This window comes from Plectrocnemia conspersa, unplaced genomic scaffold (assembly GCF_051122295.1).
Source record: "Plectrocnemia conspersa isolate PC_06_02 unplaced genomic scaffold, ASM5112229v1 ptg000002l, whole genome shotgun sequence".
Classification (NCBI taxonomy): domain Eukaryota; kingdom Metazoa; phylum Arthropoda; class Insecta; order Trichoptera; family Polycentropodidae; genus Plectrocnemia; species Plectrocnemia conspersa.
In genome coordinates this window covers 14,102,230-14,168,785 of record NW_028277166.1, presented here as the reverse complement: position 1 = coordinate 14,168,785, position 66,556 = coordinate 14,102,230, and the positions used below count along the sequence as shown (strand labels likewise).

General features: G+C 26.8%; 8 protein-coding genes across 8 annotated transcripts; 1 reads left to right on the top strand and 7 right to left on the bottom strand.

Annotated features, from left to right (window-relative positions):
• Positions 1-6,285: 6,285 nt before the first annotated feature.
• Positions 6,286-10,568, bottom strand: LOC148237784 (endocuticle structural glycoprotein SgAbd-2-like). Its single transcript, XM_088204071.1, has 4 exons — positions 10,447-10,568; positions 9,545-9,663; positions 9,097-9,265; positions 6,286-6,560 (listed from the first exon to the last, which is right to left on the bottom strand). Exons 1-4 carry the CDS (start codon positions 10,453-10,455, stop codon positions 6,429-6,431), a joined length of 429 nt encoding a protein of 142 aa, XP_088060197.1. The 5' UTR covers positions 10,456-10,568; the 3' UTR covers positions 6,286-6,428.
• Positions 10,569-15,646: 5,078 nt separating this feature from the next.
• Cpr49Ah (cuticular protein 49Ah) lies at positions 15,647-20,702 on the bottom strand. The gene is made up of 4 exons (XM_088204038.1): positions 20,562-20,702; positions 17,261-17,565; positions 15,956-16,211; positions 15,647-15,888 (listed from the first exon to the last, which is right to left on the bottom strand). Exons 1-4 carry the CDS (start codon positions 20,571-20,573, stop codon positions 15,787-15,789), a joined length of 675 nt encoding a protein of 224 aa, XP_088060164.1. The 5' UTR covers positions 20,574-20,702; the 3' UTR covers positions 15,647-15,786.
• A 7,620-nt stretch (positions 20,703-28,322) lies between these two features.
• Positions 28,323-29,762, bottom strand: LOC148237782 (endocuticle structural glycoprotein SgAbd-2-like). The gene is made up of 3 exons (XM_088204049.1): positions 29,526-29,762; positions 28,779-28,952; positions 28,323-28,715 (listed from the first exon to the last, which is right to left on the bottom strand). Exons 1-3 carry the CDS (start codon positions 29,678-29,680, stop codon positions 28,517-28,519), a joined length of 528 nt encoding a protein of 175 aa, XP_088060175.1. The 5' UTR covers positions 29,681-29,762; the 3' UTR covers positions 28,323-28,516.
• A 13,526-nt stretch (positions 29,763-43,288) lies between these two features.
• On the bottom strand, positions 43,289-44,522 carry LOC148237781 (endocuticle structural glycoprotein ABD-4-like). The gene is made up of 4 exons (XM_088204081.1): positions 44,403-44,522; positions 44,218-44,342; positions 43,975-44,146; positions 43,289-43,908 (listed from the first exon to the last, which is right to left on the bottom strand). Exons 1-4 carry the CDS (start codon positions 44,409-44,411, stop codon positions 43,813-43,815), a joined length of 402 nt encoding a protein of 133 aa, XP_088060207.1. The 5' UTR covers positions 44,412-44,522; the 3' UTR covers positions 43,289-43,812.
• Positions 44,523-48,001: 3,479 nt separating this feature from the next.
• On the top strand, positions 48,002-48,757 carry LOC148237780 (larval cuticle protein LCP-17-like). The gene is made up of 4 exons (XM_088204015.1): positions 48,002-48,055; positions 48,122-48,246; positions 48,312-48,482; positions 48,549-48,757. The coding sequence occupies exons 1-4, from the start codon at positions 48,044-48,046 to the stop codon at positions 48,559-48,561; spliced, it is 321 nt and encodes a 106-aa protein (XP_088060141.1). The 5' UTR covers positions 48,002-48,043; the 3' UTR covers positions 48,562-48,757.
• Positions 48,758-49,707: 950 nt separating this feature from the next.
• Positions 49,708-51,162, bottom strand: LOC148237779 (endocuticle structural glycoprotein SgAbd-2-like). The gene is made up of 4 exons (XM_088204003.1): positions 51,089-51,162; positions 50,216-50,373; positions 49,972-50,143; positions 49,708-49,899 (listed from the first exon to the last, which is right to left on the bottom strand). Exons 1-4 carry the CDS (start codon positions 51,098-51,100, stop codon positions 49,795-49,797), a joined length of 447 nt encoding a protein of 148 aa, XP_088060129.1. The 5' UTR covers positions 51,101-51,162; the 3' UTR covers positions 49,708-49,794.
• Positions 51,163-58,485: 7,323 nt separating this feature from the next.
• On the bottom strand, positions 58,486-59,674 carry LOC148237778 (uncharacterized). The gene is made up of 3 exons (XM_088205202.1): positions 59,608-59,674; positions 59,196-59,434; positions 58,486-59,039 (listed from the first exon to the last, which is right to left on the bottom strand). The coding sequence occupies exons 1-3, from the start codon at positions 59,623-59,625 to the stop codon at positions 58,577-58,579; spliced, it is 720 nt and encodes a 239-aa protein (XP_088061328.1). The 5' UTR covers positions 59,626-59,674; the 3' UTR covers positions 58,486-58,576.
• A 3,022-nt stretch (positions 59,675-62,696) lies between these two features.
• Positions 62,697-63,818, bottom strand: LOC148237777 (uncharacterized). Its single transcript, XM_088203991.1, has 4 exons — positions 63,681-63,818; positions 63,547-63,623; positions 63,302-63,481; positions 62,697-63,230 (listed from the first exon to the last, which is right to left on the bottom strand). Exons 1-4 carry the CDS (start codon positions 63,702-63,704, stop codon positions 62,750-62,752), a joined length of 762 nt encoding a protein of 253 aa, XP_088060117.1. The 5' UTR covers positions 63,705-63,818; the 3' UTR covers positions 62,697-62,749.
• Between the last annotated feature and the right edge of the window lie 2,738 nt (positions 63,819-66,556).

Below are 66,556 nucleotides of genomic sequence, written 5' to 3'. Positions count from 1 at the left end.
CATATTTATGTTATTCCTAATTTTAGTAACCACTTTACTAAAATTCAAATTAAAGTAGTTATTCTATATATTTTTCAACATATTTTAACATTTAGCAAATATGAGTTTAAAACATTTATTACAATATGTATTACTTCACCACACTGAATATGCCTTATAATTAAGTTAATATGATTAAATATATTTGAAGACCTTAGGGTCGTCAAAACACAATCAATTTTATTTTTATTAAATAGTCTGAGACGTTACGGACTACGCTATTCCGTCATTAAATATGTAAAAAAAACACGAATTACGGAGCATATTATCCGGGGGCACAGAACCTAAGTGATGCATTATTTAAAAGCTGGTAATTGAGGGGGGGTGCTCCTGGTTGGTTATCTAAGGAGGGCCTTACTTCTAGAATATAGATTTGTAGGCTGCAGTGGAGAGTGACATGGTAAAATGACAGTTAATTGTAGTAACGAATAATTAAAACTTTTATATAAAACTAAACAGTGGTGTTATATAAAAATAATCTAAATATAGTATAATTATATGATCTAATTTTGAATCAATACATTGTTTTCAGTATAAAGTCAATATTTTTTTTATATACTTCCCCATAATAAAATAAATTAAATTGTATAGATTTATTTTTTATATTATATTATAGATTGGGTTTCTTGTACTGCAATCATTATTATTTTATAGCATATCTCAAAAATTCTAATATATAATTATGCATATGGTTAAAAAAGGTGATGTATAATAAAATTACAGATGTTGAAAACTTTGTTTTGATTCTAACATTAATATGCAAATAATGGTGTTGATACAGAAAATAACTACAGAAGCCGGCAGAAAACACATTACCATCGAATACGCCCATAAATTCATAAATAATTTATAAACTAATGTAATTTCTTTATTTAAGATGAAAGAGCGCTCGAGAAATATCTCAACACATATGTCTAATGATTCATTTCGAGGTCTTCTGGAACAATGTTGCTTAATTGTCGGTACACGCCCATAGGTGGGATCTGAAGTTACGAAAACGACGGGAAAGTAATAAAGATTTGTGTAATCAAATTTTCAATGACAAACCTATTTTTATACTATTATAGAATGTACATTTAAGCTCGGAGTACTAATTTGCCTTATATTGGCAGTTAAATTTGTTTGTATGTATGTATTTAAACCAGTAAGACGATGAAGAAATATTTTATGTATATAATACTAATGTCTCATAAGTTGTTTAGCTTCTTCTCAGATATATTAACCTAACGTCTGTAAAACAGACACACCTAGCTATTAATTTATCGACAGAGCTATAAAATTATAAGTAATATGCGCTTCGATTCGTGATTGCAATTATCGTGTTACTATTTAGGTGGCCCTCGCAGTACATTACGCACTTTTATATGCCAGATCTCTCGCCATATTAGGGTGGTATTGCTCAATTCAAAGATGATGTACTGGTATTTTTTCCTATGAATAAAATCACCGTAACACTTTTTGATTGGAACGAATAAAATTATTGAAAGGTCGCAGTATAACTATGCCATAATCTATTCCACTTTGCTCAATAGTCACGTTTGTCGGATGGTTCCATGTGTTTTATCCATTGACCTATCGGTTGTCATACAAAAGAAGAAGATAAAAAAAATTGTTATGAATTATTATAAATCACTTTCGATCGCTTCGTGCTCGTTATAAATCAATTATGGCCTTAATGTCAAGAGCAAATATTCAAATTTTGGATGGACAATTGTAAGTTATGGCTTTTTGCGATTTGAGATGGTAGATAAATTATTTATGAATTATATGTAGGTATTGATATATAACATGTTAACGATTTGTTATTATACTGTAAACAATTTTATTAGGTTTATAATGAAAAAGATAGGTAGCTAATTTTAATTTGGATTGCTTAATATATTGTATTGAATATTTTTGTGTAATTTTACAAGTACATATAAATTAGTTTTATATTTACAATCTTATGCTTTGTTTAAATAATTTATATTATGCAATTGAATTATCAATAACTTTCTATAAAATATCACTTTCATCAAAGTTTTTGGAAAACTAAATGACTGATTCACATATTACACCAATTTTATAGCTATCGATGGCTATAAAGATATTGCTGATGCTTTCGCGGAATATTTTTATTCCGTCTGTGATGAATCATATTTAGCTCAAGATCTAGATGCTCGTATTGACATATTTTAGACATAAAGTTCAAATCGCATCATTTCATAGGACCCGACTTCATTCCTTACTTAATATTGAAGGACTATTAGGTAATTATCTTTGCTTCTTTACAATTAATTTTCAATTTATCGCTACCTGATTTGTGAAGATGTACGAAAGTCACTCCGATCCGCAAAAAGGCTGTTAAATCGTGAATTAAAAACTCTAGACCAGTCGTTCCTTCAGTTCCTTCGGCACCTATTCATATATTACTGGCGATTACTGTCGTTTAAAATAATTTGTATAAATATCGATCACAATCACTGTCGACAAGCACTAGTAGACAAATAACGTGGTTTTCGTCCGCGTCGTTCCATGGCTACTAACCTAAAGGCTATGACAAAATCATTCGATTCTAAAATCCAGGTCCACGTTGCCTATACCGACTTTCGAAAAACATTTGGTAAAGTTTGTCATGAGCTAGTTCTTCGAAAGTTAAGCAACTTGGTTTTACTTGGAAAATAAAATAAGAAAATAATAATCAGTCTTGTCAGCTTATTTTCCAGTTAATTAAATCGCGGCCGTCAATATGTGAGCTATGGCAATCGCTGCCCCGATGAGTATTTCACTCATTCTGGAGTACCACAGGGATCTAATCTGGGTCCTCTGCTCTTTTTGCTCTTTATTAACGACAAGTTAGACTTTTAAATATTGTGTCAATAAATATACAGTTTATATCAATAACATTTGTAAAGGTGTGGTTATATATTATGATTTTAATATTTATTTAATTGCCAAAATATAAAACCATTATTAAAATAATTAATTTAAACTACTTTCTTATATATAAAAAATCTAAAACACATTTATTTAAAATCCTAGATCCAATCCATTATTTTCAATTAGAATTAATTAGATTCTTTTAGTATTGAACATTTTATAAAATAAATTCGTTTACTACTATAAAAGCTGCTAAAGAGTACTTTTTATTTATATTGTAATATTTGGTGAAAATAAAATATAAAAAAAAATTAGGTTTCGACAATAGCTAGAAAGTAAAGGTTATTTTAAATTAGCGTGTAATGTTGAGTTTTAGCTTAGCATAGAACTTGTTGTACAATTTTAAGTTTACATATGTTTTATCTTAAAAACATGAATTCTCAACTTATGTTTTAATATCTTCATTAAAAAAATATTATGTAAAACAAAATTTAAAAAAAGCTTAGGTATATCATTAGGAAGAAATTAATCGTGGTGTCGACTTTTTGTAATCAATTTTCTTTAACATTCACATTTCGCTTTCTTAACACCGTTCTTATTTTAATTTGGAAGTACAGATTATTACAACAACGATAGATTAAATATCAGTATTATATTAAAAAAATATTTACTGTCTAATACTATTTTTTATAGAATAAATATTTAACTTTTTTTGCATAAGTATTTGCGTAATACGTACACCTGATCAATAATTGTAAAGCAATTACTAAGAACACACTGTAGCAATAAATGATAAATATATTACGCGCAAAGTACAAAAGCATACCGTAGTTTTGATTTATGGAAGTATAAAGGTCATGTATTTTGACAGCTAACCAAAAATATTTGGATACAAAAAATGATAATGCAATTTTTTAATATGGAAGTCTAAAATATATGTATATTTAACATTTTAAAACTTAAAGCTAAATAGTATTTGGCTTACGACATTTAGTTTGAAACTTAAATATTAGACGATTCAATCATTGTTTGAAATTGCAAAATGTTGACGCATTGCATATTACATTTGCATAATTATTCAAGAATAAATTATGGCGTGCACATTTATTAGGATGTACCGTAAAATTTATGCGTGTATACAAATATATGGGTGCATATTGTATTATACAAATGTAAAATTAAATATCAATATTTATTATTAAAACAAGTTGAAAATGTTAAGGATGAATTATCAAATATATGTGCCAATACTTATAATTGAATAATTCACACTGCAACAGAATAGAAAACCGGAAAGTCGTAATAGCATGATAACATAATCATTATTCAATACAATTCGTCAAATACAGTGATTGCGAGATTAAATCTCATCCGGTTCTTACATTATGCCAATATTTATTTATCCGCTCCTAATATTTTAATTGGCTTTGTGTGATTTTTAATTGCTTGAGATACTTTAGATTACTTAAGAGTGGTTTATTTACTAATTTTGAAATTGTGTCTCGTTAAACGATGATCTTACCTAATATTAATGCAAGTCCAATAAGGCAAGGTTCAGCGACCGTCTGGCGAAGGTGTTGCGATTCACACTTTGACCTATAATTTCTTGACATGAACATGCTGATCATGCAGATACAGTTTTATATAGAGTGCACATATATTTAAATAATAGGAATCATCAATTACATATCGTGAGAATTTTTGAGGAAGAAAAAATACGTGTGTTAACTTATCTTGCGTAATATAGACTCATTGTCGATGACCCTCGTGTGAATATATTATATAAAGCCAAATAATGACGAATTTAATTGACAAATGTCGCAATTTTATGGATACTATTATAACACATTAAATATTAATAAAAAACTCAATAAAGAAGGATAATTAAATTTATGTCATTATAACAGTAAGTTAATAAAGTAAAGGTTAAAATTTAGTTTTAATAATTTCATATTTTAAAATACAATTATTATTTATATATTTCAATAATATAATTAATTTTACAAGCATTCCATTATATATATATTTCATGTTACTGGTTAATAATAATTTAAATGTTTAAGCTGTATTGTATTAAAAATAAAAATATAAAACTAAACGTTTGTAGTTACAATTTAACAACAAAAAACTAAAAAATCTCTTAGAGTTTAAAAAGAAAAAAAACACAATAAATTTAGTGTTAATTTAAGTACATTTAGCTAAATATCTTTAGCCTCTAAATAAAAATGTGCTTTGAAATTTTGTGCATATATTTTAATTTAATGTTGTTTTTATTATGATACATGAAATTAGCGAGTTGGTGTGGTTACACTAACTATTTTTTTACTATTTTCTGGTATAAAGATGACAATGTTCTTTAATTGTTGATATTTTATGCCTATTATGAAGTTTTTTTAAGATTATTATAAAAAGGCGTATTATATATTACTTTTATAGTTTTATTTTAGATGACTTACAAAGGGATCAACCTCCACTACACTGTCGCTGCTTTATCTACAAGGCATCTAAAGATCTTACACTGACATCATCCCTCCGCCAGTTTCACCACCACCTCTCGGTGAAAACGATCTCGCCCATCATTGTAACTAGCAATATATTAACGAATAAATTATTACCAGTTTCTACTTGCGTCTTTCTGGCTGCAAAGTCACACCCTTTAGGGTTATTAAACTTCAAAGTGGTGTTTACCATAATTTAACTATCGATCAAAAGGCCGCAATGCGGGCAAGCAAAATTCTGTTATGTGTTTAAGCTTGGAATCTAGAAGTAAGTCCAGGTATTTAATTAAACGCTGAATTTTTATTCTACATTACCGCCCTATTTACTTTAAAGAGGCAGTGGCAAAGTTTATCTACGTTTTGGTAATATAATTAAGTATGTTTTGTGTCGATAGCTTTTTCAATATCTAACATTTAGAAGCCTGAAATTTTTGTTATATGAGGATAAGCGCATATATGCATCAGCAAACTATCAAGTTAATTTTGTTGTCAGGTGATTTTTGCGGAAGCTGCGCTCTAAAATATTTTACATCTTTACTTTTAAAAATTCCCTTGAAGAAATTTTTTGCTGCTCTTTAAATTTATTCCTTGTAACACATAGTTTAAAATATAAAAAAATCATGTTCATGTACAATTTTATTTATTTGTGTTCAACATAATGTTGTACTAGTCAGTATATTACAATAATAATAAAAAACAGCAATATTTTCATTACAATTATATTACATTTTTGCCATGTTTGAAATTTATTACAATAACATTTAAGCTATATATCGATATAATCGTGTATCCGTGTGAAGTCAGTGGTCGTCAACTTGAGCCATCATTACATAAACCTATTACTACAAATTTAAAACGCAATCAATTTGTAATCTATTTTAAAGCGATAACCTAGAAATATATAAAAATAAATCCCAAAGCCTCTATTTACAATTTCATTTTTTTAAAGAGATCACAGTATATTTTTTTATAATAATTATTTTTGGAAAAAATATAAATATCACAAAATACGCGCTATAATAATAATCAGAATCATCCTCTTGGCTTATATTGCGGTTGAACGTTGCTAGATTGTTGATCTTGACTGGGTGGTAGAGTCTTTAGATATTCCAAAGCTTTTTGGATTTCTGGTGGAATCGGTGGCGGCGTTGGAAGATGAGCTCCCTAAAATTGCGTAAAAATATAAATGTAATTTAAAGCACCTGTACCTAAGGTTTATTAGCTGATCCTTTCGCGAAACATTAAAAAGGTCAAGGATTTGTTAAGACGTTTGCGTTTATGTATAGTGAAGCACCGAAGGTCGAAAAGGAGGTGTTGTGATTAATCATAAAATTTTGCTCGCCCTTGCATTTGGTTTTAAATATATTTTATGAACTCTAATGACCCAGACATATATCCGCTGGTTAGATTGAATGGGTTTATGAAGGATGTGTAAATGTTAATTATGACAATAGATTTTTATTGATGCATTAAGAACATTCATCTTTAACCTACATTTATGAAACATTACTTTTGCTTTCATAAATATTTAAAAAAAATTTTTAGTATTTTAAAACCTTAGATACTACTGAACAGTAATGTTTTTGTTACCATTTTCAACTTATATTTTTTTTTAAAATCAAAAAAAAAATTTAGTTAAAAAAAATTACAATTAATTTTGACATAAATTATAAAATATTTATCTTTTTTATTTTTGCTTAAATTTTATAAATTAATCTTCATTTTAAACATATTTTTAAACTATGCAAAAAATAATTTAATATTTAGTATGTATAAAAATACACTAAGCCAATGCAAAAAAAAATTTAAAGCAAATATGGTTATGAATAAATCTACTGAATTAAAAAGGCTAAAAAAATGCGGATTTTCTGTTTGATTCAATAACTAATTAATTAAAGTCTACAATGAATTTTTATATTTATCAGTAAACGTTTACAAGCCATCTTTCACGTCGAGCTTTGTGAATGAATTTATTGTCTCGCACTTTACGTAACATTTTTAGTCATAATTACACGTAAGAAAAACGCGTGACTACCTGCTCGAACAATCGTCGTTCGTGATTTCAATTAAGATTCTTTGTTTTTGTGGCTCATTCATATCTTTTACACTCATACACACTTTTACAATATAAAAGACACGATCGGCTATCTTTTTGATACATCGAAAATACAACAACGGTGTGAGAACAACCTTCATACTATATCGCAACGTGCACTGTGGAAAAATGAACGAATTCGTCGACGAAATGAAATGTTTGCGAAATCGATCTCGTATGCAAATACAATTCATGCATTCATATTGGATTATATATTGTTCACACATATGGAAGTCAAGATCATTGCCAGGCAGATTTAAATATGCCGAAACGAGCAAGTTATGCAATGGACCAATGTAGATGTAAATTTGGTTTTGTTTGATTATTTATAATTATGCAAGACGATTATTTTTTAATTATATAACAATGCTGCTGCAATGATTTTATACTTTCATTTATCTTTTAAACAATCAGTGTAATTTATTTTAAATCAAGGATTTCTATAATTACTGTTTCATTTACTTAAAGATTAAAAAAATACGTTCTATTTTAAGATTTATTTTAACTTTTACTTAATGATTAAAACGATAAATACTAACATTTTAGTAAATAATCTGAAAACCATATTTATGTATTTTTTTTATCATACATAGTACATAGCATAGTTTAGATCCCTAGAATATTGATTTTTGTAGTAGAAAAAGTAAAAAAAATGATATGAAAATCATAACATATTTTTAACAAAAATCATACAAGTTTGCTTTTAAATATTTTTACTATCATAGTAACGTGAAAAGTGTATTATGGTAATATTATTTTATTATTTATTTGCAATTATAGGTTTTATGCTAAAATGTTAACGTTGTTAATAATCTGATATAGTATAAATTTCCTATATAATATCAATCATTACTATATCTTTAGTATTATAATGTTGCAATCTGTACTTGAAAATACATATAAAGCTTTAATTTTCTATACATACGAAACTACTTTCCCACACATATATTCATTCATGTATTTGCAATATACTTGCTATTGGTAATATACTTTAAGAAAATAATATTACAAAATATATTTTGAAGTATTCAATAAACCTTTAACAATATAATATTGCATATCCCTTACATAAAAATATCAGTAAAACTTTACTGTCGTTTATTTGAAGAAGAAATACTATGATGTAATAGTGAAAATTATAATAAAATCAATAGCGATTAATATAATTTTAATTAGGTAATTTCCTGGATATTATTTTATCTATAGCTTTTATATTTAAAATAGTAATTATTATTTTTTTATGTATGCACATAAACAATATAATTTCTATATACTATATTTTCTTTAAATGTTACTCTACAAAGGTTCATGATTTCATGACAATGTCGAAGGCAAAGAACAATCGAGAGATAAAACACTCTTATTTGCATTCAACATAATATAATCCATATCGAGGTCATTGGAAATGTAACCGAAGATGATATGCTAATTTCGATAGCTTAACGAATCTTACCAAAGGATCATCGGGTCAAATGCATTGGTTGCATACCGCAGAGTGCAAACTTTTACTTTTTGACATTAAAATGCCACTTAAGAAATTCGCACATAAACATCGAGTTATATTTTTTATGTACAATTTATGTAATAGTTAAATAAAATAGTTACCTGTGGCTGAAAGCCGTTCTCGTCTGCGATGTAAGTAAGTGTGATCTTTGTGCCATCAGGAGCTGTGTAAGAAAATTGTCCTTGTGCTACTTGAGCTTCTTCATTCTCTTTTCCTGGATTTTTAAGATAACCTTGTTCTTCAGCGGCGATTTCGTTACCAGTTTCGTATCTGAAGTATTTAATAATTCTGAGTTATTAAATGCTTAATGAGCTATTAAATTGCATGTGAATGAAATAATTATTAAATAATTTTGATTAAACTTAGCGTTCTTTTTTAATTGAATTGATTTATTATTATTTTATAATTAAAATAGAGACATCTTGCGAACGATAGATACATTTAATAAAACTACTTTTATCATATATGGTATGATAATGGTATAGATCTATGATATAAATTATTAAATAAATATGATAAATATATAATCGTATATAAAATAAAACTTACGCCCATTTGTAGCTGCCGTCGAAATTCACACCTTCGTTTTCATACTTTAGAATAGGTATCTGATCAGATTTTTGAGCTTTGTTATATGCCACTGTGGCTATTAACATGAATATCAAAATCTGAAAATTAAAATCGTCATAATACATTAAATTTAATTATTAAAGATAAAAGTACATTAAGTTATAATATATGTAGATAAGATTGTATTAAAAAAAATATTTTAATATTAAATATAAATATATAATATATTAGGAATATTTTAATACAAAATAAATTACAGTGAACATATAATTGATTTATATATTATAAGAAATGTACAATAAAATAACATATAACGTCACATTTTTTTATAAACCTTGTGGAATAAAATAAGTCGTACGAGATGTTAAATGATTTTTGGAAATAACTTTAAAAATAACAGAGTTAAAGAGGTTTGAAAATTATGGTACATGAAAACATTATTTAGTAAGAATTTAATGAAAAATAATATTTATCTTTTAAAACTTACTTTTTGTTATAAAATCTACGATTTCCTAATATGTTAATTTTATGTAACCTATACAGCTATTTAAATATGAATAGTTAAGTTTTCAACGAGTATATCTAAGCAACATTTATGCTAAATATTATAAAAAATTAAAGCTTACACATTATTTAAAATTTAATAAAAAAAATAATTCCTTGAAAATGATTTATAATATAATTGAATATATTAAAATATGTTTAACTTTATTATAAAAATTTAAAATATTCATATTTCATGATACAAATTAATGTTTTTTTTTGCAGTGTAAATATTTTTTTTTTAATATTTCTGTTTTTAATTTAATACTAATTTATATTAAAAATATATTTATATTATATACATATTTTACAACAATAACAACAAAATCTTCCCTCACCGCTCTCATCGTTGCAAATCACTATTGCACTACTGCACTGATTATTTTGGTGAGTAAAATATTTTCAATAGAACTTATTTTTCAACAGAACAGCTCCAGCACCCGCCAAATACTGACTGCACAATTACCTCCACACTCAGTATTATCTTAGTGTATTTATACCTCCAGCTAACCCTTTGATCTTAGGCTATATCGGTGCTCCCTACCACCATAACTGGTGGTGTTAGATTACTTTGTATGTGTGTCTGTGTTTATTTGTATACTAGCGGTCATACGTCTAGTGTTGCAAAAGTGATATAAGCAATACAGCCTTTAAGATTAATATGAAGTGAAAAATATATTGTGATGTTCGTATTACATGTGGTGTTAAGGGTATAAAAATAAATATGTATCAAGAACATTTGTAACGCATACAAATTTTAATTCATTTTATGTGTGTATATACGAAAAATATATTTACGTCTTATTATAATGCGGTTTAGTTTACCTTATTGAATGCATTTAAAAAAAGGTAATATGTTATGTTAAAATACATCTAATATTATTCGTTTCTCCATAAATTGCCGTTGAATAATATCAAATATCTAACCATAAACTATGATAAATGGCCATAAACACCAGACATAGTATCTTCTCATCGTCTTTAAATGTCAATACGTTTTCGCAATGTCGTGTCTCCAAAGCGTAATTATAACATACAAGGCTCAAATGCTGAAAGCATGTCTGTTGATTTTATAATTGCTTGCAATCATGAAAAGCTTATTATATTTAGATTCTCAAATATTTTTTTGGTTAAAAAAACATTTGTCGCAATACCTGCGATGCATTTATGTAGTGAACTCTCAAAACAATGGTGAGTAAAATGCCAACGACCTTCAATCATTGGCCATTGTCGTTACAAGAATTTCCCATAAACTTTAAAGGTAATAATAAACTATTTTTAAATAAAAATGTGAAATATAGGTTAATAAATGTTGTGCAAGTTTTTAACTATAATATTCCACTTCCGATTATAAAATTATTGTTTTTAATAGTCTCATTATTGTATGTAGTATTAAACGTTTCACACAAAACGGGTATTGTTATATTTTAATACATAATTTGTATTTTTAATAAACTAAACTATAACTACTATAATCAAAAATACAAAATGTATTAGTATGATTTGGAAATGGGCCAGATCATTTTGTATGTTTAAGAATAATTTTCGCCCAAATTTATATGCTACATATATTAAATAAATATATTCGTGTTACTAGTTCAGTACGATTATTATAAACTAAATTTAATAATAAATGCGATAATTTGTCACAATTTATATATACTTCTTTATATACATACAATAAAAAATAATATAATAATTATTGGCTTATCTCAAAGAAATATGAATCGCCAAAAATGTTAATAAAGGTCCTTTAATAGAAACTTATGGGCAATAACATTAAATTTTTGCCACCACGAAATAATATTATGATACTTAAGATAATGTTCAAAACATCGACATTGCTCTCATACATTTAAATGGCTGACATATTAACACTATTTGGTCCTAAGATAATTTTAAAATAGTTAGTGTTGTTCTCATAGCCTTATATGTATCTAGTACATTCCAAGATCGGATTGAACTTTTAGATTTCGGACCTTATCTACAAAGTTACGTATTAATCGGTACTAGGAGTAGCATTGCTTAATGAGAACTCTCGTGTATCAATAAGTTGAAAAAAAAGTAGTATACATTTCATGTCCCAAATGAGATTTTTTTCTGAAAGGAGTATGTTTGCATTTATAAATAATGTCTAAATTGCGTATTTAACAGGCAGAAAAGTGTTGTGGTTAATATTTACTTGTAGGTATTCATTATGTATGATTGATTCACAAAGTTCAAGATTTTTTTTGTTTTGCTCTATTGGTTTGTAGCCCTAATCCGCCCAAATAATTAACTGTCACGTAGGATTATATAAGTATAGTTTGTCAGTACGGTACAGATATGGTTATAAAATCAGTACCAAAAATATCTCATGAACGATTCAGTAACATTTTAATAAAGCATGTATATATTAGTTATTACAAAAAACTGGTATAACTGGTCAAATAATTCTAAAAAAATGGAAATGGCGGTAAAGTGGTGAGACTTTTGCAGACACTTAGACGCCAGAAAAACTGATTGTACAAAATTAATAATTTGCCGAAAATTAACAATTACCTTTCATCGAGTGGTTGCTAGTGAGTGATGAAAACAATATCTTTTAATAGCGGTCCTTCGAATAAATTTATACGAATAGGATATGAGAATTATTGAGAGCCAATCAAATTTAGGTCTAACTCCACCTCCAAAAAGATACGTTAAACAATGATTATTTCAAGCAAGGCTTTTCTTGAACTTTTCGGAACTAATAAGGAAAATGTTTTTTATTTATTTCTTAATTTTAATAAATTCTTAATCAATAGCGACATGATTAAATTTTATTTAATTATGTCGTTATTGATTATTTTTCACAAGTCTGCGTGGCTATTGTGCAATTATGTGTGTTCTGCTGATTTCTAATGTAAATTTTTGAGACAAATCAATGGCAATATATTAGCGATCTAATATTGTTACAAAGTTGGCACTCTAATTATTTTATCTTAATATATTTTTATCGACTCCGACAGAATAAGTTCAAGAGATTTTTGTAATTTTTCTCGGTATGCAATAAATCTATTATTCTTTTTTTGGCTTTACAACTCAAGGTCTTGCTAGATATTAAAGTACAGACCTTAATCTTTGTATTTATGTGTAGTCTTATACAGTACTTTTTTTGTAAAAAATCACATATTTTAAATCCGTTTTTAAATACACCATAATTATACTTTATTGTATTTAAGGAAAATATTTATAACAAATTTCAAAGTATTTTAAATTCTCATCCGACAAATCTTATCGACTCCTTTTCTCGTTCTATGAGTAACCACAGATAAACGTACTTTAAGCAGTTGAAAAGTCTTAAAATTGGCTTTACAAGTTTGATAAACAAAAGTAATGAAATTGTATTGGTCTTTAACTAAGCTCTTGTTAGGATGGAAATTAGATTCATCTGCGAAAACCCGCGTTCACATTCACTTGAATAAATAGGAATGGTATTCAGAATCTGTATCAAATGCAACGATATTTCTGAATATGTCTTTACGAGAATGTTTTCACGGAATCCACAAATAATTTTTCTCTTATTTAATATCGATCTGATTAATGAAATTCTAATTTCCACTTGTCCAAATGTCAGTTGAGTATTTATTACCATCTTTAGGACAATATTTTTGATCAAGTACCCGAAATTAATACGACAATCCATAGTCCTTGTTATCAAGCAATATTTTTTCAATTCTCTTCGAATTTAAAAAAAATGAACTAGGGTCAAAAAAATATTTCTTTCTTGAATATTTTTAAGAAAGTAACCCTAACATCGCAACAGCACCAGAGAAAGGATTTTTTTATATTAATCTTCCATAGAAAAAAATGGCACAATATTTTTTTCAGTGGCTAAATGCAATTAATATTCCAAGCTCGAATCTTAGAGAAGTAGCAAAATGCCTGTTATAAACAGTTTATTAAATTTGTTAAATTTCGGTTTATTTTGCTTTAAAAAGTATATATTTTTAATAATTGTTGAGGGATCTTTTTTATAAAACCTGTAAGATTTTGGTTTTAAATGTTAATTTATATTTTGACCAAGTGCTTGTATTAAAATAGATAACTGATACATGTAAAAATCGTAATATATTATTATAATATAAAAATCACATTTAAACCTTTAAATTTAATTTAAATTACTTATACATGTATGTATGTTTAAAGTAAAGCTATTAATTCGCAATATATTATAAATATTACTGATCGTTTTATCTAATCAAGACTGATTAGATAAAATTATTTTTTTGATGTAGAGTGAAATAAAAAAAAAATATAACTAGATATCTAATAATTTATGCAAATCTAAAATTTCTTATGCAATTTTTTTCCTTTTTTTCATTTATAGTTATATAACTATATGCGATTAATTTTATAAATAGACATATTTAATATATTGCATGTATTGAGTCAATATTTAATTACGGTAATGAATATCGACTTAATGCATTATTGATTTCCAAGAAATTTATATAACTTATTTATGAAAATATGAAGTCTTACCAAAAGCCAATTATTTAGCATTCGCCTTGACGCTTATAGGAGACAGGACTAAAGGCTATGTACTGCTTTCCTGGGAATGCAATGACGACACGAACTTGCCATTAAGCGTGCTTGTAAATGAGGATGGTCATACCATCTTGGCTAGTTTCTAAAAGTCACTCAATATGACACACTGTATTTAATGCCACAATGGAGATATTTATGGGCGTGTGATCGAACACTGCAAAAGAGGATTGCGCTGTGTTGCAATAATATTCCCATGAAAATCCATAAAGTGTATTATTTTAAATGTATACTTAGATATAAATAGCGTCTTTAAAAAGCTGATGAAAATTTGTCAAGACCGATAAATTAAAATTAAAATATCTATTTTATATATAATTTATAATTATTATATTTAAAAAATAGTAATATTTTCCTTTAAATAAATAACTATTTTTTAAAGTTTCTTAGATTTAAACTATAACCTCTACATAGTAATTTATTAATAAAAAAAATATAAAGGCAATTTTGTTGTATTTATTTATATAATTAGTATAATTATACAATATATAAGATAATAAATATTTATTGTTGTTTAATTAATAATTATTTTCATGTATAAGTAAAATAATATCTATTCTTTAATAACAGCTTTTATCTATTTTACTTTATTAAATTATAAGGTTTTTCATAAAATATTTAATTAGTGTTGGTAATAAAATATCAGATATTTTTTATTCAATAAAAAATATATATTTGGTTATATGTATATTATATAAATATTGAAATAAAAAAACTTTAGTTTTTTTAATAGTTTATTTTCCTACTATCAAGTTTCATCATAATCATGAGAAAATACATATTTACATTAGATAAGAAAAACAGAATTTATAAAGAAATAGTGATAGTTTAAGTCAATTAATATAATTGACAAAATAAAGTAACACACGATAGATAAAGTAAAAAATGTTTTGAGAAAATACTAGTCAACAATATAAATGAAAATTGAAGAGAAAAACAAGAAAATCACAATGTAGATGGATAATAATATATTACAATGGCGAGTTTATTTCTTATTAAATAATTAATATTATTATTAATAGTACTTATTTTAATGGCAACATTAATGTCACGATTCTTAATATCAAAAAATGTAATGTTTTCACATAGAATAAGGTTTAATTGCTGTATTATTGTTGATAGTATTGTCCCGTATAATCGAAAGCTGCTCTATCGGCCTGTTTTTTGGCAAAGCCTTCTGGATCATTTTTTGCTTCCAAAGCAGAACGTTCCTGGAATTAAAAATAATAATTGTTAAAAAATATGTTTTATTTTTAGTATTTAATTTGATATATGTACCTGATTGGCTTTGATTCCGGCGTAGATTAAATCTAATCCCTTTTGGATTTCAGGAGATACAGGTGGAGGTGTTGGAATATGATCTCCTTGTGCTCTGAATCCAAATTCATCAGCAGTGTAAATTACGTTGATGAGAACTCCTTCCGGAGATGTATAAGAGTATGAACCATGCTGTACCAAAGCCTCCCTGTCGGATTCGCCTACGTTCTTGAGGAAACCAGTTTCTTCGGCGATTATGTTGTTGCCAGTTTCATAACTGTATCATAAGGTTAATTATTATTTAATGTCAATGCTAATAGAAATCAATGTCAATGAATAGTTATTAATAAAGATGTTTTACTATAAAAATATATAATAATGACTATGTTTTATGATGTTAAATATTAAAATAATTTCTGTAATATACGCGTATTTTTAATATATGAATAGTATTTTGTAGATTATCAATAGTCATTGCTATGATTGTTTTAAAAAATAAAATATAAATGTAGAGGTTCATTATATATTATCTTTTTATAAATTTCCTATGTATTATATCATATGTTTAAAATAGAACTGCAATTTCCCAACATAAGTTTAAAACGTATCAATTATAACTGTTTGTTTATAATTGATTGATAAATTATATGGAATATAATTTTAATATTTAATCATATACAAAATTATCATTTGCTAATAATTTTAATTTAAAAATATTTATAATATTTATTTATAAATCAATTGTAGATGAAATTAGAGAATGGCTGTAGATAAAATAATTTTTATTAATATATTTAATTAAATGAGTTTTATTAAATTATAAAAATAGCTCAATCTTAATTACAATATTTATTTTTTTATTGATATTTTAAGCTTATTGTAATATTGTTTTATAGATTTGCTTGCTTTATTTTAAAAATAAGATCATCAAGTATGCTATTAGAATCAACTAATATCTAATCATATGCATATTTCATATGTGGATTAGTTCAACGTGTGTTTGTTTATTATATAACTATTATAGGTGTCGATTCGTCAAGCTGTCTCGTGACCCACGCGTGTGTCATAATTTATGACATTTAGATTCGCCTGAATATGACATAATCGACACAAAAAAGTGAAAATGATTATTACGTGTGCGTTTTTTACTCATCTCCACTTCTTATTTAACCCGTTTATGTAGATTGCCGTCACACGAAAGTTTATAATCTTCGGCTAGAAAGCTATTTAGCATATGTGACCAAACAGCGCATTGTCATCGACGTCAAGCGATAATTATTGATAAAGCGAAAAAATTTACATCACTAAAAGTGAGTGAAAACTTACGCCGTTTTGTAACTTCCGTCTGTCTCCTGCTCTTTGTCGAACTTAATGATGGGTATCCAAGTTGTCGTTTCCGAAGAATTCCTCGGCCTGTACTCTTGGGCGTGCTGTTGAGCAGCGTTTGGTCTGAAGTCTTGTTGTTGACTAAAATCTGCTACTTGAATCGGCTGCCTGAAGTCTGCGTCTGAAGGTTGGTACTGTTGATCGTACTGTTGCTTCTGTTGCTGTTGTGGTTGCTGTTGCTGCTGTTGTCTTTGCCTCTGTGGCAAAGCATTGCAAGCAACCACCAAAAACACTGTAGCAATGATCTGGAATATAGATAAAATTATAAGTTGAGTGCTGATTTTGTAATACATTTTTAAGTATACATATACTTTCAAATCATAAAAGCACTATAAAAAAAATCAATTTTGTTTTGACAGCTTGTGAAAAAATAAGTAAATAAAAATGCGTTAATGAATCGCTAATTGTGGCTTATTTGTACAACTTTTTATTGAAGGCGATGAATAGACGATAAATTGGGTTATTTTATAGTGTATTTTAAAATATATTTTTAGGTTTATATTTAGATCATTATTAAAATTACAACAATATATAATTGAATCAATAACATATATTTATTCATAAAAAAAAATATTTGCGATATATATTTAATACATATAAAGTGTGGCTTTTAAAACAAGAAATATTTGCAGCTTTTAATATATTCAATAATGATGATAGTTGCTGCAAATTTATTTTATTTAATAGCGAAAATAATGGATGAAAAAACGATCCAGATATCTAGTTTATTTTATGTTCTCTAAATCGGATTAATTGGCGAATCATAAACTAATCCTTAAGGTTTGTTCTACTAAATATTTAAGAGATTCGAAAACTGTGCAATCAAACGTGTTTTAAAAAATACAATCCTGTCTGGCACATTTAAAGCGAGAATGTATTATGCCTTTGCCATAATAAGAGCAGTCGCTTAATGTGACAGGAATGCTTCTTTTGTTGATAATTTCATGTTGCAATGTCACGAGCAAAGTATTTTAAGCACAGTAAGATTTAAAGTATTTAACAAATAAACAAGAATATATAATATATGTTAAAAGAAATATTTTACTCTAAATTTCTAATTTTAAACAAGACTTCAAATGCCATTATGATTGATGTATTCATAGAAGTATTTGTTTTAAAGGAGGTGTGTTGTTTTAAAGGCAGATTATCGACCGGCTGTTGAATGTAGGTTATTGGGTGAAGTGAGCCGGTAAGGTGAATGCGCTCAGAGATGACTCTGAGATGAAGTAATATCTCTTGGCAATACATAACGACGCCGAATCTCGAACGCAGACAAAATCGAAAGTTGCCGGCGGTCATATGAATGAAATGATCCAAGAGTCAATGATCTTATGCGAGACATCGATCTATGATAAGGCATAATGTTTTGTGTTTCGTATAATGAAACTATAAAGTCACTTGCTTTCACTGATGATGATTTAGATTACATTTTTAAGTATATGGATCATATAATATTTAGGCTATAAAAATGCGAATTAAAAAAATCTTAATATAGACTCGAGACATTTAAATAAAAATTAGCTGATAATAAAACAACTTTCCATTTATTATTATAAGCTATTAGTTTGTTAAAAAAAATACATATGACATTGTTTTTAACTTGTATTCTTAAAAAAAATCATGTATCACATTAAAATTCTTATATACATATATTTTATAAAAATCATAAAAAAACAGTTCGTTGAATGTAATTTTTAGATAAAAATAAGAATATAAGTTTCAAACGAATATGTTAAGAATAATATTAGCATAACATGATTTGATTTAGATTATGTGATATTCGACTATTACTATGTGACAAATTCACAAATAATTAAATTTACATATAAAGTTCAGTAATTATTATTATTATACGCGTGAGTATTTTTAAAATTGATATAAAATTTTTAAGCATGTGTAAGTCGTATGATCTTGGGAGAAGGTTTATATTGCAAATCCTGATCTCAGGGTCGTGGGAAAAACAAGTTTTAAAAATGAAAGAATATTCTAGAATAATATTTTAGGCTTTATAACAACAAGTTAATATGTATGTACGTGTAACCTTATATTTAGAATTTTATTTAATAATCATTTCTATATTATAAAATCAAGTAATATTTATATTTTTAAAATATTCAATATTGATTGGCCTCATTCATATATGTTTAAAATATATTCGCAAATACAGTCCCATGACTATTTTCATTAATTGCGCTTCGTTGCATCATTGTCTAGAAAGTAATTGCAATGTATTTACCTTTTCCTTAATGACGCAAAAAGGTATTGCACACATATTATATCCGCGAGATTAGCATTTGAAGCACGCCTTTGTAATTATTTAAAACGTCTTTGCGCAATAAAGCTCATCTCCCACGCATTGTTTTCATCACCTTTTCAACTAGAGAAAAATTGACGAGAAAAAAACCGAAGCGAACATTTTTTTTATTTTTAGGCTGACCTGTACCTTTTTAACTCGTTTATTTATTGCAAATTTCCTATATATGTTTATTACATAACATATATGGCCCATTCAAAGTTCATCGTATCAAGCTTTGAGCAACTGACCTTTAGGGTGATGTAAGAATGAGAAATTGCCATAAATATCGGTTCGATATAAAAAAACATATCATCAATAACATATATACAAAAATAGTAGTACTAATTAATTAAATATCATTTCTGTATTTAAAGTATTATTGAATCTAAAAACTGATTAATTCTCATATAACATTTATATATAATAATAGACATTTTTATGTTTTCTATACACTTTTTTAAATTTAGAAATATCTTTCAATCAATAAAGTGAACATTTAAAAGTAGCTCGAAATAAGAAAAACCATTTGATTTATTAAAATAAATACAAGTATATTTATTTTAAATACATGTAAAGATAATCTATTTTGCGTGTCTCGTATATTTTATAAAGTAATTTGATCTACCTGGAATATATTATAATTTTTAATTTATTATAAATCCAAATATATCTTTGTATGAATATATATTTATTTTTTATTAGAACGTTCAAAATATAGCATATTTTAAAGCACTATAATTTTAACGCAGGTATACATTTAATAGAATAGATCTGTCTTAAAAGATAAGCTTTAAGCTAAACTTTTAAAAATATCAGTAATTAGTTCAGCTCTTAAGAGTCTAAGGAAAGCTTTATTATATTGAATTAATTAGCAATTGAATCGAAAACGACCGTGAATGCATTTAAGTGTCACGGTCATTAAATTATTAATTCACCAACACTCACCAGGAACTTCATCTTGTCACTCGCGCTGGTAACACTGACTGTTTAATTAGATCGAGACCGGAAGTAGGCACAAGTCTGCTCCGTTATATGCTATCCGTGTGAAAGGCGAATGTGTATTGCTTTCTTTGGGCATAAACAACCCACTTTATATAACCCCACCCCGACCGAGTTCGCCCGTCGCCTTACCGCGCGTCGAAATCTCTATGCAGCAACAACTTTCGGTCGAGAGCGGCACTTGAAACTGTTTGCTTCTAGCCTACGTTAGCTTATTCACAATCTTGATTCGATTGGGGAATTGCAGCTCAGATCTAATATAACACAAGCGCCAGTGATCTTGCGGCAAAACAGACTGGATCACGTTCTTAATAAGATGGCACACGGACGATCAAGAAAGTATATTGCGTAATTACGATAAAAAGTTTATTTGATTTTATCGTGACATAATACGTTATTGTATTGCACACAATAGGATACTAATGTTCAAATGTATGCTGTTCTTTTACATACATATATCGCCAAGGATTTCGTAAACGTGGCAAAAATAAAATAATTTGATGATAATTACTGACACATCTAGGTTTTTTTTATTATATATATATATATATATTTAGTAATATTATTTATAGACAGTTGTATGTTATCTGAGTATTACATTACAATCAAAAGTGCTTTAAATAATTGGTTAATTCCGTAAAAATAAAACGTGGAATAACAATATACAGTTTTAACAATAATACGTAATTATTATTCTCACCAAAATTAAAATCGTTTAATTTAAAAAAATATATTGACAACCTTGACTTTTAAACTACTTCTACCATAATGTATCATATTATTAAATTTATTACTTACGTTTATAAGAATATGTTATTATTTTACTTAAAATAATTATAAATAAATAGAGACTAAGTATTGAAATATGTATATAAATAAAAATATATGCTAGTTATTTCCAGCAATTTATTATATAATTAAAGATTATTTATTCAAATAATCTTTAATTAATATTGCCGATAACTGGTTAATAAAAAAATAAGTTATTTAAAGTTCTTTTTATGGATAAAGCATTGAGGAAAAATCTACAACAAAATGTTTTTTTATGTAAACCTAATTGATTTAAGAGATTTTCACTATTTTAGTCATTGGGTACATAACGTATATATGTTAAATCAATTTTATAATATATTAAATTACTTAAATAGTTTGATTTTAGCACGACAGTGATTTAGTATATGAAAATCATTATATTAGGTATACTTATCCTTGATTGAAACCATTTTTTTTACGTTTTTTAAATTAAATTAGCTAGTTATATACAAAATTTTATTGTACTAAACTTACGCTGACTTACTAGTTCGCATGGTCTACAACATACTACAGTTAAAATCCCTTGAAAAATATTTTATTAAAATTAATCAAGATATAACAGAAACTATATTATTTACCAAAAGTAGACAACCCTTTCCTACACCCATTAAAAGTAAACAAGGGCGTAATATTGAATGGAGAGAGATCGTTCAATACCTAGGTATACACCTGGACTCCAGACTTAAATTCTGTATAAATATAACTGAAATCCGGTCAAAAGGGCTCGCCACCATTGCGACTCTAAAATCAATATTTAATAATAAAAGAGCGCGCTTACAATAAAAAATAAAATCCTAGTCTATAGACAATTCATCAGATCTGTTTTAACTTACACTTAGTATTAGTAATTTTAATAAGCTTCAAGTATTACAAAATAAAGCTATAAAAATAATTTGTAACACACCGTTTTATACTAGCATTATAAAACTCTACACTAGATATTTAATTCCTACTATTAAATAATATTGTTATTATCAAAGTAAAAATACTAAAAATCTCACGAGATCATGCAAAACCATTAATCTCAAAAATCTGTGATTACGACAAAAGAAAACTTAAATTAAAATACAAACATAAAATTCCTAAGCACATTTTGCTTTGATACAGTTAACCCATTGCAATGTCATTAGTTTCGTGGTACAGGGTTAGGTTTATTAAATTTTGTATGTGTTATATTTTATATATTGTATATTTTTATACAATTTTTTTCCTTAATTTTTTTTTCTTTTTTTATGTTATTGTATAACTTAACCGATTTTAAACAATGTAAATGTTTATGAATTAGTATTGTGCATTTAATGTGTATGTATACAATTGCACCTATGTCTATTTTTGAAATTATCTTTTATACATACATATATAAAAAAATTGTATCTAAATTGCATTCTGAAAATATATATAAAAAATGTACTGAACTGTAAACTATAAAAGTATATTAAACATAACATAATTGTTTGGTAATAAATATCTAGAGACATCTTACAAAAGTATAAGATGTATTTTTAATAAAAATAGCTAAAAAAAATACATTAACATTTTTCTATATAAAAAAAAAAGTAAAAATGTGCTTAAATTATTATTTTCAGATGCTTACTGGTCATATAAATTAAGATTATAGAAGAATAAATAAAAATAATTATTCGAAGCGGCAGTGGAAAATAACTTGAGGTGGATTTTCACGAAACAAACAACATGTAACGAAAAATACCTGTCTTTATTGACTTTGCATATTGATATAGGCATAAAGGTAGAACGAATTCTAGTTTCGAACTATCATCGTATCATTTGCTGATACTAGTAAAATTGCAAAAAAAAAAGTTCACAAACAACATTCCTAATTCAGAATTTATATAATTATAAAAATTATTTCAAAGTAAACTTATGCCAAATTATCAAATTAAACATCCCCTTCAAAAGCAATGAAAAAAGAGAACAAGCAGTCAAAAAATTACCATTGACAATTCAAACTGCATTTTGGAAAGCTTAACCCAATGTAAGTACAAAATAAAAGAGAAGAGATGACCCTGTAATATTAACAAAAAATAGCAGAAAAACGTAAGCTACGCAAAAAGTTACTAATTGGTTTAAAAGATTAAGAAGCTGCAAAACTAAATTCAATTAAGCCGTAAAATAATTGAAGGCTCTATTAAACAACTTAAAAAATGATTATATTAAGAATTACTTGAAGAACTTGTCGGCCTTGAAAACTACCAATTACACGTTGTGGAAAGCCACGAAAAAGCTCAAGCAATTTATAAAATACTCGCAGCTAATCAGAAACAAGTGATAAAGAAAATGTTGATACCTTTGAAGTTTACTTGAAGGAGGTATTTACACATAAAGCATATCAGATAAAAGCACACCATTAAGCGAATGCAATAATTAAGAGACTTAAACTTAAGAAAATAAAAACAAATATTATTAATAGACTTAAATCCAAAAATGCGTTGATTTGACTTATTATCAGGAAAATTATAATAAGAATTATCGGAAAAAGCAATGAAAATTATCACAATTATATTTAACACCATATTAAGGCAATATTGTCTTTTAGGAATATTTTCCTTCTTCTTTGAAAGTAGCAGATATAATAATAATACAAAAACCAGTAAATTATTATAAACAATTAAATTATTAGTTTTATACAAATAAATTAGTTTTTGTATAAATAAATATATAGAGACGCGTCTAATAGGATGTTCTATTTACATTCCAATATCGTAATATAAATAATAAAAAAATACTTACTGAAACACTAAAAACTTTCACATAATAAGAGTTTATATTAATATCTGAAAAAAAATTTTTTATTAAAATTTTAATAATCAATTAATAAAAACAAATATTCGAATAAATATTTGCTTATAAATTTAAGCTATTTTTAGTTATTTTTCAGAACACAAGCAAAAGCTTTGTTACTATTTCAAATCAAGGTTTCTAAAGGATAGATTTAAAAAAAATTATATCAAAAAACTCCCAATATAATATATTAGGACAAATTAATTCTATTATAATCAATGAATTAGTATAATCAATGATTCAGCATTTTTAATCAATTGTGAGTGTATGGTAATAAAAGTGTTCGTATCGTTGTTTTATGAGGATTAATTTAACAGTGTTAATTTAATTTTTATAATTACTTAATTTAAGTGAATACAATTGTATGTTATATAATGTTTAAAATATTACATGTATGGTACTGAATTTTATGATTTTAAATGCTAACTATAGAACTAGCAACTTTCACGTAAGTTAATAGTTATAAATTTGTTGATGAGAGTATATAATAATATCTACAAACGGCTAAATGTGTGTATCTTTTAATGTTACGTGCAACTTTGTAAACATTGCTAAATAGTTTTAAATATATTACTTTTATAATTAATCATATCTAAAATAAAATAAGTACATAAACATTATAAGTAATTGCAACATACTTAAATAATCGCTTTGATGAGAAATTTTATTCTTACGCCAATTTCTCGTGTAAAAATGATATAAAAGTTGCGTATTTATTAAATTTATTTGATTATCGCTGGTGCTTCGAAAAAAACATAAAAATTAAAATGTTGTCAGTTGAGTTAGCTTAGTTATTTATTTATTTGATATTTGTATGATGCAGTTTTAAAAAGTAGTTTAAATTTGATTACAAGTTAATTTGTTGCCTAAGTTACATTTACATTACATTACTATTATTATTCGTATACTGTCGTGTATAAAAAAAATTTTTCGTGACATTCAAATCGTTTCTCATCAATTGAAATTACATGGTATTTTCTAGCAAGAATTTGATTCATAGGAGCGTTTATTTATTTCTTTGTAACTCAAACTCTCTCCCATTATCTTTTATAAAAAGCTAGTAAAAACTGCATCGAAAGCTTCGTTTAAATCGACTCGAAAGTCAATTTTGACGTTTCGAAACCGATGAGATCGAATTAATTCCGTATCGATCCGACACCTTTGTACGCAGCGAGACGATCCAGAGACATCTTGGATATCTTTCGTCACCGATAGAATTATGGTGGTCCGCTTTCGAAACTACGTATTCATTTACATACGCGTGTGTTGAAGATGTGATATAATCCATTGTGATGCTGTGTGCTACCTGGCATGCACTTGAAGAAAATGCACTTCCGACACAATACGCTCATTATCTATCTAAAGCTAAATAAAGTACCATTTTGATTCATGATTTGCGACAATGAAGTTGTGCAACTACCGGCATTGTATCGAATTGTTATATTATTAAATTATTGTATTATAAATCAGTTGAGTAATAAAAATATATTTAAAGAAATAATTGCTATGCCTACTATCACTAGAAGATAAGTCATTATTTATAGTTTATGTTATGTATTCATTATGAAATTATATTGAAGCATGACAGGAGTTAGCCCAATGCGTCACAACAAGGTAAACAAAATTATCACCTATAAGCAAGTAGTAAGACAAATGAGGGACATATGTTTTATTAATAATATACTATTATTACAGCTAACAATAAGATGTGACTTTTTGTAGATTAACAATTTAATATGATTGATTTTTCTGTATCTCATGAATTAATATCGTTAACAATAATTTAAATATAATTGAGCTGGGTCGCGCGTAAAAGTACTCAATAATATAAAATAATATATAACGATAATTTAATATTAATAAAATAAATGTCACTGATAGAGTTTGATTTCAGTCTGGTGTCTAGCTACTTACTTTGTGGTTGTTCATTGTGTTTACCCTGTTGTAACGCATTGGGCTGACGCATGCATCAGATTTCAAACATATTTTTATTAGGTTATAAATTAATTCGAATATTTAAAGACTTGTTTTAATTGGCTTATCAATTTTGACCAGTAATTATATTAAGTGCTCAGAAGTTTCAATAAATTGTTAAACAGTGTTGTTGTGCGTTATTTTATACGTTATAAATTGCTTAGTAAAAATTGATTATAAACTATTCTTTAAAAATACTACAATATTTTTATATGAATCAAAAAATCAAATATTACTAATTGGTTTAAAAGATTAAGAAGCTGCAAAACTAAATTCAATTAAGCCGTAAAATAATTGAAGGCTCTATTAAACAACTTAAAAAATGATTATATTAAGAACAAGCATAATTTATAAATTTTAGTAAAACTTGGCAATACATTTTTTACGAACAAATTAAATAAATAAAAAAATTGCTTATTTTTACAAAAAATATATTATTACTTAACTTATTTGTAAAATTATTTATTGTTTTATTTGTAATGGGTGGCTCATCAATAAGTTTTTTCTAAACAACTAAATTTTTTTTTCCAAATTGCGCACTTACTTTTAATAATTGGTAATGAAATAAATCGTTTTAATAGACTTTTTTATTTACACAGTTAGTTGTTTTTAAAAAGTTACTGTACATTTAAAAATAAAAATTTACTGTTTATAATACCGTGCTGACCATTTAATTTGTTGCCATATCCAAGCCTAATAAAAATATATTTTTAAATGCAAGTATTTTATTTTAATAGCTATTTACACAATAAAACATTAAAATCCTGTATTTTTATTTTTATTTATCATAATCTTTTAATTTTTGTATTTTTATTATAGTAGAGTATATCTGTTTTATTAAAAATATTAACACATAAATTGAAAAAAATAAGAATAATTAAAAATAGAAGGTTCTAATAAAATTAATATATTATGTAGAATGTTACTTATTGGAATGAGAAATATTTAAAAATTAGCTCATTCATGTAAAAAATATACATTACATATTAGAAGGTAAATAAATAGGTATAAATTAAATAAAATAAAAAATTTATTATATCTACAATATAAATTGGATATAAAATATTAATAAACTTATCGAATGACTAATATTATATTTTTATTAATTAAAAATGTCGCATCTTTTAGATCATATTATTACATATTATTACAGAGTGTTTTTTTATTAACGTTAATCATCTTTTTATCATTACTGTGTTTTAACATCATTGTTTTCTTGTACTCTACCACGTTATTAACAAATAAATAAATTTTAGACATATTTTATAATATCATTATGTCATTCGTAAATCGATTTTTTAATTTTAATTACTATTTTGAATTTATGCATATTAACATTTTAAGTATGAAAAAAAAATATTAGCTAAATAATTATTTAGAAAAAAGCACAAAATTAAATATTTTTTATTGAAATTTTCCGGAAATTTACAAAAAAGTGGTTTTAATAGGTAAGTAAATAATTATAATTAGCAACGTATTTAATGTTTCCGCACATGAATTAAATTAATTATTTAAACGCATTATTGATGAACTATTCATAAACTTTCATGCAATATATAATCAAATTAATTATGCATACAAATTCCTCTTGTAAATAGGAGAAATTTACAATTTGTACAATACATCCAATGCAATGATTTATTATTATTGATGAATAATTTTATCAAAAAAAAAACTATTACATAAATTACTGCAATGGCTTACATGTCCTTATGTGACCGTATGTTGTAATCTAAAATTTCAGCGACTCAAAGAACAAAAATAGTGAAAATTGTTGAGTAACAAATTTCATGCACTCTCTCTCCGGGAAAATTGAGCGTTTCACATTTTTTGCAGCACAAAGAGGCGGCCGTGCGCGATTTGAATAAAAAAGAGAGAAAAAAACAAATATTTATAAATATTAATAAGTCGATTTTGTTATTCGTGAAGAGTATTGTCGAGTTATGAAGACGACCATTGTCTGTTTTGTTGTGACATCATACGCCGTCATTGTAAGAGTACTTTATAGCCATAAGTAAAAAATAACACACGTTGCTTGAAAATCGCTAATTAATTCATCAAATCCGTTTTTCATATCAATTGCGTAAAAGAGTTTTATTATTTTATTAATAAAAAAAAATGTTTTGTATATATATAAAAAATATTTTTATTCGACACACAATGGCACAATTAATATATAATGACTCACATTTCATACAAGACTTAACATAAAGCATAACCGTGTCTTATCAATCTCGTGTTAAATATAATAATGTATTATACATGTTAAACTTATAATTAGGGGCAGTGGTAATGTTTATTCAAATGTTGTATCATCATTGCTCGATGTCGATGCTGGGTGCCTGCTCTTCCCTTAATGGCACACTGACTGGAGATAAATTCGAAGATTGACCAACTGGTATCGTTTCGATGTTTCTGGTTGCTGCGATCAAGTTAGCTATGGCATCTGGAATTGGAGGAGGTGTAGGGAGATGATCACCGATCGGTTGGAAGCCATTCTCATCAGCAATATATCTACATTTAAAAAAATAAGATTGAGTATTTAACATATAAATTTATTTATTGAATATAAAATACCTGAGAGTGATTGTGGAGCCATCGGGAGCAATGTACGAATAAGATCCTTCTTGGACATGAACTTCCAAATTGTCTGGAGCGTCCTTTAAATCTGCATTTTCAGCTGTCCTTCTGAATGGAATTATTTTATTGTAGCTCGATTCTTCGACTTTGATTCCATTTCCGGATTCGTAGCTAAAATTAAATAAAGTTGTATAATTTAAAGCAATTATTCTTTAGACAAGTTACATTAATGCGGAAATTTTGCGGCACAAACGTTTGCGAATATAGTCTTGAAAAGAAAACGTCGCATAGAAAGGCTTTTCTTATTGACAAAAAATATTACTGTTTCTTTGTATCTTTATGTTCGAAATAGAGTAAATTTGTCACGTATGCGATTTTTTAAGAGTAGAGCCAAAATACATATGTATTTTTAAATGAGCTCATTTTTAATAAATGTCATAAAATATTTAAATACTCATTAATAATAATCTTTATAAAATATTTATATACTAATTGTTTATTGCTCTAATATTATTAATATAATAAATAAATTAAAATATAAAACAATAATATATGTCTTATATCATATATAAAACGTCTTATATAAAAATTAGACACTTTAATCGCATGTGTTATTTATAAAATTGTAGTGATTAAAAATCAAGATTGTAACATTTGTGTGAGCTTTTTAATTTTTCTTAATGAGTTTAATATTTTTATATATATAATTTATATATTTTTTTCTGAATATGTATATCTATTTACCTAAATTTGTATCCACCCTTATCGTCAAAGTCCTCCGATTGGGAAATGATTGGAACAGGAGTCTGTTGTTCCGCAGCAGACCTGACCAATTCCTGGGGAGCCGCAGAGCAAAGGACAAGTCCGTAGCACAAGAACAAGAATCCTGAAAACCACATTGTCGCAATTGAACCGTGTGTCACAAGTACAGCGGTATGAATGAATGTATGTTCAGCGATGGCACTTTGATGACAACTTGAGCGCAAGGAGCACCCGGGTATATTTATACGGGACCGTTTTGTTTGCACTATGAGCCCCTACCAGAAACGCATTGTCGCTAAGTGATTCAACCTCGACAATGCACACACATACTGTGACATACATGTGTATGTAAAATACGTTTTACACAAAATCACTGTCTACTAGAACACGGTAGTAGACGTGCGAGTCAAAATATTGTTTCAGATACAAAGAAGATTAAATATGGGTACTTGGATGCAAAAGAGTCTCTCTCAATCACAATAATAAAAATATCTTATATAATATTTATATGGTGAAATCATATTTTTGAATTAAAATTCTATACTGAAACATATACATCAGTATATTTTTATAACATTGTAACTTAAATCAACCATTCAAAATGTAACTTCATCATTCGCATATCATCATAAGACAAAGTATACTTAGATAAAGTCATGAAAAGAACAGGATATTTATAATATCATTTCACAGTTTGTCTGTGAATCGACCATTATTGAGTAATAATTCAATTTACACTTAAGAGTAGCTATATATTGAAAATATTTATGCATTTTACACCACGATTTATAGTTTGCAAATATAACATTGGTTCTTTACACGCAATATCATTTATTTGTATTTTTATGTATTATAATTTAATGTTAAAAAAACTTTATCGATTTTTTAATCCTGATAAGTGATGAAAGTAAGAAAAAAATTTTTAGTTACAATATTAAATTAATTAGTAAAAAATATTATATTTCATTCCTCATTAATACTATTTTTTTTTAACTTTCACAATACATTGTTGTACTTCATATTATATTGTAATTGTAATTGTAAAAAATATGTTTTCACGCTTGCGAAAAACACCAAACGAACTTTGTTTTAGTGCTTAGATTTTCTAACATAAAGGCTATAAAATAAATATCATCACGATTATTTGCGGATTTTTTTATCTTATATTATTTCACCGATGAGAAACATCGGCTCATTATAGCTTTCTTCATATAATATACAAGTCGATTTGTGGAAACTTATTTTCTGAACAATTTAGTACTACTAAGATTAAACTTGATTTTATTGCAGTTTTTATTTTTCATTAATAGCATAGCGACAGAAATAAATCACTTATTTTTTTTATTATATATGGACGACTTGAAATTTTTAAGAAGATTGCAGTCGATTTTGGATTGGAGAAGGCTAAGAATATTATTTTTATATTCATAATTTTGAAAAATATGCTTTTGAAAATAATAAATAAATAACTATAATATTAATCTAAAAATTTACTAACTTTTAAGTTACGAATGTTTACAAGTAAGTATTAAATCAAAAAAAATAAAAATATCAATAAATCATATTTTCTCTTTAGATGCAGTTTTTTATATGTATTCATAAAACTATTGTATTATAAATTTATTTAGATATGAAAGATAGTCAGATTACATTGAAAATTAGAAACTGTCTTAATTATAATGCACGAAATATTTTTTGTTACATAAAATATTTTCTCATATGATTTTTGACTGAAATTGAATCGACATGTCGTAAAGGCTACATATTATCTATTGAAACGTCGCTAATTAAATAATGTGAAAATAACTGTATTAGCAAATAAATATTCCACAGTAAGTATACTTAATTATCTAAGCACCCGTCGCAAAAAAAAAACAATGAGTCATAGAATATCGCAAGTTCATTTTACAAATATTATATATAAAATAATTAATATGTATTACTATTTAATTTATAATATGTTGCATTGATATTTCTACTTATACTTATTTCGTTGTTGGTTTACTTGGTAAAACCAATTATATTTAAAATTTACGTATAATAATATATCAGTCCGAGTACCTTTCTGAGTCAGTCTCGTATCTTTGCATTGTTAAGGTTGTGCAATATTCGTGGAAAAGCTCAAAGGGAGTAGTTGAAATTTAATGATTTAATAGAGGTCAATGAAACCACAGTGTGTCAAGTACAATATCACTTTGAGATATTTCCCATGGTTACATAATATAATGAGATTGCTACGATTTCGATATATAGTAGTTTAGATACTTATTTCGTGTCTTATAAAAATATGAACAAATAAATCGAACATTTATAAATTGTAAAAATATTTTGTGAAATCATACACAATATAATTACTAATAAATACTATATATCGCGATATTCGTAAAAAAAATTAAATAGTCGTGATACAAATTAAACACGATAATAAATTAATAATAATTGTCGCGAGGTATAATTCTCCCAATGATGGGTTGCTCCGAGGCGACCTTGATGCTGTGCTTAGTCTTGGAGAATCTGTGATATCAACCAGAGACTTCAACGCGAGACATGTACTGGAATTGCTCTGATGCGAAACAATCCAATTAATTAATATTTAATTATTTACACGACACGGACACTACTGTAAATTTTCCGAAATCCTCGACGCATTATTCTACTAAGCGCACGACACTGTTAATTATATATGCACTGCATCCAGACTCTGTATTCGGACCACTATCCAGTGTTCTTTACGTTGGATGGTGAAGTCGAGATGGTGTCTGAAGTCATTTTTGATTATACAAAGGATGATTGGAAGCGATTTAGCAGCATAGTCTAGTCTCGGATTAGTGGACAAAATTATACTTCAAATGACACTTAAACTATTGACGATGATATTAATTGTTTAACATCCATGATCAAGCAGAGAAAAATATCATCAATTTCGTTGCGTAAAAATATTTGGAATAATATAGAACTTACTCCAGAAATAATTTAACTTAATAAAATTAAAAATAATATGAGAAAAAAATGGCATATTAATAAATTTGCTTTAACTTAAAACTGTAATTAACAAACTAACTGATAAAATTTGCGTTAAAATTCAAAACCCTAAAACCCTTTCGTGGTCGCATAAATTAAAAGCATTGCAACCGGGAGAAAATTCAATATGGAGAATGACGAATTCGGGAACAAACAATATGACTAACAGAAGGCCATTTCTATATCTTATCAACTTACACAAAATTGACCAAAAAAACCAAACTAAAGTGGACCGGGCAATTAAAGAAGCAAGTAGATCTCAAATAGATAAAAAAATCTTTAAAAATTTCGGCTTATCAGCAATTCTCAGTATTGTGTCTCACGATTATCAAATATAAAGGCTTAAGAAATAGCTAAATTAGACAATATATTGATTAAAAACCTTCCATTTGTATGCTTTAAGTACTTAACTAAAATATTTAATTACTGATTATCTTTTAGATATTTCCTAATTATCTGGAAAACAGCAAAAATGTATCCGATAAAAAAACCTGGCATAGCAAATAACATATTAATTCACTATTGCCCGATCACTTAAATCATATTATCTCGATTAAAGAAATCGCTTAATAGCTCATTCATGAACAATTTGGTTTCCGCGAATTTCAATATGAAAAAAAGTTTTGGACTTTTATTGCTAGATATAGAAAAGGCATTTGATACAGTATTGCATTACAGATTAATGTATTATATAAAATTTTAAAATTCGGAACTTTCTAGTATATTATCCTCATTTTATTGTCTTAACTTAAGAATCGATGCTATGTTGTTTTGTTAAATAATACATTTTTGATACCGCTTAAAATACTAGCTGATGTACCTCAGCGAAGTATACTTAAACCGCTTCTCTTCATTCTATATACTAATGATATTTAAATTTAAAAAAATACTAAATTATCAATTTACGCTGAAGGAGTAACTATTTCTTATGGTATTAAAACTATTGCAGCTCAACTACAAAAATCCCTTGAAAACCTTATGAAATGAAATACAGAACCAATAATATTTACGAAACATAGATAACCCTTGTCTGCACCCATTAAGAGTAAACAAGGACATAATAATGAATGGAGAGTGAGCGTTAAATAGCTGTGTATTCAACAAACATATAACTGAACTCCGTTCAAAAGAAGTTGGTGCCACTGCGGCTCTAAAATCAATATTTAATAGAAAAAGTACGCTAACTTTGTCTATAAACAACTAATCAGACCTATTTTAACTTACGCTTGTATAGTGTGAAGTAAAGCGAGTAATAGTCATTTCAATAAACATCCATTTATCAAATTATTACTATATTTTTTATATTTATTAATCAATCAGAGTAATGATAAGTATATAGGTAAAACGTGCTTTAGAGCTAATTGTAAGGTCGTAAATCCAAACTTACCATCTCAATTATGAATATCGATGAAATGGATAGCTCTTGAACTGACTGTGTTAACGCAAATGGAGTATAGGAGCGTTGAGTTACAATTTATTAATATTATATTTTAAAACTGCCGTCAATGCTCGGTGACTTAAGTCTGCGAGTTTTTAAGTACCCTAGAGAGTCGCGATCGCGTTCCTTATTCCTGAATGTTGCGGCCTGGACGTCAGCGTTTGAGAACGCTTCTCTTCGCGAATCACGCAGCTTCTTAATACGCTTGGCAAATACAATTATGTTTTCGGCGATAGCTATGAGGAGCTGGAAAAAAATATTGTGATGGCACAAGTGTTTTGTAATTATATTTTTTAAGTGCATAAGTGCACAAGTGTTTTGTAATTATATTTTTTAAGTTTGATTGCTTATTTATTGTTTGTTTAATATATATTATTACCTATTGTGAAAACCTAGTAAGTCATGATGATCAGATTTGTAATAAAAAAATTAAAAATATATTGTATTACAGTACAATCTATATATTGTAGTGCATCTAATTTCATATTTGTCAATTTTTTATGCATATTATATTTACGCTTAGGTATAATTTTATTGTAATAAACTAATAATTTTAATTTCATAAAATAATTATTTAATAACTACTATTTTAATTTTTAATACCGGTTTTATTTTGATAAAACTTTAATATAAAATTTGATTATATTATGATACACTATAATTTTTCAATAAAATTTAAGGTGTTAATGATTCTATTAATTTGGTACATCGAATTTCAAAGGTTATTCAAAACATACTTTTTAAATATCAAATATTTTTAGAGTTCATGTTAATTTTTAAGTGGTTTTTCTTAGGTAAATAATTATATATGTATGTTCCATTAATAATTTTGTTGATATTATAGTATTTGTTTATACAATTTGTTTATAAATTTACAAAAAAAATGTAATTACCATAATGTATTTTTTTACGTATTAAATGATTATTATTTTAATGTAAATTTGTAAAGATGATCTCATAATAAGCTTCAAAGAAAAATAATTGAATATGAATAAATAAATAAATAAAAACTTTAGTTACAATTTATGATATGTTTCTATTTAAAAATATATTAGTTTCAGGATATTATTTCCTGAATAAAAATATATTACTTTTACATAAGATATATTATTGATTTATTAAAATATTTTATTTATAAGCTTGTATTATATAACATATTTAATAGTACATAAATGCATACAAGCAAAGAAGAATATGAATGGAACTTGACATAGATTTTCGAATTACATATGGACATACAATGAGTCTGGCAGAGTAAAAAAATCTATTTGCTATTCAATTCGGTGTAAGTGATGTAATCGTTGCGGAGATTTTCTTGTGTTTACATATTCATGTTCGTTAGAGATCGTTCTAAAGAAAAAAAGTCACAATTTCGCTTCTTAGAAATTGTATGGGGAAATAAATTTTCAATCCACGCCCACGGATGATCACATATTATATATCAGAAAAAACCATCATTGTTAAGGTATTAGCTATAAAAAGAATCGGGACAATAGTCACGTTACTTTGGACACTTTCAAATTCTTGTCCTGCTCGTTTCGACCTTGATCGATGAAAAAACTCGTTCAAAATCATCTCACACTCGTTCATCCTCTCGTGTTACGATACTGGCTTCGTTCAAACATGATCGTTTCCTATAATTGGGCAAATATTTAAAGTTCAAGGATTTTCTTTTGCAATATATGTACACAGTTTTTTCTCGAAAGCACTCGTTAAGAATTTAAAGTAACCGATATAGAAACTATTCTCGATTCTTCATGAAATATAGAGATTAGAACATCTTGACAATACTAAAGAGTTTCTTTATTTGTTAAGCGAACGAAAAATATTCAAGTCTAATTTATTGGTATTTATATTAAAGTAAATAAGTTGAAGTGAATAGATAAACCTAATTATAGGCTAATTGTTGTCAATAAAACTCATGCTTAAAATATGCACATATAACAATTAAAATTATAGTAAAGGGGAGAATCAATTAATAAATCATGAAACTTGCTATCTTAATAATGTTTTTACTCTATAGTAGATACATTTTGTCGAAGCCCATATTTATCATACAATAACTAAATCATCAAACATATATTTTATTAGCACAATTATACATAAAATGTTATACAAGTGCCAAATGAAAACGACCATGTGTTCAATAAATTTTTAATATTTTATACGCTTAAAATACAATGGAAATCTTAGGATAATTTATTTTATTAACATATATACGTTAATAATAAATGGGGCATTAGATAAAAAATTCACCTAGAATGTAGAGAGAGATATTGTAAGCATTAAGGTGCAACTTTTAGAATGTAAGCTTATCAAAATAAATTTATTTATCATACTATCTTGAACTTAGACAGAAAAATTTTCTTAAAGTCTTCTCAAAAAAAATCTCGCCCTTGATTGTATTTGCCAGGATGTTTAAGTACATATTAAGACTGACATTGAAGCGAAGAAATTTACGACCTTGTGTTGAATCGAGTAAACATGACGAAAGTGCGTCAGATTTTCGTTTTGTTTGTTTGATCTCGTAGTACGCCGACGTTAACGGGTTACTCGACGGCAAGTGCATTTCTTGAGTATTGTTTGTCAACCTTTTCGAATGTCTCAATATAAACATTGATTTATTAATAATAAAAATGAACAAGTATAAACCACGTCTTGCGTTTAATTATTTATTTTTATGGTTCTATTTTAAGACACGATTTTTGCAACGGAATTCTTCTGTGTAGGTGTCATAAAATTGTACATGTCCCCTAGTAGGTACATAAACGCGAGATGACTCTTTTGTTTATTGTAGGTATTCCGAGAAACATTGTGCAAAGACAAAGCTCAGAAAATATTATATTGTTTGGAGAACTGCATAATTCAGAGTTGCATTAACGAAATTGCATATTTGGAGAGGTTTTAAAATCTTGGTAATTAAATTGAATACTTAAACAGTGATGCATTATGTTGATGATGAAATCAGTAGTTAATTTGAGATTGAAAAATAATATCCAGTGACATATTTTATTTAATGTTTTAATAATTACTTTTTATATAAAATTATGTTACCCGGTATATTTAATGGTCTTTATTTCTCAAACATGTTTATGTAGATACAGATATATATATATATTTTAAAAATATGGAGCAACACCAGTAATACATTTTTTTTGTAAATTATAAGTCATTCACAATATATCTATAAAAAAATATAGAATACACATTTTTATACTAATTTTAAAAAATCTTGATAAGACAATATAATTTTCATAGAGAAAAAAATATTAAAATATTTTGCGTAATCAAACTAGCCCACTATTCTATTCTTTAAAGAAATATTACATAAATAATCTAAAATTTAAATATAATGACAATTTTTTTAACCATATTGTGATTTTTTAAATATTTTTTTAAGGATACCTAATGAACCACCTACCACTTCACAAATGTTTTTAGTAGTCATGGTTAGCAAATTTTTTTATGAAATTTATATTGTATAAAAACACTTGATAAAAAATCTGCTATTGCAGAATTTGGGGCTCAATTTTTTAAAATATTGGAATGTAGAGCTAGCTATATATTTATACAAAAAAAATGAGGCCTGAAATTTACGAAGCCAGATTTTTTACCAAGTGAATAATTTATACAAAATTGGATTTTATATGAATTTATTTTAAAAATCTGCAACTAAGCCCACTAAAAACACTTAATGTCAAAGATTTAAGCAAATTCGAACGGAAATTCACGATATCTAGAATACTGCTGAATGTGGCAGAGCAGCAAAGATAGAAAATGATTTCTTAGCTACAGAAATGGAAGAAAATCCTATTCAAACCAACCATTAGCTGCTCAAGAAATTAAACTTGTCTGATTCAACAGTGAGGTATGTGAAAAGGGGCTTGCGGAGTATTTTGTATCAAACCGTCCAACATTTTATGCTAATGGAATTAAAAAAATGACCGTGAGGTGAGATGAGTTTATATATTTAAAAATAAATTATGTTTCGAATCTAAAAAAATAAAGTGATTTTTTATTTTATTAAAAAACGACCTTTATTTTAGGATTATCTCATTTTATAAGTATGTCCCAATTTACCTGTAGATATGAATAAGTATCTCTATCTCACATTGAATTTTACATTAATTTTTTTTCTAAACTTATATTTATATCGGCATTGGATAAGTATATAATTATTTATTTATTTACTGTTTCTATTCCTATATACACCTATATAGTTATTTGAAACGAAAAATGTTTGTTTTTATATATGAGTGCAGATAATTGCTTATACTTCTCAAAAATACATTAAACATAACATGTTTTAAACATATTCTGATTCATGAAATTAAAATGTAGGTAACCATATATACGCAGAGGCCATACATTTAGAGACAGGTGAAGACTAATGAATGCTACTCTTGCCACTATTTATTCACGTTTTTCTTAAATATTTTCAAGCTGTTGATGAACAATTTATGGGAGTTCACAATTTATGATAAACTGATATATATATAATATAATAATCTAAATAAGCTATATAATATACATTTAACACAAAAAAGTCTTGATTTTTGTATTTAGTTTAACTAATAAACTTATGTAACATTTAATCTAAATGTATAAACAAATATTTTTGAAGCATTAATCATCCCACGTGAATACTAAACCAGCACAACAATCCGTTGAAAATATTGTGAAACTGCATCTTTGTCTCACTGTCGCTTAGATCTCCTGCATCTGCAGCGAGCGAGTGCACAAGAGGAAGACGACATGCAAAAAGAAAACCGTGTCCGATTTTTCAATGGATATTCAAAAGTAGAAAATCGCACCAGCATGAAAATGAGAAGTGTACGTTTTGACGGAAGCCGATTGGGGACGACGAATGACGTCCTAACTGCCAAAAATAATAAATTTGAATCATATAACAGTTTAGATAGACAAGTCGGTCTAACTTAGATGCGATATATGTACATATGTCATAACAAAGCTCCTCACGTCGGATTTTCAATGTGGTAAGTAAGCCACAATGTCGTCCGTTTTGTTCTCAGCAATTTCATAACTGTCCTAAGCGCCGTTGTTTGTCTCAGCGGTATAACGGCGGTCGGCGTTAATTGAATATTTTGTCGGCTGTGGCGAATGTTTCAGAAGAGACCAAAAGTGAGCCTACAACTTTCACTTTCATCCGCAGACGCGGCCGAGGAGCATCTCTACGACCTCGATGACCAAAAGCTGTACACTTCATACAAAAGTGCGTCGCTTACGACCTTTAAGTCGCGACGTCTGCTACAATAGAGAATATTTTCATATGCGACAAACGCTTCGACGATGCAAATTGGAGTTTTGCATTTTGTGGAATTATGCGCGGAAAACTCGAGCGGCAATGAAAACACCTCTCGTCGATTTATAAAAAATTATTGCAAGATCTCTGATAGATTTTTGATAAATATATTGATTATATGATATGAACCATTAATGCAAGATGTGATCTACCAACAATTATTTTTTAATAAAAACACATGTGCGTTAAAAAAATATTGCGAAGACTATTATTGCATTATTAACGTTTGTGGAGCGCTTGCCATCATTGACCCGAATGGCTATTTAATTGAGATGAGATAGCACGTGAAAATTTAACTTAGATATATCGCAATAGTAATATCATTTAAAAATTAGAGCGTAGTAAAAGCTCTATAAAACAGTGCAAACAAAATTTTTTTAACTGATTTAGTAAAGCTTAAATTTAATTTGAAGCGTTTTTATATTAAACTATGAGTTACTATACGATATTATATTTTTTTTAAAAGATTGCCATTCTTATTATTTGATAATGCATATGCGACGGATACCTTTGCTCTTTTCTGATTTATGGTGGATACTTCATGACAAAAATATTTTCCCGTAGTAGTGTCCCATTTCAACAAAGAAACCCTTTTTGCTTTAAGCGGTTAAAACTAGCTAATTATAAGCCCCTGCAGCAGCACTCGAATTTTTATTCATAAAAAATTCACTCTTATTAAAAAAAAACAGCCTCAGCTGCAGTGACATCTATTGATCATAAATTGTATAGCACATCATAATTTATAATAAATAATATAGATGTCCCCGATTACAAGTCTTTCAGTCTGGTGATTAATATTTACTTCTTTTAGTCCAGTCAAATAAGGCGAAATAAAGGCTAAACCTCGGAATGAAAGATACCAAGCTGAAATTTTGCACAGACCTTCGTTTTGATGTTCTAAGGACAGGATGAAAAGTCTCATAAAATATCGTGTCTGCTAATCAAGATATCAAAGGTCAAAGGTCACAAAATTTGTTTTTTTTGCAAATATCTCGCGTTTTATGCGTTGCACGTCATTAGATGCTTGACAAAACTTGTAAAGCATAAAATTATCTACAAGTTTAGTTCTAATATTTATTTTGTATCATTAACCGTTTTTGAGATATAGCGCGAAGAGTGGGAGCCGTACATCCGTTTATAGAATCCAGCGAGTATTTCTACCTGCTTAACTTGGTATAAGCTTTGAAAAAGTAAACAATCGTGAAAAAGTGGTCTCGGCAAGTCGTTTGAACCATAATTTTATTACTTTCTTCATTGTATTATTAAGAATTAAAAATGAAATATTACTCGACAAGAAATTTGTGCGAAAAAATTGAAAGAGTTGAGAGATGTCCTTACGGAGTATGTACCAGATGATAAGAAGATCATTTCCAAATTAAGAGAAAAGTATTTAACTGATATTATAATTACAACGAAGATTGGATCATTCCGCGATGCTCAAGCTTAAGTTTTATCCATAGCTTGGTATGAAAATAAAAAAGGCACTTCGGAAGAAGAACACTTGCGCGTAGTAGAAGCTGCTGCGGCGATTATTAGAGAAGATATTCGATCTTCTGTTGTTGAGACCAAGTCTTTTTCGCCCCCGAGTAAAATATTAATGAAGAAATTCCGAAAACTTTATTACATTTTCTGCAAGAAGTTATTATAAAGAACAGAAAAGGAAAGACGGGGCATTTTAAAACGAAATACACAGCTATAAGTCATGCTATAATGACTTCCATACGAAAACGGTCCTTTTCTTCGCAGTTATTAATAGGCCTATCTGTATTTATTCATAGAAGAAATACAGATAGGCCAAACATCCAAAAAGACTTTTGGATGTTTTGTCAAGTTTAGGTTTTTTCGCTTCATTTAGTGATACTGTAAAATGTTAAATTTTAGCTGTTTATCACCCACAGCCTCGTAATCAACCATCATAGTCAAGTGCCTTAGTACAGTATGCAGCAGATAATGCAGAAAAATATTTATACTCTTGATGGCTATAATACTGTTCATATAATGAGAATGATAAAAATAATAACTCTAAAATCTGAAGTTATATCTGATGACCGCATAAAGAAATTTACAACAAAACCAAGTGCAAAGGAGTTAGCAGCACTATCACATATACCCCTTCTAGTGTATGAAAATCATGTCGTACCCGGATTGAGCAAGAGATTCAAGTTCAAAATTTTAATGATGTAGAAGAACTAACCGAACAAATATTTAATGTAGTTGATTTGTTGTGGAAGTACGGAAAGTGGAAAAATATCTCACCGTTGCCAGGGTGGAATGGATTTATTGAACAACTTACAAAAAACAATGAGAACTTTGTAACTTCTCGGATTCTGTTTCTTACTTTTATTCATCTTCCTGTGAGTAATATGGACACAATTTACACTACATTACAGTGTGCTATAAACACTGCCAAGAACCATGAACAAAGAACATGCTTAATAACTTTTGATCAGCCGTTGTACATAAAAGCACGTGAAATCGTAGCAGCTTCAGATGCTAGCTCAGACTTGTCCAGAGTAGTTGTGAAACTAGGAGGCTTTCATATGCTTATGTCTTTTATTGGATGCATAGGGTATATAATGAATGGAAGCGGAATCAAGAAAGCTCTCAGTACAATTTATGCATCGAATTCTGTCGACAAAATGTTGGATGGTCCCGCTTTTGCAAGAAGTATCAGAGGCCATACGTATTACTTTTTGCATTATCGATGATGATTTTTGAAGATATGGAGATTGAAAGTTATAATGCTTTAGATGGGTTCATTCAGCAGATAACAATTTGCGATGTTTTCTACGAAACTGTGGAAGAATGTACAGGTAACTCTGGCTCCGTAGTTTACATAGCGTTATCCTATAAACGGATGCGCGCTTCCCACTCCCCGCGCTATATCTCGAAAACCATTAACCATACGAAGAAATAAATTATACAAACTTGTAGAAAATTTTATTTTCTATAAGTTTTGTTAAACATTTAATGACATGCGACGCAAAAGAGGCGAGATATTTGCAAAAAAACGATTTTTATGACCTTTAACCTTTAATATCTTGATTAGCAGACACGATATCTTTTGAGACTTTTCACCATATATTAAGAACGCCAAAACAAAGATCTGTGCAAAATTTCAGCTTGTTATCTTTCATTCCGAGGTTAAACCCTTATTTGACTGGACTATTTATGTCTGATTGATTTACTCTGTACAGATTTGCCCGTTGTAACGCATTGGGGTTTACGCCTGTCAGAATAAAACGAAAGATATAATAAAATTATTAAGCTTTTCGTAGTCCCTGATTCTGGAGATTATTGAGTTTATGTGATCTTCCATAATATTTTTATGGCAATGTTCATTTGCTGTTAGTATTAAAAATTTATTATTAGTTTTTTTTAATGGCCGCAATGTCAGCAAATCCTTTGAGCTTGAGTATGCCAATATGTTTAGTGTATTTAAGCTTGGAATTCAGTTGTATGTATAAGTATTTGAAGCTCGTTCTCAATTTTATTGAAGTTCTCAAAACACTTAATATTCAAGTTACTGTCTTCGGTAAAAAAGGAATAGATTAAGTACTAGTAAATAGTCTATTTATGGTTCGTAATTAGCTGATTTAAATATATACATATAAATATGTGTTTTTAAGCGCAGAATTAATCCAATGAGAGCTTTCAAGTTATTTAGTTTACGTCAAGGATAAGTTTTATCTTCTATATCAATATGGATTTAAAATTTGTGAACCTTACTTATACTTAAAAAGCGTTAATATTACTATTTATGTATCTCATGAGTATTAAATATATTGAAAGTCATGGATAATGCATTATTAATTCTGATGTCACAGATTGAATCTCGGCCAAGATATTATTGCCATTGAAGTGTAATGAGCATTTTTGTATTTGCACACAATTGCGAAATGACACGATGCACTTATCTGAATCACTGGATGATTACGTAACATAAAAATAACGACACTTATCCAGATTCTACCAACATATAGAATTTATTAATTTTTCAATGAATTTCACACAAACTCACTATAAAATAATGTAAACATATTGCTTACCATAACATGTTTATGGGTTTATAGGTAAACGGGTTGCTCAATACCGACACATCTTCCAACATGCATAACCTCAGAAGGAGACATTAATCAAATTTGCGTCGATTGTCACATTTCTTAACGTCTCACCAGATGATCCATAAGATAATGAAACACAATAGTGTTTTCCTTGTTGTTTTTTTATTCATTAAACATCCTTTATTTTTGTTTTGCTTTTATTTGTATTGCACATTGTACGCTTACACAGGTGATTAAAATATAAAATGGCACTAATATTTATAAATAGATATGTATATCGTAAATCCATTAGTCTAATATAGACTAGCGTGGTTCATAATTATATAAATATAATAAAAAAAAGTTATTTAATAGTTATAAGCTATAAATCATTACCCATTATCTTGCTGCATTATTTTGATTGATTTGTGTTGTGTTGATTAATTAAGCTTTAGCTGTGGGTGGTGGATGAGCTGCTATATATTCTAGAGCTTTTTGTATAGCTGCTGGAATTGGCGGAGATGTCGGTAAATGTTCGCCCTGAAATTATGTTTAAATTATATTGACATCTATCGGTAGTGTTTTAAATTAAACAAATATATTTACCTGTGGTGCGAAGCCTTGCTCATCTGCTGAATATTTTAAAGAAATAACTTGTCCATCTGGCGCTGTGTAAGAAAAGCTTCCCTCAGCTGCGATACTATCAGATCCTTGAGGATCACTAGATTTTTTTAATGTTCCTTTTTCTTCTCCAGAAATTCCATTTCCAGTTTCATAGCTGAAAATGTGTGTCATATATTATATAAATAGAACCATCTGTTGTACATAAACATATATTTGAATGATCACCTATATTGATATGATCCATCAGGCTCAATGTTAGATTCTTGTTTGATGATCGGAATTGGTTCATCTGCTTTACCTTGAGGAGCTGCTGTAGCAAAAGCTATGCAGCTTAATAAAAACAACACAACCTGCGCATATATAATTAATTTATTAATCAAAGTAAGCATAGGTACTAATTAATGAATTACCTTATTCATGTTTGTTTATATCTAATGCAGCTGCTAACACTTGTTGCACGAACAATTCTTAATAGACAATTGACACATGGCACATGAGCACTTGCAGTATTTATACTTGGATATATGCACAAATAAGTATTATAATTTGCACATATTGCACACACATTAAAAGCTTTGCACTTGGATGTATGGATGTCTTTAAACATTATGCGGACTATGGAAAAATTGAATAGTGACGTGTTTGCTCGATGAATGCAATGTTTATTTATTTTATTCGAGAAAAGAAACTGTTACGAAATGCACCTTTTTGATAATTATTTATTTCGTATTTATTGCATATGCAAATATTTTCAATTGAAAGATCGCAACCTTCGCCTTCGGAAAATGTCTTTAAAAATTAGCATTGAAATGTTATTTATACATGGATAGAAATCATCGCAGTAGATAAATATTACAATAATAATAATAAATTACACATTCTAATACATAATATATTTAAAAATCAATAAAAATTTCAATATATTCAATCGATTATGTATTGTCAAATATTCTATGATAATTATACAATAAATCTGTTTGATTATGTTTTTCAAAATATTTTTGTTATATATTAAAATTAATTTTAATAACAAAGAATAACAAATTGTTAAAAAATTCAATGAAAAACTTATGAAATATATGTACTGTTAAAGCAAACATATACACTTTTGTAAAAAGCCTATTAAATGTAGGTTCAGTAATTTAACAATGTTTCAAGATGACAAAAAACTAGCTTTTTCTAAAAATATTTGTTTAAACTTTATAGATAAAGACATTTTTAAAATTAAATTATGATTATAATCTTATACGTATAAAATATAAAATATCTCTATATGATATCTATTTATAATATTTTGATATTCACAAGATAAAATACACATTATTTAACATCAAAATTCACATTAATCAACACGCCTTTATGTCACGATTATAATATTAATGTTTTCCTTTGAATACTTACGTATGATGGAATTTCATAATTATAAGATTCATTTTATAAATATTTGCTTCTAAATATTATAACTAAAATTCAATTAAAACTCATAATATCATTGCATCCATTAGAATAGATCGTGTCACTCTTAATCCGCATGACCTACATACATAGATATGCAATGTAAAAATGCAATAGTTATAATATTACTAAGGCGAGAAAAATATTGTTGCAAAGCCAAAATATTGTACGATGATCTCAGAAAATCTTGAATTTAAGCTATCCTCAATATAATCGATATAAATAGCAATTCTGGTTGTTTAAGTCGACATTGCCAACTTTAATGTTCCACTATAATTTTCCCGACGAGTTTCGCTTCTGCATCGGATACACTATAGCAGATGTTACGTGTCTTCTGTAAATGTGAAGGTCGCCACTTAAATGGCAAACGAATGTGGTCAAAAGGTGAACAAATTTGCAACGACCAGGTTGCAACCCAAATAATAATATTCTAACAACAAAACCACACATACTATTACCCCCCCTAAATTTGACCTCACTAAATATTTACCGCTCTCTTATATAAATATTTATTAAAATTATTTCCATTTTATTTAAAATTTTATAATACCATCTCAGCTTACCATAATTATGAAGCTCTTAACCAGGAAAAATAAAAAAACAAAAAAGGTTTGCTTATTTTGAGATGGTGATGAAGCAAAAATAAAACTTATATAAAACGGGACGTGTTGTAAGCCTAATCATATAACAATAATTTGTAATAAAAATAATTGATTAATAATTACACTATAATTTTAATAATGTAACTCATTTAAACGCTCACTCTTATACCGTACCTTTAACGACGACATTATGTAACAGCTTTAATCTGAAGTATTTAAATTAATAAGACTCGAAACTTTGTCAACAAAGTACGTCTTTAGAATGGGCGTATGACTGCTTAATAAACTTTCATTTTAATTTCTTAACTATTTGTATAATGGATATTCCGTATGCAGACCATATTGAAACAATGGCTTGCAAAATCACAATAAACGTAACCTATATACTAGTATATTCTTGGAAAATATATAAATAATTTACATCGCTGATGAGACAGAACATAATAGTAAAAAATATATATGTTTATTAATATAATTACTTACATAGCGCAATTTAATAGTTAGTATAAAATGTATACATATACAAAGCAAATATCCATTTGACCTTAAAAGCGGTTTTTCATTTAATATGTGATACATTGCACTTATTATATGCATGCGTTAAGTTCAGCTATTTGATATTTAGAAGCATAATTAATTATTTATTTATTTTAATTTAACATGCAAAAGCCATTTTAAAAAATTATAATAACACAAGTTGCATAAAGAAAGGCATGGGTGCAAATTTAAAGTTTTTGTGAGATCCGAGTTATTGAATAGTAAATAATTATAATTCAAAGATTAAGTTTTCCTAGATGTGCACTAACTTACAGATTAATTAAAGTCAAGCCTAAAAATTCTTTATTTATAAGAAATTCAGCTCATAATTTTAGTTTGACTATAAATCTGATAATTTGGTAAAAATATTTATAGATTACTTGATAAGATTGCAATTGAAAAGACGAATAAAACAATAACTTAATAATTGAATTAACACAAATGAAAAAATATATTTTTTTTTCAGTCGACTTTTTATTTTATTTCTGTCTGTCTCATAAACTGCAAATGTTATGAAATATTTATTTTTAAGGTTTATTATTATGGGTTAAATTATGTTTAAAATGTAAAAGTATTGTTTAAACTATAATATATAAGTCTATTTTAAATTAAAATTTACGCCCTTCCAACAAAACGTTATTGGCGATTTCAAATTCTTCAAGTTTACACAAGAAGTAGAAATAGCCAGACTTTTGAAATTATAGATTAAGTACGCCCTATATTATAGGGTGATCTAATAAATAAACTATTTTCTGAATAAGTATATTTCATAGCCACAAGTTACGAAACATTTTTTAAAATAAATATCTAAGATAAATCTTTTTAAGAATATTTTTTAAGTGAAACACCTCTTTATAGTAGGTACAATATTTATTTCTAAACTAGTTCGGTATAATATATTTTTTTTAAATATTGACGTAAAAATACTTTAATATTGAAATAAAAATTTATTAAATATTGACGTAATATTGAAATTAAAATTAATTAAATATTGACGTAAATTAAAATTAATAAAATATTGACGTAAATTATAATAATTTTAATATTGACCTAAAAATACTTTAATTTAAATATTGACGTAAAAATACTTTTTTTAAATATTGACGTAAAAATACTTTTATATCCCTGTCAAAATGTACACTGGGTCACAAAAATATTTTTGGCTTGAGCCACACACAAATCTCTTTTTTATGCATACTCAACAATCGTTCGTAATGAGATATAACAAGTTGTATATTTTGTCGGATGTTGCCACATAACATCGGCGCCCATTGACTGCTTTTTTATAGCAATCTCTAACATTGTTAAAGATATTTTTTATCCAATAACAAGTTCTTTTATTGCGCCAATATAAAAAAGTTCATCTTTTTCGATCTCTTTCATATATATAAAAAGCTCACTCCTTGCAATACTGTGTACTCAGTCTCGTACTGCCAAGTAGTGAAGAAGTTACAAACATGAAGTTCTTGGTAATATTAACATTAAAAATATATTTTTATTTTCCTTTAATCATATTTATATATTTATGCTCTTAGGTGTTTTTGTTCTTAATCGTTGGATGTGCATCTGCACACAACATCCACAGGAGGGGCGCCGATCAAACCGCCGAAATAAAAGAACAGCACTTGGATATTAACCCGGATGGAAATTTCCAATACAAGTATGCACTTTTATTTGTCTCTGATATTTAAAATGTGATTAATATACCTTTATTTTATTTATCAGCTATGAAACTGGAAATGGAATATCTGCTCGTGCTTTAGGAGTCCCAAAACAATTACCAGGAAATCCCCCAGAAGTGGCTGAAAGCATTCAAGGAACCTTCTCATGGACTTCACCTGAAGGACAGCTCGTCAATGTTGAATACACTGCTGACGAAACCGGATATCACCCAAAGTAAGTTTATTAAATCAAATTTGCTTTATTATCTACTCAATAATAATGATTTATTTCTTTATTCAGGGTCCGTCTATAAATTTTTCAAATTCTGTTTGATAAATGTATGAAATCATGTATCGTTGAATGTCTTTATTTTTAAGTTTTGTAAAATAAATTTTCAGAGCAAAAAAATCTTTTGATTTCGTTCCGTATTCCTAGAATTACAACACGAATACTAATTTATGACATCCTGTAATTATAACAAAAATATCTAGAAATAAACTACTTTATTACAAAACAAGAAGTAACCTAATTTAAAGAATCTTTATATTAACATATGTTTGAATATATTTGCATATATGAATAGTAGGTAAATTTATTTTAGCATATTTAATGAGTGAGTATTTATGGATTTTTAAATTGGATCGAATAATGTTTTTTTAATAAGACTAATCAAAACATTGTTGTTATTCTTATTATTGTGTATTTACACATCATCGTTGTTTTGGATAAAAATATTTTGGCAGTTGGACTTATACAAGAAAAGCAATTTAAAATATCAACTAGTACAAAGCACATCTAATATTTAATGGACAACTCATTATGTTCTTTCATGGATTATTTCTTCATAAGGTTAACCGAAGTTATGGATAGAAGTGACTTTTCTTTAATGAAAATAGTTATTACAAAGGAAATGCAATGATAAAATGAAATAATTCCTTAACTAGGAAATTTCTGTATTTTTTTTTGTTTAAAGTTTTATTTTAGTACAGTAAATATTTATAGAAAAATAAGTGCTATGCGTTTTATTTTTAATTTTTAAAACAAGTTTTTGAACATATATAACTTTTTATTTATTTTTGAAGAAGCTCTTAGATAGAGTTTATGGATCTTATGGTGATATAAATAAAGATGATTATTTTATAAACATAAGATTTTCATTTTATATAATAATATGAGAAAGCGTTTATTTATATTAAATAGAAAATAGTTTTACCATTAAAATAAGGCTTTGCTACAAAAATAAAAACAACTTTCTAAGCAGTTTATATAGATACTAATATTAAATGAAATGTAACAAATAAAACTTTTTTTTATCTATTGAAATAGTTTTTCTAAAATGAATTTATTTGTTTAATTGTAATTTAATAATTATGAATATTATTTTAAGTATTTTTATAAAACCATGTCATACATATATATGTGGAGTTACTTAAATAACGTTTCAATAAAAAAATATAAATTAAAATTATTTACTTATTTATTATTCATATTTAGATAATACAATACTGCATTTTTGTGATATAAAAAATTAAAACATATTAATTAATTAGAAAAATCTTCTTTGTGGAGTTTGTGCTGATTTTGCCTTAATATAGGCAATTGATCTCAAAATATAGTCAGGAATTGGAGGAGGTGTTGGGATGGCATCACCCTAAAATATATTTATAAAAAAATAAGAATTAATATTTAGAAGTTATACAAGCAAAAAAGTTAAATTACTCACAGCTGCGCGGAATCCATTTTCATCAGCAATGTATGATATAGAAATCACTTTTCCTTCAGGAGAGGTATAGGCGTATCCACCTTGAACACTTTCGGCGATTTGTGGAGGAATTCCGGGTATTCTTTTCGGAGTCCCAGTTTCTTGTGCAGCAATTCCATTTTCAGTCTCATAGCTATAACAATATTATACAATACATAAACAAAAATATTTAAAAATATTATAGTAAGAAAAATAATATACTCACGCATATTGATAGCTACCATCAGGAGATGCATCTGAACTTTGTTTTACAATTTGAGCATATTTGTCTAGTCCTGTTTGTCTGTACGACGGTTTAAATTGTGGCGAAGCAGCCCGGTTAAATTGACCATAGGTCAATCCAACGGTAGCGAAAAAGATCAGCTAAAAATATGTAAATTAATATGCATTTTTAATATAAATTAGATTTCTAAGACTATATTTTACATTTATTAGTATTTTAATGGTTTGAAACTCAGATCATATATTTAAATATTATTTGCGGTTTGAGAATATATGATGTAACTAAATCGAGTGGATTAATTTGATAAAGAACATAATATATTTAAATAATAATAAAAAATGATTTAAATAAATTAAGAGAAAATCTCTGTAGTGATAATTAAAATAATTAAAATCATATCGAACATAATATTGATTTGAATCTTTAATAAATTAATTACTTAAAAAATATACATTCTAAGTAATCATTGCCATCTATTATAATTAACAAGAATATTTTAATTACTTGTAATAATTTTTGTTTATTATGTAAAGTAAATATTTATGATTGTAATTTATATTATTGTCCGATCAGATTTTTTAATACTCTAATAGTTAAATTCAGTTTATTATTTGCTTTGAAACTCATATTTACATCATAATATAATTTTGATATATGTATATAAACATAAAGCAAATTAATAAGTAAGATTGTAATTTTACTTAGTATTGCATATTAAAAAAATATTTTGTACAAAAAAATTAGAATTTATTAAAAGAAAAGTAGTTTCCTTAAAAACTATTTTTTTAATTGTATTAAATAATGTGATATATTTATTCACTATTTTTTGATTTTGATATTATCGAGATAACTCACCAAATACTTCATATTGAGCCCTTCCGTTTCCTATGAAATTTGAGACGTATATGAAGTCTTGACCTCTGTTCGATTCTCTATATATAGTGAATTCGACACGTATAATTGATTATTTGAAATAGAATATAGTTTATGCGTTTATAGAAGGAGTGGCCAAATTTACAACCAAACAAATGAAAATTCGACAAGAATGTGGCAGAGTGCAACCAGACAGTTTTTATTGTAAATTATAAAGAATATTATTACGTACCTAAAATATCTTAAACGCAAGTATCTATTGCTTAAAAAAAATAACTAGAAAAGAAAATATTAGTTCATATTTATCTGATGAAAATAAGACGTTTAACAATATGATATATAGTAAGTTTTATATATATTTTTTCATTGCTATTTAATTTTTTTTATTTCCAATGAAACTATCAATTTACATTATAATATTAATTACACATAAATATAAAATATATCATCAACAGTATAATTTTAGCAAAACATCAAATTTTTAAAGATTAACGGAAATAAACAAATGTAATTCTGACTTATTTCCATTTTAATTTAAATTAATTTTTATTTTTGTGTAATTAATAATATAATGTATAGAGAATGAAAAAATCATAATTTATCACATATTTTGTTTGAAAAAAGTTTGTAAAAATAAAGGGATATATTTATACAAGATTAATTTTTAAGAAAAGTCTTATATAAATCTAATCAATTATGTCTACACAAATTATTTTACTTAAGGGTTGTTTTAACAGTTGATGAGTCGATTACTACGTTACTTTTTTCACGAAAGATAGCATATTATCTGATTTTAAATATATACATTATACCTACAAGTTCTCATGCAATATGCCGATGTCAATTGCGAATAAAGTATCAAATAAACTGAATTTCAGTTGCTCTTTTCTGAAATTTTAAAATCGTCTTACGAAGTCATGTAATAAAATAACAATGAAATTAGCATGTTAATTGCTGTTTACGTGGCTTTGTGTAGTCAGTGATTCAATGTAAATTAAGAAACTGTCCTTTTTCTCAGATAGATACAATGTCGGTTTAATTTTAAAAACATTTTTATATCATGGATAGGTATATTCAGTTTATTTAAATGTGCAGTGACATTTACTAAAAATGTTAACTCGGCCATTTTCTAATTAAAGCTTTCCATGTGATGGTTAAGCTATTGTTGCCTTTCTGCTTCATGCAAATCCGTAAAAAAAATTGTCCTTTAGTAAAACTAGTAAAAGTCAGTTTTTCTGTAATATTAAATTAATTTTAAATTTCTCGAAAGAAGTTGAAACATATCTGTAACATCGCTACTTTCACACAAAGCTATGGAATTAGATAAATATCTGTACGTTTTTAAGACAGATTATTTCTGCTAAGCTTTAAAAACATATTTTAATAAATTCATTAACACTAAACGGTTTTGCTACATGAGAGTTACTATAATAGATAAAATTTTTATTGAAATATTCTTAATAAATGTTTGTCTCACAAGTGCACATAAAACATATTTACTTTCACGAAATACTTACATATTTATTTTCATAAAATAATATTGGTTATTAATTCGTCCTTTTTTAATAAGTAACAATTTAGTCATTCAGATTTAAACATATTCTGGTGAATAACTGCAAATTGTCTAGTAATAAGTATTCTTAGACCCGATTGAATGAATTACTATTATTTCTGTATTTTTTTGGATAAATATTTAATAATTACACTGTTTAATAACAACATTAATTTGATTATTAATTAACACAAATAAGAAAATTTAGTATTAGTTTTTTTCTAAGTAATTTTATTTAAAATACAATCATATTACAATAGTGTTGAATAAAGGTTAAATGCTTTTTGATTATCAGAAAAATAAATTTATTTAATTAAAAATCACTTTTTATTTTAAGTTATTTTGAATTTAATTATATTTAAATAATAACTTTAAAATTTAATTAATTAATAAATTTTAACTTTCAGTATTGATCGATAGATTCTCATTTTACGTTGACTTATATTATACATATTATATTTATTATTTCATCTAAATATAAAAATATTAAATCAAATATTTATAAAATCTTAAATAAATTTTGGTTTACCATTTTTTTAAAATAATTCAAGTAAACTTTTAAATATAATTAAAAATAAATATATTTTAAAATGAAATTTTGTATTATTAAATAGTTTTTTGCAAAAGCATAAGCATTGATATTTCTATCATATTTTAAAATTAACGCTACGCTTTATTATTTTGGATTTATTAAGAAGTTTTTATTAATGAAAAATCAGTTGAATCACACAAAATCACAAAATTTCTGTGCTTTACTTCGGTGACTCCAATTTCAATAAATTGGTATATAATTACTAGGCAATTGTTAAATTTAAAATAATCCTTAAGCATACACCTGAACATTGAAATCATGAGAGGATAGTTTTTTATTAAAAATAATAAAAAAAGCCTAATTTATTTATTCAGCATTTACTTACATGTAATACTATTCAATTAAATAATCTCATCTAAAATGTTGCAGGAATTTATCTATATAATTGGTTTGGAGCAATGTCTGAAGTATACGATGATTGAGTAAAGAGTTTTCAAGATAATCCATTCATTTTTTTAATCATCTTTTTAAATATATGATGGTGAACCTTGTCTGTGTAAAATTATGCATATTTGAATCATATATGAAGGTCTTTTAATGGCCAGAGTCACTTTAAGATATTGTAGCTGATTACATTATGTGTTTGTCGTACTTGTTTACCCTTTATATCCCACCAAATGCGTCTTATTGAGGTATATTCCTAAATAAGATAATATGCATTCAAGGGGTTGGAATTGAGGGTTGATTGCCGTCCAACTACTGCCTTTCACGTCTCGTGTTGAAGTAAAGGATCTACTTCTTATCTTTAGTAACAATACGATTTAATATTATTTTTTTTTGTGTTTTATATTCATTAATGATTAGCATATTGAGATGCTGCACGACGTTTTTTAGACAATTATTTAAATCTAGTTCCTTTTCAGTAAAAAACTATAAAATACATTTGAAAAAAATAGAATGAAGTTTCTACTTCAATAATATTCTTTAAAAATGCTACAGTTGCTTAGCATAATTTAATATTTCTAGTTTTTCGTGTACAAATTTCATTAAGACAGACAAACTGAGTATAATAATACATATCTAGAGTACTTTTCGAGAAAAATATTGAAATGAGAATTCTCATTTCTTGAGAAATTTGCTGACTTCTTGAAATTTTTCAATGAGCCTTTTTTTGATTAAAATTATTTTTTCACAAATATTTTTAAGTGTTTAAAAACATTTGCTTAAAAAAGGGTGGGTCCCGGCTAGATATTGGAAAATGTGCATACTTTCTTGGAAGTTTTTAATATAGGTTTGAAGTATTTGAATGGCAAAATATTGTTCACGATTTGTTTTTACCGGCTTAACATATCTACCAAATTGTTTTTGGATTACCAAAAAAAATTTGGTGTACGGTTGGTGACGAGTGGCCATTACACATAGATTAGGCCACTGCAATTTTTTTTTTAATTTATGCATTTTATAATAGTTATATAGTAAATGATATTTTTTTTAATGTGTATTTCAATAATATAAATAATTTTATAAACATACTAATTACCTATAATATACATGTTACTGGTTTATAACTATTTTCATGTTTACAAATTGTTAATAACTAAAATTTAATAAAAAATCAAAATATAAAACAAAACGTTTGTGGTAATAATTTAAGGGAAAACATTGTATAACCTTATACAATTAAAGCAAAAAATAAAGTAAACAGGAAACAAATTAAGTGTTAATTTGAGTACTGAAATTATTGATAAGTTGTCTTTAGCTCTTAAAACAATTTTGTATTTAAATTCAAGGTAATATTTGTCATAGTCACCAATACATTAGATTAGTGGATTATGTGGTTTTGCGAGATATTTTTATATTTTCTAAAATGAAAATAAGTGTTTTCTGAAAGCTAATATGCATTTTTTAAGATAAGTATAAAAATGTGTATTATATATTATTTGTATAGCTTTGTTTTGATATGTAAATGATAATGATCAGCGGAAGAGGCTCCGCTGGTCGTCGTCTTATTATCAAGGTCCACCAGTGAATATTTTGCCCTACGCCGCCGTCACGTCCGTCATAAGAGTGTGGCCCAGATTTGGCCTTAATTAATAAGCCTCCACAAATACATTAATAATCAGATAAGAAGAAACCGTTCCGCGTCACAATCGGCAGTTTGTAATAATTTATGAGAGCTTTCCAGTTACGCCATAAAATTTTCCTGTCGACTAACTTGAATCTCATTTTTTTTATCGTTTTCTTAGTTGAAATACAAAAAATGTAGTTGCAACAATAGTTATTAACAATTTCCTTTACGATTCTGGCATAAATATAGAAACCATGCATTTCTTTGTAACTCGGCGCTCAATCAATTAATTTTTCGCGTTCATTATAACAAATCATCATCATATTAAAGTTATCTATGACGATCATCTGGTTCTCTGTTTATAAATAAGATAAGATATTTACAATAATAAACTGTAATAATATATTTATATACATATATTACATTTGTATATATTGTATATATATATCAAGATTTCTTGATATTTCTCGAGAAAATCAAAAAGTAAAATTAGGAATACCCTTGAAATGAAACATATTGAGAAACCATAATGCCTTTGACGTATAAGCCAATTTTATAACAAATACTTTTAATAGAGATAAATTTATTGCATTAAAAAGCTAAATAGTTTATGTATAAGTACAATCACCTATTCAAAGTCTACACTTTTACCTTTTGAAATAATATTTATAGCTACAATTTACGTATAATTCAATAAACGTAACATCTTAGGGCATTATTTCTTAACCTACGGATCACGAAATATTTTTAGTAAATTTTTTTTAAAGCAATTACACTTTAATAAAAGTAACTGAAAGTATTATATATCATGCGTCAACAAAAAAACTAAACACATGGTTTTGAATTAAAAAAATTAAATACTTACTTGACTTTTCTTGAATAATATTATAACATAATTGTTTTACCACTGCATTTAAGCATGTATATATATTTATATATATTTCAGAAGATCTTTTTAAATATAATCTAGCGTTAATGGTATTAAATTTTGAAGTAAAGTGTGATTAGATTTTGTCAATATTATTAAGCTATAAGTGGAACTCATTTCAAATTTTGCACAGGTGATAATGTTAAATAACTTTAGTTTAAAATGTATCATTAAATTATGAATCACTTTTCGTTAGTTGCACTGACATGTTATTATATTTATATTATATATAATTGATATAATTAATAATAAAAAAAATGTAAAATACATCTATTTGCGTTACACATAAATGTTTTGCATAAGTAAAAAAATAATGTACTTAAACTAAATGAGTGTCTATAAATTATAAAATATGTTAGATAATAATATAAAAATAATTATAGATAACTATTATATAAATAGTTGATAGTATAAAATATTTAGAAGTAATTGTAGATTAAAAAATAAATTTTAAGAAAGATTTTAATTACATATTAAAAAAATAGTACAAAAATAGTTATATAATCCAGAATGAAAAATATGTTAAGTATAAACACAAAAAATACAATTGTTTTATATTGTCTCATTTTATTTATTGTGCAACAATATTAGATAATTTTAATAAATTTAATAAAAAGATGTTGCAAAAATTAAAAAATTGGACAATGAGAGTAGTTTTAAATAAAAATAGTTAAATGTTCATAATATATTAAAAATTAATGTTTTAGTATTTATATATATGCTATAAAATAATATGTTACCAGTGTGTTTTAATAAGTATTTAATAATAATTAAAGATGTACATAAATTTATGTATGGATGTGTGAATTTGTATATTAATATTCCTAGGATAATCCGCAAAAATAAAGCACCTTTGTGCATTAAGAAATAAATTATAATATTAAGTGTTTTTTTCTGTTTATGTTTATGTTAAGTATTAAATGTATGTTAGTGTAAATATTAGCTATCTTAACTAAATAAATAAATATTTGCAGTCATCTGTGTGCATTCTGGCTAAAATAAATTTACAATCTAAAAGCAAATAATAATAAATTAATCTCTGAAAATAATAATGCTAATATAATAATACATATATGTGAGCCAAGATGAACAAATTGTTAAAATGGTTGTTATTTAAATACGACTAATCTTCAACCTATCTAATATGCCACTAAATTTTTATGAGCTTTCGAAACTTATTTCAAACCAAAGTTCATTTTAATAAGATTTAATATATGTAAGTAATATATATTATATTTAAACAAAATGTTTTTTTTTTATTATTTATTTATTTTTACGAAGCAAAAAAATATTACTGAATCGGAAAGTCACGGCACAAAAATATAAGTAGCACTGCCATATGCAAAAGCATCTCACATAGGAAGACAATATGTAGAATAAATAACATAAAAATTATTTTTTAGATATAAAATAGGAAAAGCTTAATTCAGCTTTGTGTCGCATGTAAAATATGTCAATTTTCATTAATGATATACATCTATGTAAAATATTAATAAAAATATAATAAAAACCCCTACTTTAATTTTCCTAAACATTGAATTAAGAAATGCATTTAATTAAAATTAAAAAATATCAAATATTTCCAAAAGCGCTACCACTTTAAAGCTTCACAACACGGATGGTCCGCGATTCTTCCGACTGAGTTATTGTCACTAATAATATTGCAAAACCCATTTTCAATATTACTACAAAAATTAAATCATGCATATACATCAGTCTAAATGTCTCACCGGCCATTTGTTACGATGATTACGAATAGACTTTGTGTCACAGCCAAATCAAATGTGAAATGTCGTATAAATTTAAATTTTAAAAATGCGAAAAAAATCTGAACCATCCGCGCCTTATTTCGTTATCTCACAGTAAAATCATGTGTGTGTAACGTAACGTAACATTCTCATAAATTAACAATTTTATACACAGAGCACAACATTAACCACCGTCGTCAGTCGATTTGCAACCTGAAACGAGTTTTTTGATATTATTAAAATATATTCTATATTATTACGTTCGTTCTTGATACGTCTAAAATCATCGCTATTGATTATCTAATTCTGGATTATGCGAAGGATGGTCAAAACAGATTATAAATATGATTTTTATATTTTAGACGGCTCTTTTGATCGTAATTCATAATTTAGAATCGCTTCGGAGATCGTGTTTCATATTTGTATGACAAGCAAAGGATGTCTACATTTGTCATATTAATGACGACTTTTATGGCTTTTTAATAAGATTTAAGAGTCATTTAGGCTTTGTTTATTATTTCGTTCATTTTTAGGGAATTAATTAAACAACGTTGATTCATCAATATGTTTTATTAAAGCGCATTATAATAATTAAATAATATTTGGTTATTTTAATAAGCTCGTTTATCGTTTATTTTACTATCATTTCTTGCCGAGGTTCCTTAAAAGCGTTTGAATTTCTTTTGGAATTGGGGGCGGTGTCGGCAAATGAACGCCAAGGGGTTGAAAACCATTTTCATCGGCAATGTATTCGACTCTATATTTAATATTATCAGGACCTATATATTCATAATATCCTGTAGCGGCAATTCCTTCATTTTTAGTATTCACGTTTATCAATCTCCCTTCTTCTTCGGCTTTAATATCGTTTTCGGTTTCGTATGCGAAATGGTAAGAATCAGGATTAATTTCCACGTCCTGCTTCAAAATTCTGATATTTGCTTCATTGCCTTTTGAAGCACCAAAATTACCTTTTCCAGATACTTTAGCAGGTTGTCTGAATGGAGATAAATTACTGGATGCTGTATCCACGACGAATCGATTTATGAATTGATTGTTGCCTGAATTGGAACTGGCGAAGCTTTTGGTAGATTTACTACTTTGCCTATAAATAAATAATATGTCTATAAAAGTGTTATAAATTATAACATAGGCACGAACTACAATATAATTAATAGCTTTTCGTGAGCGCCATAGAACAATAGAAGTATAAAATGAGAGATATTAATATCTTTATTATAAATAAAATAAAATATATTACGATTTTGCTGAGGCAAAAGATGTAGAAGATCCAGTCGAACGGAATGATCCAGAAGATCCGAAAGATCCAGATGATTTAAAAGGAGGGGCAATATTCTTAAAACCACTTCCGTGTGATTCTTTATTATGAACATATTGCCCGTCACCAGTATGTACATATTTTCCTTCATTGCCATATCGTCCTGGTCTATACTGTCCATCGTCGTTAGCTATCACAATAGTGATTAGCAAAAATAAAAACTGTAAAAAAATTGCGTCTTATATATAAAAGTCATTAATATTACAAAAAGTCAAGATCATTGTTTTTTAACGTATCAAATTACACATAAAAAAATCATGTAAACTTGTAACAATTAATCGTTTGATAAGAAAATTGCGTCATGCCATTTGTTTAGGCAAGTTTTTGCACTCACCCAAAGTTTATTATACATTTTACGTTAAAATAGATCTACTTGTCTTAAAAACCAATTCCCCAATGGCGTTGATAAAGTAGTAGACCTGCTTTATATACGACGAAATGCATTTTAATAAGTTCAAAATCAATCAGAATTCAAGGTGTCTCCAAAAAGTGGTGCCATTAATGATATCTTAAGAATCCGACAGGGATGTGGGTCGCAACATTTTGATCATCTATTATAAAGGATGCTCTCTATTAAAAATATATTAGCACACATGCCTAAAAATATATTCAAAAGCTCACATTTCTAAAGAATTTATAGCATTAATTTATATTTTATATATTTTAATTATTTTTCAATACAAAACTAAAACATTCTGTATGTGATCTCTTATAAAAGATGTTCGATCGAATGTTACATTAAATTGTTGCATATGTATTCATTCTCGAAATCCAAATACGACAGATTAGCCTTCGAATATATACATTTTTTCTCGATCTTATTCTCAATATATCACTTTTGATTTCAAAATCGAAGATCAGCTAGAAATATCGTTATTTTATGATAATTAAATTCTTCGGATTCACCCATAACGCCCACAGGTGGGGAAGATATAGACGTGTTTTACTTACATTCGCTCCAAATATGTATTCATCGCTAAAAGTCATAAAATTATGTCATTAATATAAATACAAAGTTGTATTTTAATATTTTAATAATAAAGTTTCTCGTCATCATAAAAATGACCTTTTCTAATGTTTTTTGAATTTTTTTAATATTTTTTAGTATGTGAAGGATGAGGCGAAAAAAATCAAATTAGAAATTTATTATTTTTGAGGGTGATGGAATGAATCATATTATATAATAAATCACTATCATGCGTGAGAATATTATATTTTATATTTAAAAAAACACTAGAAAATCTCATTTAAAATTAACATAATTTAATGATTGTTTGTATAATATAATACAATCATAAAAATCAAACTTTTTTTTTAATATTTAATAAAAATAGTTAACCATATTCTTATGAAAATAAAGAATATTTACGATACTGTAACAAACAATAATAAAAGCGATATCAAAAGTATCATGAAAATTAATTGAATACAACCTAAAATATCTAATCTCGTTTCGTAGTTCAAAATGAGTTATAAAATCATTTTATTGCCACAAGAGAATATATTATAAATAGTGCTAATGTGTCATATAACCCATATGAATGTCGTTCCGGCATCTTTTTTCGGTTTTTAAAGTCTTAAAAGTTACTTTTAAAAATTGTAGCAAAAAAAAAATAATTTATGATTTTGAATGATGACAAAAATTTCATTGATAATTGCTGAATCAACCACCATAAGCGAAAAAACTACCATCATATTTTCCTTTTATTAGAGTTTGACATTGTGCTAATTACAGACTAAAATTATCAGTAGGTGTCAAGGAAACTTCAGGAAAAAAATCATTTATTGATAAACTTTACGTCATATGCCACGCTTCTGTGCAGAATTATTTGAAGCTGAGCTGCTGAAAATTAGAGGAATTTTAAGTACCCGATAAGTGTCATTTAGTTTGCATACATGTTTGGCTGTATGTAATAATTTTGAATCTCTTGCGTATATATTTGAAGAAGCAATGCATGACTTCAATATATAATATTGATAAATTTTTTGTGTGACATTCTCTAAAAATTATCAGAATTAAGTTTGAACTTACAGGACCACAACATGTATGTATCTATTTCAGGCAAGTGAGAAAGTAAAAATACAGGTACAAGTTTTGAAAAAAGAAGACAGAACTTTAAGCTCTCTTATAAATGACGAATCTAATTATTACAGTGATAACATATTTGTTAAAGACTAGGACAAGATCAGCACCTATGTTCATATAACATTTCGGACCACTTCTTTTCGATCCTTTAAAGTACGTTGATCTGATTTTACTCAGAGGATGACATTCGGCCATAGATACTGACAGTAAGGAATGTAATTGGGAAGATTTTCCTTTAATACGATATAATAAATTAAAATTAAAAAAACTTAATATAAATTTTTATTTATTAAAGATTAATAAGGTGTGAGTTAACAGAAAAAGCACGAAAGTATGTTCTTCCCTATTAGACATATGTATATATATAATATGTATATTATTTCTTTAAGATTTTCTATACAATTTGGTTTTAGAAAAGTCAAAGAAAGCATTTTTATTTAAATCTTAATTTTGGCTATAATTTAAAACGCATTCTCTCTAAATTGTTATGTTATAAGTGCGTACTATTTGTAATCAAATTAACCTATCTCAGCTTGCTTATATTTACATATATATTTGTTTTAATCTACTTTATATTTTTATGACTAAATATTGCCACTATTTTTATGATAATATATTCAATAATATTAATACAATGTTAGCAAAAATTTAAAAAACTTACTAATAAAATTATTTTAAAATAAAAACTCTAAAATACTACAATTAAAAATCATATAGCCAGAACCGAATCGAAAAATGCTGAAGTTCACAAAATTATATCTGCAAACTTGCAAACGTATATAAAAGCCACATGTATGATTTTTAAAATTCACAAATTAGTTATAATATAATTAGACAATAATTGTATTAATTCAACACATTAACCCTTTAAACGCCAGCGACTTTTTAGTGAGTTACCTGCTATTTTTCTTTACGCGTCAGTATCTCTTTTTAAAAATAAATATAAAATAATTTGGCTTTAAATGGTTAAAAAATAAGAAATGTCATTGGGCTATTTTTTTAATAAATAGAACTTTCACTTTTTAACTTATATATGTATTTATGGCATACTTAAAATTTGTGCATTTTTACATTTCTCGATAATAAGATTATAAACAAAAACTTACTTTTTTCGAATTGCATTCAACGATTCACACTTTTTTGGCAATTTTATTGGAAAAAAGTACAAATGTATTAATGTTAGATATAGAAAAAATAAAAAATAAATCTTAAAGCATTTAATTATCTGTATTCTTAATCTTGTAATAAAAATATTTTTAATTGTCGACTTCATATTAATATTATCAGTATTTTAAAATAATGGTATTGTTTATTTATATATTTAATAAAACATATCGTTAATATTATCAGTTTTATTTAGTGCACAAATACATCAATCTTAAAATCCTATCTATTTCGGTAAATGTGCTCCAGTAGGTTGAAATCCATTTTCATCAGCAATATAATCCACGCGATATAAAACTCCATCAGGTGCTACAAACTCATAAAACCCCTTGCTTCGCAGTCCGTCTTCCTTATCATTAATTTTCTCAACTCTTCCTGATTCTTCAGCTAGAATTTTATTCTCGGTTTCATACAAATAATGATATCCGTCCGTCAAAACATCGTCTTCTTGACGCAAAATCCTATATTTGCCTGAATCGTGATCGCCACTATTCACGAGAATATTTGGTTTTGCGACATAAACTTGAGCTGGCTTAGTAGCAGGTCTGGTATTACCAATTCTATTATTTTTATTAGCACTTCCACTATTGACTTTATTTTGTGCACCTCCAGAATATTTACCACCACTTCCAGTATATTGACCGCCACCTCCCGTATATTGCCCGCCGCCTCCCGAATAAAACCCTCCTGGTCCTCCATTTTTACCACTAAAATCATATAAAAAATCATTAATAATATATATTGTATCTAGTAATAATAATAATAATAAAATACTCACTCATATATACCAGAACCATCTGGCCGATATTTTCCATCATTATCTCCATTGTATCTTCCAGCATTACCCGCACTATTTTTTCCATCGTTACTTCCAGTATATTTATTAACACCACCGCTATATTGTCCTCCACCTCCATCACCTACATGATTATAGCGTCCGTCATTTCCAGGATTGTATCTTAAATGTATTTTCGTTATATGATATGTGATTAATTTATACATAATTTAGAGGTATGGGCTTACGATCCAGCATTATATTTTTCTGGCCTATATCTTCCGTCTTCATCAGCATTGATGATTAATAAAGCAGATAGGAAAATCTAAAATATATATAGTAATTAATAAATTATAATTAAATAAAAATTAATTAAACTTACTATCCCTTTCAATAATGATATCATCTTGATTTTGCAAAGAATGCGATGCGTCTCGTAAGGTACTTAAATCGCTTATGGTGGGTTTATGTAATGAAATTCATGTTTATATAGGTTGTTGTGAAAAATATCTTGTCAACTAGACTCCTTGTAGTTAAATGTCGAGAAAGGAGAGCCTATAAAAAATAACAAATTATTGCATACGCGAGGAAAGAGAGTTTCTCAAAATGTTTATATTGCATTATTAAAATCTGTATTATATATTATTATAGTTTATTAAGATAATTAATAGTAAATTTAAGCATATTGTTAGTTTTATATACGTACATATATACTGTCTCGATTTTAATTATAAATTATTTATTATATTGCATTTTATTATAAAGAATATTATCTTTGTATAAATAACTTTTCTATTTTTTATATCCATAACTTTATTTTATTTAACTTTTTTTAAATTTATCTGGTACGTATTTAATAAATTATGTATTAAAAAAATACATTTTTTATTTATATTTCTTCATCAATTTACTCTAATTTATATTGCATGCTTTTATCTGTATCTAATCTCTTATTGAGACTTTCACTCATTTTTATGTTTATCAACTTTTGGAATCTTTCTGCATTAACTTGATTTGCCAAAAATAAAATGATTACGGGACTGTAATATATAATTGAATATAATATAATAATAAATTGTTAAATTTATCACCTATTTCAAAAATAAAATCATCATACTCCAGGAAGCTTCATAAGATTCCCATGTCATCTGGACGAAGTACCGTTACACGAAAGAGCATGCATTATCTCTTTCTTCGTTGCATGCGACACCACTCCCACTTTTATTTCTAGGGGATCGGCGTCAGTTCTGGATTGTTAAATGAATAAGTTTGATTAACCTACGACACCACTAACTTTATTCCATAATTTTACTACTTATGTATCTGATTTTTTTAAATTTTGTGCAGAATTTTAACGATATTTTAAATAAATATAATTGTTATAGTCATTATTAAATGTATTCCTACTATTTTTGTTATCAAAATCAATAAAATATTTATATTTATTATAGGAAAAGAGCATTATTATATAATAAAAATAAAATAGTAAATATTTCTTCAGAAGTGCAGGGTAACACCCCCACGATGTATGGCTGAGAGGCAAATAGTAGTGGATTCTAATAAGAATGTAACGGTAAACCGTCGAGCTCGATAGGGAATCTTATGATGCCTCCAGGAATGGTTTGAGATACCAGAGTTTAGTACATTTGCAGATTGCAGACGAGGCTGCCTTAGAAAATAGATTCGGTTCGAAAGTCTAATGAAAAGTATTTTCAGTGAAAGTTTCATATGTTTTTAATCGCAGCATTCTAGCTTACATATGATCAGGGAAAGGGAAGGAGATCAATGACACTTCTCTCCTTAACTATTTTTACAATCTGAATCAGTTAAGGCAAAAGTATTTATTTTTTTTTAAATTATTTTAATATATTTTCTGGCCGTTAAAATAATAAAACTTAAGGTTTCACAACCTGTTACCTGTTCAAAGATAATATTTTACTGGCGTTTGCCGTAATGGTTATATTAAAAAGCGTACATTTTCTTTTGTTTGTGTCATTCACAATAAGTCATATTTAGTGTGAATTTCTTTCGATAAGGATCGCTGACTTTATCTTTCAATTCCTTTCAGCCATGTTGCTAAAACGCCGTTTTTTAAACGAGGGTTTAGCAGCATGACAAGAGAACACGAGCTCGAGAACCAGCACCAAAGACTTTTAGAAGGACTTACATAATTTCAATGCGACTACGTACGACTTATATGCTTCAAATGCAAAAGACAAGAAGTCCATTGCTTTTTTTAAACTCTTTCAACGGATCTTGGAACTTTGGGCAAACGCTACAATATATTTATAATATTTTATATGCTTTAAATTAAGATTTTCATTTATATTTCACTTTGACATACATGTCAAAGTATGAAAAATATAACAACTCGTGTGTGGATAATTGCATTATAAATCATTAAACTATTGATACTTTGTTTAAATTTATAATATGAAATATTAATTTTAATTTTTTTAAATATTATATTAGGTACACAGTTTTAGAAACTAATGATCGCATTGAGTCTTAGAACGCTGCACCATAAAGAAAAATGACGCATCGTATATAGAAAAACCGCGTAAACATATGTATATACATGTAGACATTTATAGATAGTATATTATAATAATGTGACAAACTTTCCAGGAACAATTTAATTTTGTTAAATAGATGTTTTATATTTTTAACCAACACTGGACACACAATGGACCAGTATTGGTGAAGCTTTTCCGAAGGATTTTTTCAATCCCGGAAGTCGAGATGAAAATATTTGTTGAATCAATGGAATTTCCAGAAATCAATAATTTTTTGTATTTTTATTGAAAAAAATATATTTACCATTTTTTTGCTTAAAAAAATAAAATACATTACATAAAAACAAATATTTTTTTATTAATAAAAAACGCATTACTTAAACATTTAACCTGACTCCGTATTTTATACTGACTGCATACTCAAACATTTTATCTGATTGTGATTGATTTGCAGATGTAAGAATGTTACACCCCTAATAATATACACATATGTATTTACATATATTATCCATTTCGCTTAATAAATCACAAATTGAAAATTTTTACATCTGAGTTGGTAAATATTTTTAAGGTTTAAAAAATGTTTTTAATTTCGTGATTTTACATGAAATTCAATAAAATTACCATATTTTTATTCAGAGCATATTATAATTGATAATTGACACAATTTATTTCTCACCTACTTCAACCATTGATATTAATATTTTTTCTTTTTAAATACATAGCATTTATTAAATTACTG

Bases quoted from the DNA above. Each gene is read 5' to 3' on its own strand.
- LOC148237778 (XM_088205202.1), bottom strand. The intron at 59,040-59,195 runs GTAATATATTTT...ATTTATTTATAG, and splicing joins TCTTTTGCCTCAGCAAAATC to GCAAAGTAGTAAATCTACCA.
- LOC148237784 (XM_088204071.1), bottom strand. The intron at 9,266-9,544 runs GTAAGTTTTATT...TAAATACTTCAG, and splicing joins GACGGCAGCTACAAATGGGC to ATACGAAACTGGTAACGAAA. The intron at 6,561-9,096 runs GTAACTATTTTA...ACGCAATTTTAG, and splicing joins AGAACGGCTTTCAGCCACAG to GGAGCTCATCTTCCAACGCC.
- LOC148237782 (XM_088204049.1), bottom strand. From the start codon at position 29,680: ATGTGGTTTTCAGGATTCTTGTTCTTGTGCTACGGACTTGTCCTTTGC. The intron at 28,953-29,525 runs GTAAATAGATAT...ATTTAATTTTAG, and splicing joins AAGGGTGGATACAAATTTAG to CTACGAATCCGGAAATGGAA. The intron at 28,716-28,778 runs GTATTTTATATT...TTTTAAATGTAG, and splicing joins GGCTCCACAATCACTCTCAG to ATATATTGCTGATGAGAATG.
- LOC148237777 (XM_088203991.1), bottom strand. From the start codon at position 63,704: ATGATATCATTATTGAAAGGGATA. The intron at 63,624-63,680 runs GTAAGTTTAATT...TATATATTTTAG, and splicing joins TATCATTATTGAAAGGGATA to ATTTTCCTATCTGCTTTATT. The intron at 63,482-63,546 runs GTAAGCCCATAC...AATACATTTAAG, and splicing joins GAAAAATATAATGCTGGATC to ATACAATCCTGGAAATGACG.
- LOC148237779 (XM_088204003.1), bottom strand. The intron at 50,144-50,215 runs GTGAGTATATTA...ATATTGTTATAG, and splicing joins GATGGTAGCTATCAATATGC to CTATGAGACTGAAAATGGAA. The intron at 49,900-49,971 runs GTGAGTAATTTA...AATATATTTTAG, and splicing joins AAAATGGATTCCGCGCAGCT to GGTGATGCCATCCCAACACC.
- LOC148237781 (XM_088204081.1), bottom strand. The intron at 44,147-44,217 runs GTGATCATTCAA...ACACATTTTCAG, and splicing joins GATGGATCATATCAATATAG to CTATGAAACTGGAAATGGAA. The intron at 43,909-43,974 runs GTAAATATATTT...ACATAATTTCAG, and splicing joins AGCAAGGCTTCGCACCACAG to GGCGAACATTTACCGACATC.
- Cpr49Ah (XM_088204038.1), bottom strand. The intron at 16,212-17,260 runs GTAAGTTTTCAC...CTTATGATACAG, and splicing joins GACGGAAGTTACAAAACGGC to TTATGAAACTGGCAACAACA. The intron at 15,889-15,955 runs GTACATATATCA...TTTTAATTCCAG, and splicing joins CCGGAATCAAAGCCAATCAG to GAACGTTCTGCTTTGGAAGC.
- LOC148237780 (XM_088204015.1), top strand. The intron at 48,247-48,311 runs GTATGCACTTTT...TTTATTTATCAG, and splicing joins GATGGAAATTTCCAATACAA to CTATGAAACTGGAAATGGAA.